This window comes from Micromys minutus, assembly GCF_963924665.1.
Source record: "Micromys minutus genome assembly, chromosome: 9".
NCBI lineage: Eukaryota > Metazoa > Chordata > Mammalia > Rodentia > Muridae > Micromys > Micromys minutus.
The window spans coordinates 52,062,160-52,133,625 of NC_137978.1; the positions used below are offsets into that span (position 1 = coordinate 52,062,160).

General features: G+C 49.8%; 3 protein-coding genes across 3 annotated transcripts; 1 reads left to right on the forward strand and 2 right to left on the reverse strand.

Moving 5' to 3' along the window:
* Positions 1–20,846: 20,846 nt before the first annotated feature.
* UBXN10 (UBX domain protein 10) lies at positions 20,847–21,692 on the reverse strand (the record flags this gene model as incomplete). Its single annotated transcript, XM_080920712.1, has 1 exon — positions 20,847–21,692. One exon carries the CDS (start codon positions 21,690–21,692, stop codon positions 20,847–20,849), a length of 846 nt encoding a protein of 281 aa, XP_080776838.1.
* A 9,575-nt stretch (positions 21,693–31,267) lies between these two features.
* On the forward strand, positions 31,268–43,504 carry PLA2G2C (phospholipase A2 group IIC; the record flags this gene model as incomplete). Its single annotated transcript, XM_080920789.1, has 4 exons — positions 31,268–31,307; positions 33,872–34,016; positions 35,590–35,693; positions 43,341–43,504. 4 exons carry the CDS (start codon positions 31,268–31,270, stop codon positions 43,502–43,504), a joined length of 453 nt encoding a protein of 150 aa, XP_080776915.1.
* Positions 43,505–53,461: 9,957 nt separating this feature from the next.
* Positions 53,462–58,586, reverse strand: PLA2G2F (phospholipase A2 group IIF; the record flags this gene model as incomplete). The annotated part of the gene is made up of 5 exons (XM_080921259.1): positions 53,462–53,676; positions 54,763–54,872; positions 55,622–55,766; positions 57,786–57,838; positions 58,474–58,586. 5 exons carry the CDS (start codon positions 58,584–58,586, stop codon positions 53,462–53,464), a joined length of 636 nt encoding a protein of 211 aa, XP_080777385.1.
* Positions 58,587–71,466: the final 12,880 nt, after the last annotated feature.

The following is a 71,466-nucleotide window of genomic DNA, read 5'->3' on the forward strand; positions in this document are numbered from 1 at the left end:
TGAGGTGAGGGGGTCATTCTCCTGCTTCCTGAAGAGCTCACTGGGCTGAGGAGTGGGCCAGCAGGAGTCAGCCCCTGTCCAAGGACAGGCACTGTCTTGGAATCTCACCAAGGGCACAGATCAGTGAAGGGTGTCATTGAGCTTGGAGAAGGATTGGAACAGCTAATGGTGTGCACAGACCTGTGTAATTATGGTGTGCAGCCATTTCTTCCTGCTGTGTAGGAGATGGGAGACAGCACCTCGACACTTGGGAAATATCTTCTTTGGAAAGTTGGGAACTGAGGGGGTTCTTTTTCTCTTAAAAAATGATTTATATTCTCTCTGTGTGTCTGTCTTTCTATGTGTGTGTCTCTTTCTCTTTCTGTCTCTCTGTCTCTCTCTCTCTTTCCTTCTCTCTCTATCCCCCCGCCACCCTAAATATGAAACCCAGGGCCCCACACATGCAAGTGTTCTTCCATTGAGTTATCCCAGCAGCCCCCAAAGCTCCAAAGTTCCCGCCCTCTGTCTCTGACACAAGAGGATTCACTCTAAGGAATCACTGAAGTGTGTTAAGTGTTAAGCTCTGTGGTGAACCAAGATAGGACATAAGAGACACCATCCCACCCCCACCACACAGACAGCAAACAAGAAGCTGTGAGAGACCAAGCACTTTGAAGGAGTTAAACAGAGGGACCTAGAGGACTGCAGAGAGAGCAAGTGAGAGAGAATCCATGAATCATGGGGGTGGGTGCCTCACGGTATGATTGGCCAGTCAGAACCTGCAGGTATTTATGGCTTCTGAGAGTGAAGCAGGCCAAATTAGGGAATGTAAGAACTCAGTTCGGGATTAGCGGTTAAGGAACTGCACTCCGGAGGGTCTCGGTTACAATTTTAGCAGGTCTTACAACAACAACCAAAACAAAAGTATTATGAAAGATAACAAGTGCTTTACCACTACAATTATGTAAAGGAATTTATGTAAGACCAGTACTGAGATGGAAATATACAAAGTAGTTCTTTTATAGTAGTAAGATTATATATTAATTTTCATGATTTTTCATGGCATTGCCTCTAACTTAAAGAGAAGAACAAAATCTGCAGTAGCTGTCAGGTCTATTTTTCTGTTGCTATGGTTAAATCCCTAACAAAAGCAACTTAAGCGGGAAAGGGGTTAATTTGGCTCACAGTTACAGGTTACAGCCCACTGTGGAGAAATGAGGCCAACAAGAACTTGAAGCAGCCAATCATATCACATCCACAGTCAAGAGCAGAGAACAATAGATTAATGCACACATACTAGTGTTCAGCCTGCTTTCTCCAATCAGATACAGTTCAAGATCTTCTGCCTAGGGAATGGTGGCACCCACAGTGGGCAGAGCTTCTCATCTTAATTAACACAATGTCAAGGTAATTTTTTATAAACTAATTTAGTCTAAAAATCCTTCATAGAGACCCTTTTTCCAAGTGACTGTATATTGTGTCAAGTTAACAATTAAATAGCCAAAAGTATTCCAGCTTTAAAAATCAATTGAGAAAGCATCAGTGGTGAGGTTCAGAAAGGACTCTTTAAAATAGTTCAACCATCCACACATTTCACTAAACTTGTGGCCTTTGGAAAAGGATTCTACAGGGAAAAAATGTTTTTATGGAAACACAGAAAGCTTCTCAGACAGCAACATATCTCAGTCACTAAGGATTTGATATTTTTCATCCATCAGAACAAAACAACTCTCAATTCAAGAAGAAAAGTTTCCTCTTTGATACACAAATGCCACAACCCAAACTCTCTTCTGCTTCACACACTTGAGTAGCTTCTCACACTTGAGTATTTTCCAATATATACCCCAAAACCTCATGTAGCTTTAGTTGTGTTTTATTGTATAATAACCATTCCCCTCAACACCACTATAAGAATTCTAAAACAATGATTTCAGTTACTCAAAGAAGGGTTTACTGACTATGTGTTAAATACAGTTAATCTGGAACATTTATGGGTACGCATTGGCCTTCTATTTTTAAAATTATATTGTATTGAGGGTCTTGGGAGATAGCTCAGTTGGTAAATAGGCTTGCCAAGCAAGTGTGAGGACTTGAGTGTTATCCTTAGAACACGAATTAAAATGCCAGCATGCATCTGCACGTGCGCGACACACACACACACTCACACACACACACACACATCTGTGCACACGCAGAAATGAGATTATAGCTAAGAGGAAGGAAATGCCACTCCTGTCATGATGTGAGCGTGAACAGAGATAAGGAAAAAAGATGCTCACAGGTAACTTGGGCTGCCAGTAACTGAGGACTCTAGGAGAGACTGTGAATGGGAGACATTTCAGAATCTTTGGTTCTTTGAGGCTGGTCTCTGAAAGAACCAGCCCAGTCTGGATCAGAATCCTCTGTGCCCTTGTTCTCCTGATACCGTATCCTAGTGCTGGTAAGGTTATGGGTTTTGCATCTGGGGCTTAACAAAGACACACCCTTTGAAAACCAAATTGATTTGTGAGACTTGACCATTTCCTGTTCTGTCCTGATCTGCCTGCAACCATTTTGACCTGGTCCAGGGAGTGCAGCATCTTGGTACCAGCTTCCTTCTCAACTGGCTGAAACCAGTGAACACAGCCTGGTCCTGCTCCTGGTCTGGTTTGCTGCAGTTAGAGACACAGTGCCATCTAGTGGACAGAAAAGCCTCTTCATGCTCTGATGTTTGTGGGGGGGTCTGTTGTCTTGTTTGTTTTTTTTAATTAGTAGGGAATGGTGGTAAACAGACCTAACGAACGATTTGTCGTCCTTTGATTCTCAGGAACACCTAAAGACAGAAACTGGTTTCTTGAACTCCACAGATTCAGCCAATGCCTGCAACTGACTTACAGAACCTCTTGCCCCAGCCTTGGTTCAGTGTTCTTGGGACCATGCCACAGAAAGCAGGTGAAAATATTTCTGGCTTTGGTTGAGTGGCAGTTCTGGCTCAGCTGGCGGATGTGTGCTGGGGTTGGTCACTGGAGAACCTCTGCTGCTTTATAGAATACCTTGGTTCGGCTCTGGACTCTGGGCACAGGGTCTGAGCAAGTTCAGTTGGCTATGTGCTTCTGCCAATCTCACTTGCCCTGAGACTCAGCCTTGTGACAAGGCAGAGCTGGGGTGGGGGGGGGGGTGGGACTAAGTGTCACAAAGGGATTTTTATGACCAAAGTCTACGAAGGATTCCAGCATCTCTCTCCTCCCTCACTCACTCCCTCCCTCCCTCCCTCCCTTCCTCCCTCTCTCTCTCTCTCTCTCTCTCTCTCTCTCTCCTCTCTCTCTCTCTCTCTCTCTCTCTCTCTCTCTCTCTCTCTCTCTCTCTTCTCTCTCTCTCTCCTCTCTCTTGACTACATGTTACCTCCAGCCTCTGGTTCCCCTCCTGTTCCTTCTTCCTATGTAAAATCTTCTGCAGCTGTGGGGTCCTGGTCTCCAAGGACACAGCCATTTAGGTCCCCAGCAAGGGATGAAAACAGCGTCCTTTCTTTCTTTTTGCTTTCTGGGATAGACTATGAGAAACTGCACAGCACCCAATCTGTGTCTACAAGACGCACACTGAGAGAGTGTTACCCCTCCCTTCCCCAGAGGAAGAGGCTACCTGATGTTGAGCTTTCAAAATTCCGAGGTGTTGGATGGAAACGTACAGTTGTGCTTTGGCACAGTATAACTCACTGTCTAGATTCTTTGCCTACTGAAGGCAGCAAACGGCTGTCTTGTCTTCTCCTTCAGTGGTTAGGCTTTCCCGTTGCTTTCGGACCATCATCCCAGCAAAGATGGGTGGATCCATCTTGTCTGAAGCTGACAGCTCACAGAGTCTGCAGGTCAGAATATGAATACAAAGAGACCTGTGAGCCAGTTCAACATCTTTAATTCTTTTCTTTCCTCCCACCCTCCCTTCTCCCTCCCTCCCTTTTCCCTCCCTCCCTCCTTCCTTCCTTCCTTGTTCCAAGCTAATTTGAGTTTGGAAAACTTCTCTAACTCTTTGATTTTTCTATCTCAAAGAATTGAACTCTAAGACCTTTGTTGTCTGGAATGTCCTGAAGTGGTCAAGACTAGACAAAACCTTTAATGCCAAGTGCCATGGCTGAGTCACCATGAAGCATCTCATGGCCTGTCTTGCCCTGAGTAGAACAATCTCTATGTTCTCCAGACAGCTGAACTCACTGTCAGGTGATCCCCAAATGAAAGCCTGTTCCAGCTAGGCTCTGTCCCACCTGCGCCCTTGCCACTAGCCAAAGTCCCTGGCCTGTGCTCCAAAAGACATTCTATCCCAACACACACACACACACACACACACACACACACACACAATCCAAACCAGGCTTGGCTATAGCACCCGGAAGTCCATAGCAATGTAAACACATAGTCTGTCCTGTCTTCTAACAAACATGCCCTGCAAAGCATTTATAAGAAGGAACATATTCACGTTGCAGATCATACTTCCCCGTGGGAGCACTGTTATAATTGGGATGTGTGTCCAAACAGTGACCAGACACCAAATGTGTCCAGCAGCGAGTCTTAAAAGCCTACATGCCCTCAGATACCTGTGACTGCTCATCACAAGAGCTCTGTGCTGCCCTCTGCTTCTGGTTCCAGCAAGGCCTTGGGTTCATTATTCAAAGTTCTGAACTGAGCTGCCCCTCATCTGCCACACCCACAAGAGTGCCTCCTGCCTTTTCCTGTTCCTTATCTTGGGGCTCCTTCCAAACCAAATTCTTTACCATCCTATTCCCATGTGTTGCCATGATCCACATTGTAATGAACGCACCCTCCCCCAGCATTATAACAACAGCCTTTCCAACACTGGAAACCCTGTCTGATTAGCATAGACAAGAACCCTAAGAACACTCACAGGCCAGAACCCTGAAACCATCCCACTGTACCCCACTTCCACTCAAGGGGAGCTGAGACAAGATGTCATCTCTCTGGAAGAATTCTGGAGGAAGTCATCAGGGATCCCTGCACAATGAGTAGAGCCGCCATTGCTAGGGGGCTCAGACATCTGAGGAGCCTGGTAAACACTTCAATTAATCATCCAATCACTGTTTCCACCCTGATCTAGCCTGCCCATCCAGAGAATGGGGGAAAAAAATCAGATATGGTCACAGGGAAGGACTGTCAGCTGCTAACCACTTACGCTTGCACTTCCAACTCTGGCTTCTTGACTGACAGCAAAGAGCCCTGCTCTCCTGTGAGAACCTCAAGGCAGCTTCTCTCTCTGCCCTCACATGCTCTTGATTGCAGGGTCTTGAGGAAGGAGGAGGAGACTCTCATCCGACTAACGAGTCCACCCTCCTCTCTAATTCCCTCTGTTTATCACCTGTCTCAGGTTTTCTATGTTTGCAACCATTCTATCAAAACAGCCAAATGGCTTTTTCTTCAGGATGGTTTTGTGAAGGGAATACTTCCTTGGGCTCTTTGTGAGGTCCTGGAGGGTCACCCACTTCCTTGAGCATGCTCAAGGGAGCAGCGGCAGATCACAGGGAGGGTTTCGGCAGAGTTGGTGCAACAGAACCACTGGAAACCAATTAGCGGGAAGAAAAACCAGAGAAAGGATGCTGGACTGAGAGCAGGCGCCCTGTGGTAGACAATTACAGTGTGGGCAGGGACCTCGATGTAGGTCAGCTCTCAGCCAGGAAATAGTTTTACAAGTGCAGAATGTGACTCCCTTCTGGAAGCAAAATCTGGGGAAAGGTTTTCTTTCTATATTTGGACTCTTGACCACCGCCAGGTCACTCTGTACCTCAGCTCTTGTTGTCTGAGGCAGCTGGTCTTGGCTTTCTCTGTTGTCCCAAAAGAAAATAGCCAGGGGTCCTTCTATCCATGACCTTCCAGTTGATGGCAATGAGAGAAGACCGGTTCCTGCTTCAGGGGCTGGGGCTGGATTCTGGAGAGTGTGTTGGTTTCACAGTCTCACATTTTGAGGACATTTTGATAACTTTTAGCACAAGTATGCTGTGTCCTTTAAAACATGTTTGACTGTTTTTTATATTTTAAAAAGGTTTTATTTTTACTTTTAATTGTGGTGTATGTCTGTGTGTGTCTGTATGTGTGTGCATGTGTGCTATGTGTGTATATGTATGTACATGAATTGTGTATGTGGATATATATGTGTATATGTGTGTGTCTGTGTGTGTGTGTATAGTGTATGTATGTAGGATAGATGAAGATTTTTTTGCCTATTTTAGACAGGCATCTGGGACCATGAATCTAAGATGCACTTCTAAGCCTTCAGGGTTATTCCAGCTGGGAGTTGTTCCAGAACTGGGAGTTGTCAGGAGGCCTTGGAGTTTAAATCTGGATAGTTACAAAATGGAACCCCACAAGCCTTTTAATGCTCACATTCGTGGACATGGGACAGTAAGAGCCATTGTGACCTTAAGGCTACCCTTGGCACAGGACAGACTCTTAGGTAATTCTTCATTCATCCTCTCCCTTTGCTTCGAGGGTCAGCGTGGGCAGGTGGACAGGGCAGGTGCTGTTCACTGCACTGAGCATAGGAAAGCTGAGGCCGAGAAGGGCTGAGAAGGAGTCTGTGCTTTCTGAGTTTGTACGCAGCAGCAAAGAACAGTTTGAGGGCTTTGGGCTCTGGGGCTGAAAGCACTTGCGTACGCCATGGTGGGTCTGCATTGCTTCTCACAGACGGGGCAGTCAGACAGGGCAGGCGTCCTCATGAAAGAGTGTTTCTGGTGTCAAGTTTGTTAACCTTATTCTGAGGGTTGATGGGAACTCCCAAGAGTCCTGGTGCTCTATCAGACAAAGCCATCTTCCCTTCTGGATACCACCTTCCTCAGAGCTGGAGCCACAGAACCACAGTGCACATTTTCCCCTGTGTTTTTTATTTAACTACCCACGACTCTCCCAGGAAGTCTTTTCAGGGCTTCTGCTCTCTGGACCCCACCTGGGTGCCCAGACCGAACATTGTTTTCATAGCTGACACATTTTGGTCTCTGGATTATACCAGCATGTTGGACGAACCTCCAGACTGTTTTCCCAAGCACGCCGCCCTAACAGCCACGGCACTCTCTGCTGGCCTTTTGGTAAAGAAATAAAGATTTGTCATCTTCAACTTATCGGCATAGCCCTCCATCCAAAAGAAACACCTGCTTCTGGCTAATCAAAGAGCAGTTTCTTCGAACTGGCCTATGAGAAGTTTTGCCGGTGTCTGAGGAGCTTCTGGTCTTGACTTCCCTTTGTAGCTGATGTGTCTTCCTTAGTGAGTCACAGAGAGCCCAGCTCTGACTCATTTCTTTATCATTTGGACAAGCTGTAGCACCCCTCCACACCCCCCCCCCAAATATTGTTCTATGTTCAGCAAGAGGCTTCCTGAGCCTCATTACAGAAGGGTAAATGCTAAGGGTGACGGGATCCATTGTGTGCCCGTGGGAGTCTTAAGGGCTTTTTAAATCCAGGAGCCGAAGTGTGACTGGTAATGAGCACACTGTAAAAGCCACAGACCACCTAATTAGATAGTGCGGCCATTTCCCAGGCTAGGTAGAAATGGGGACCAACAAAGAAAGGGCCCCCTCATCAATTGATGAGGAGTTAATAAAGTAAAACAAAGTAAAAGCAAACAAAGAAATAGAAAACCACGAACTATCTGGCTTGTGACTGTGCTTCAGTGAAACAGGAGGGGGATGGGGAAAGGGTTTTGTAGACAGTGCACTCTGATTGGAGAAAGCTGACTAGGGACATCACGGCCCGTAGTTTTGGCGAGTTTCCCATGCCCTGCAAGGACCTCTGCCCTGACATGCTTGCTTCTTAGTTTTGTTCTAGAACCCACTACAAGGACTCTAGAAATTCACCACTGGGTTTGAGGGAGCCATTGTCCTGTGTGCGACACCATAACTGCTGGGATCAGTGTCTCCATTTTGTAAGTAGGGACACCAAGACAGGGGATGGGGGAGGGGCTGGGAGGAGCTGATGCCCTTGGCCACTGTAAAAGGTCCCATTTACCCTGGATCTTACCATTCACGGGCTTCCTAACCTGAATGAGGGTGTCGGAGGAAACCCAAGCTGCATGTGGATGGGCCAGGGGTCAAAGACCAAGAGTGTGTTCCCTGAGAAATGCAGCTACGTCTTTCTATATGGACAGGAAATCTGGGTTGTGCTGAGACATCAGGGCTGAGAGCACAGAAGCTCAGGCTGGCCTAAGAATTTTAGGGGTGCCTTTGGCTTTGGCCAAGGCTGTGTTGGGAGCACAGGAGCTTTATTGAGAGCCTTTGTATGGCTCTTTCCTCCAGGCAGGATCGGACCATCCCTGTTATAAGTCATGGAAGCTGCGGTCACCTACACAAGACATTCTTGAGATTGGGTCCTTATGATGGTGCTCTCTCGTGGAAGCTGTGAGGGGCTGACATTCCATCTTGGAGAAGGTGAGGCTAAGGTACTCTGAGAAGTTTTTCTGTGAAGTCTTTCTTCCTTATGCCTTCCCACAGTCCCCCCCCCTCCCTGAAGTTATGTAAAAGACTAGGCGGGGAGCCTTAGGTAGTATGGCCCCTGTAAGTTGCCTGTGGCCTCTTCAGGGATGAAGCTGAGAGTCGGCTTCCCAAAGGGCTTCCCAGTGTTTTAGCTGTCCTGAGTCACTTACAATCCTGAAAATGATTCCCATAACCTTTGGTTCACCAAGCTGGATTTAGACAGACCCCTTCTTTGGTCGTTGGTGCCAGTTCTATCGGGGGTCAAATCCTGTTTCTTCATTTTCTCTCAGGAAAGGTTACGTGATGTCCCCCCAGATCTGACTCTGTCGAGCGTGTATCACCCTTCTTGGCCCTCCATGGAACTCTGGAGAGTGAGTCTCTCAGACAGGCTTCCATTTTGGGCTGTGATGTATCATCGGTCTTCAAAACCCATGCTGGATCCCCTCTCCTACAGGGTCAGGTCCACATCCCTTGATGTGGCATTCAGAGTCCTGTGCCTACCTGTGTGGGAAGCACATGCCCCTGATGCTCTAAGCTCACTGGTCCCTGGCAGGGTAGGACGGATCTCTTTTACCTCAAGCTCATCACACACGCTCCTCCCTGCCTTAAAGGTCTCTCCTCACGTTTGTCACCAGGATTCAACGTACGACAACATTTTCGTGTTGAAAACCTGTTATATCACCTTTACCCATTGTAAACAAGTTCTGCATTTCCTGGAGAGGTTCCCACAACCTAGCCTGGGGTAGAACACAGAACAAACACATAGTCCTAGCTGAATGCATCTCGGTATGTGATTCTCTCCATCCTGGGTTTGTTTGTCTCTTTCTTTTTGAGACAGGGTCTCACTCACTATGTAGCCCTGGCTGTTCTAGAACTCACTATGTAGATCAGGCTGGACTCGAACTCACAGAGACCCACCTGCCTTTTTTTCTCCAGTGCTGGGATTAAAGGCATGAACCCCTACCCCGGTTTTCTGAAGGTCACACTTGACAAACACAAATGAAAGCTGCAGTTGGGTTTTAAATTTGTGGTTTCTTTTTTGCCTGCCGTCTGAGAAATAAAATCCCTGTGTAGCCACATCCGCTCCCAGCTCTGAGGGGACCCAGAATCTGAGGAGACCCGGAATCCCTGGCCTTTAAGCTTTTTCTTTGCCTCCATCTTCACAGGCTGGTGAAAGTCGCACTGCCCCCTGTCAATCAAAGCCCAGCTCCTGCTCCCAGGGCCAACCTATAGCAGGTGCTGCTGAGACCCGTAGCTTGGGCAGCTTGGGCAGTTGGGTGACTTGTCCTGTGCTGACTGTGCCAGCCCAACGTCCCAGACTCATTGTGAAGGCTTAGTGCAGAAATCGTCCTTGGCGTGAAAATTGCATAATTGATGATTAGGAGGTGGCAAACACCATTAAATTGTCTCATTATTTCTGCAATAGCCAAATGGATGCACATTAGGACTTGGAGTTGAAGTGGCCACTGAGTCCTTTAGCAGGGCTCTCAGCTCGAGGTGGGAGCCACGGAGTTCTGAGCCACTTGCAGGATCTTCCTCACCCAGATGGGTGGCTGATAGTGCTGAACCTCTGGTCACAACTAAAATGGCCCCTTGCTCTCCACCACTGTAGGCATCCTGAGCCACTGACCAGGACTCGGCATCAGGCATTGGATGTGCATCCCAGACCCCTGCTACTGATCACATGGCTTCCGCCAAGCCACTGTAGATCTCCATTTCTCGTCTATGAAAGGAAGTGAGGTTTGCCTCCAGGAAATGCCCTGAAAATTAAATATGATTCTCTTTACAGGATTCCTATTAGATCCTCAAACTTGTCAGTCTTATTTATCCTGGTCCTGCCTCAGTCCAGCTAAGCATCTACCCCAGGTTCTACAGAAGGAGCCATTCCCACAGTTGGTCACTAGGTCCGTGAGCATCTCCTTACAATGCAGGATGGGAGCAACAGCCTCCCTCTCTCCTTGTCTCACTGCCTACTCCAGACTTGAGCCTCAGATGGCACATGGTGAGGTGTATAAAAGATGTACTCCCTGTCTGAGGACCAGAGGTGGAGCCCAGCTGCTCAACACACATCTCTACTATGTTTAATCTTGGAATGCAGTCAGGCTGGTGAGTGCTGGCATAGCATTGGGAAGAACACCAGGTGGCGCTTTAGGGTGACCCATCCCGGGAAGGAGGGACCAAGAAGGGTGCTCACTGCCCCCCCCCCACATACCCGTGAGTTTTGACTTACAGAGCTGGTTGTAGACAAGACCTGGGTGACTGACCAGGCCCAGGAGTCTTAGACCAAGATTACCTTTCACCATGTCTTAAGCACACCTCTATTTAAAAAGGGGGGGGGGGGACTGAAATCCTCTCTTGCAGGGTTGTTGACACGACAGGGGACCATGGTGCTAGGTGGGTATTTTCCACTCTCTGTAACTCTGAATATTCATCCACTTAGCTCCCCGAGCTCTGGGAGGTATCACCCCCCCTTTTAAAGTGCGGGAGACAAAAAGGTCTCAAGAGGTGGGGACATTAGATGGGGAGTCTGGGTTTGAGCCTTGGGGGCCTGGACCCAGAGGATATGCAGGTCTCCAACTTCAGGCCACATAACGAACAAGTGGCTCTCAGCTGCTCATCTGTGCTGTGCCTCTTAGGTTATCTTTTCCTACAATCAGAAACCAGCGTTGGACTGGAGAGGTTGCTCAGTGAGGGGAGCGTTTGCTGCACGAGTTTGAGTTTGGATCCCCAGAACTCACATAAAGCCGGATGCAGTAGTGTGTGTGTGTCCGTAATCCTGGCACTCCCGTATCCAGGTGGGAGATGAAGACAGGAGAGTCTCAGATCCCCGGTCAACTCTAGGGCAAAGACCGTGGCACAAGAGACCTTGTGCCAAACAAAGCAGAAATCAAGGACAGACACCCACGGTTGTCCTCCAGTCTCCACATGTGCACCCCGGCACGCACGCACAAAGGAAAACACACACACACACACACAAAATGCACTTAGGGTGTGCTTGAGTCCCTGGAGCCTACTTGTGTAAGTAAGATGACTTAGGACGATAACCAAAAAATAATCCAAGTCAAGGTTGGTGGGGTGGTGTGGAAGCACTGGTCAGAAGCAGTAAAGAGGGGGTGGGGGTGGGGGTATGGCACGCTGGTGCAGGAATCATATCGACTAAACATTCCCCAGGTCTGCCATCTCCCCCAGGCAGAGACAATGTCATCTGACTTACACAGGGACCTCGACGCCCACCCAGGGCACCCCTCCTCCCCCATCCTGACACGTCATCATTGAAAGTGTAGGCAAAGCATTAAATGAGGGAAGACATGTTCTCAGATGCCAGCGGTTCTCCCAAGGCTCTGTTAGGCTTAGCTGTGAGCTGTGCCAGCAGCCCAGCCCCCTGTGTAAAGCGTAGAGATATCTAGATCTAGGCATGGCTGAAAGCCGTGTTGCAGAGCTCCACGGAAAATGGTGGGGGGTCAGAGCTGGACGTTGTGGAGGGAAGCCCACTCATGCTTACAGATCCACAGCAGTGTTTGCCTTTAGCCAAAAAAAAAAAAAAAGTTAGCTACAGGAAATGAAGACTCTGCCCCTGATGGGCTACGCTATCTATGATACCAGGGAACCCAAAGGGTCCCACATGATTGACAGATGCTGCCTTCATCTCAGTCTCAAGGTTTCTGTTTCTCTTCTTGGATAGATTCATGGAGAGAGCCCCCAGAGGGACCTCCATCAAACATTCCCTAGTTGTCTGCTGGGTTACCACTCTGCCACAACCCTAGTCCCCGAACCCGGGTCTCAGTGTTTTGTTCAGGGATGAGGTCCTTAAAAGGGCCCCATCCAGGGGCCATGGATTAGTCTTGCATTACTGATCGTGGCTCACCTGTGTCCATGTTCTTGCTTTCATAAAATATAAAAGCACTCAGAAAAGCAGATCGCGCTGCCCGGCTTCTCGCTGCAAAGACCGTGTTGTCTTTATTAGGGTAATGAGAGGCCTGTTCCGAAGCACGCAGAAAAGGATCACGACAGATGGGCTGAGCTGTGTGTGTCTGCCAGCTCACCACAGGAAGCTCTGCAACCATGCCAAGCTCTTTGGGGATGGCAGCACCGTGGGGCGCATCACCGTGCCCTGCCTGAAGGGCTTGGCTGACCCAAATAACCCGTTAGCTTGATGCCTGTGATTCTGAGCTGGTTTTTCATACCAAGTTCTGGGCTCTTTCGATGGTTTCATTTCAGGGAGGCTGGCACTGACATGTGCAGAGACAGAGCAAGGCACCGGAAAGATGTAATGATGCCATTGTCACAGGCTGCCATTCAAAGACCTTGCAGCCTTGGGGATGAGGCCAGCTGGAGGCCATTGGTTCTCAGATGTCACTGTTTCCCTGGCTGGCTCACTCCATGACCTCTAAACACGTCAGCCTCCATGTTAGACTGCAGACCTCCCCATCTTGGAATCTGTGAATCTACGTACCCTTCAACGCACCCACTCTTCCCACAGACACCCCTGGGTGTCTGCTGTGTGCCTGATACTGTTTGCTTCTGGACAAGCATCAATAAGAAAAATGGATGGTTAAACTAATCCATGTCAGAGGTGGCAGCTTCCGGTCTTCCCAATCCTCCCTGAGTGGGCAGGCTGGTCCTAGAGGGCAGGAGCCTGTCTCCAATTTTGGGCCAGTTTCTGGCTCATTAAGTGCGTGGGGGAACAGGTGAACGAGAAATGACGGCAATATAAGGTGGTTTCTAAAATAAAAATTACCATTTGTACATTCTTCTTACAGGTGTCAAAACATCTTCCATATAAATGACTTCGTGTGATTCCTCACAAAGCCCCGGGTGAAGCAGCCGCCTCGCTCTGTGAGCAGGAATGATCCTGAGGCTTGGAGAAATGTTGACCCGCCCACCCAGATGTACGTCACGTGACTTTCCGGTCCCAACTCGACAGACTTTCTGTACCACACAGGAATGTTTCCTTTTTTCAGAAAAAAAGAAACTTTAAAAGACGATTTTAGGCACTTGGGTGTCTTGCCTGCGTGTATACAAGTGGACCGTGTGCATACAGTGTCCTCGGAAGGCGAAGAAGGTGTTAGGTGCCCTGGAATTGGAATTACGTATGCTTACTATCTGCCATGTGGGTTCTGGAAATCAGACCCAGGTCCTCTACGAACAAAAGCCAGCTTGAGCTCTTAACTGTTGGTCCTTCTCTCTAGCCCCATGAGTGTGTTTTCTTTTTAACTGGAAGAGATAACAAACTGGGGGAGCCCAGGGAAGAGAGAGCACCCTGGAGGCTAAAGTTGAGCCTACAGGATGGCTATCTCACTGTGATAAAACATGCTGATAAAACCAACCAACTAACCAAACAAAAAGCAACTCGAGGGAGGGAGGGAGGGAGGGTGTGTTTGAACTTACAATTCCAGGGCACTACCCTGCATCATGGCTGGGCAGACAACAGGCCAGGAAGGCGTGCAAGGTGGGAACGGGAGGCTGGGTCATCACGTGGGGACTGCACTCAGGAAGCAGGGAGTGAAAAGGAAGTGGGGTTGGGCTCTAAGGCTTCAACACTCATCCCCGGTGACCCAATTCTCCCAAAAGGTTCTTCCACAACTTTTCCAAACATCACTAGCAGCTGAGGACCTTGTGTTCAAACACATGAGCCCATGAAGGACATTTCACAGCCAGAGCATGGTGGTGACTTCCTGACAGAAGACCCGAGGGCAGGATGTCCTGGGGAGGTCTGGAAGCAGGTCACTGGTCTGATCTGATAAGTTAGGGTCATGAATCATGACATAGACTTGAAATGATTCAGCTTGTCCAGAGATTCTTGACCTTGCTCTCCTTTGGTTTTCCCTTGGCTTCCCTTAGAGACTTTTTAAGAAAGTCTTAGGACATCGCCTTGGTGGCCTTTGCCTCAACCTGCCTCTCACCTCTCTTCCCCACCCTTGAAAAATTCGGACTGAAAAGCATTGGAAGCCAGCAGTTTGGTAGCCTGACTCTCCACCTCAGCTTTATTCTGCCCTCTGTGAAGGTAGCATACAGACTCCCTCTGGAGTCTGTTTCAAATGCTCAGGGATATTTCCTGCCACCAAGTGCTTAGTTGGTTTCTGACTCTCACCAAATGAGACGGAGGATACTTGGCAAATGCTCCAGCGTCTCTTTCACATGGGCTTTCCCCAACTTGATTGGGAATTCCTGGAGAACAGATCCAGTCTGATTCACCGTCATGTTCTGTGCCTGTGCTGTGTCCCCTTGCTCATCTTGTTAGCGCAGTGAAAACATACAAGATTTGACTCATTAGAACCCAGGCTCAAAGCCCAGCATGGTGCCACATGCCTGAATTCCCAGTACTGGAGATGTTGAGTTGGGAACTGAGTCCAAGAGTTCAAGACCAGCCTAAGCAACATAACGAGGTCCTGTCCTGGCAATTATCCGTCCATTAAACAAGAACCAGTATTCATATAGTTCAGCACCATATATATTTTGCAAAGTATAATGCATTAGACAAATATAAAAAGACAGAAAACATAAAATCCTTTCTCAGCAGCTGCCCCTACTTTGCATCTTATTCATCAGATGGAATCGTTTTAGTTTTAATTTTTAAAGCAAACATTATTGTTGTTTGTTCTCTAGACAGGTTGTGTCACTATGCAGCCCTGGCTGTCCTGGAACTCACGATGTAGACCAGGCTGGCCTCAAACTCACAGATTACTTGTTTCTGCCTCCCACTTGCTGCCTCCCACACCCAGTGAAATTCAAATTTTATGTGTATGGTTTTTTTGCTTGCATGTATGTGTGTGTGTGTGTGTGTATGTATGTACACAGTCTGTGTGTAGTGCCCCTGGAGGTCAGAGAGGGCTTTGGATCCTCTGGAATGAGATATGGACATTTAAACGTTGCCATGTAGGTTTTAGGCATTGAACCCAGGTCCTCAAGATTAACAGTGAGGTAATCTTCTATATTATTAAATTTTATTTATGTGTATAGGTGCTTTGCCTGCAGATGTGTCTGTGCACCACATATGCCTGGTGCCATCAGAGGCCAGAACTGAGGAACTGGAGTTACAATTCTGAGCCATTGTGTGTATTCTGGGAATTGAACCCTGATCCTCTGGAATAGCAGTGTGTATTCCTGAGCCATCTCTCCAGGCCCAGGAGAAGCAGTGTTCTTAACTGCTGAACTCCCTCTACCCTCCATTTTAGTCCTAAAGAGTGCATTCTCTGCAGGCAGAGGTGTGTAACACACACGTGCCTATAACTCCAGCATTTGAGAAGTAGAGACAGAAGGATCAGAAGTTCAAAGATACTCTTCAGTATGTATCAAGTTCAAAGCTACTGGAACTAACAGGAGATCCTGCAAAAAGGGGGAGGGAGATAGTGGGGAAGGAATGACAGAAGACAGAGAGAGAGAGGGAGGGAGGAAGATAAATTGACTGGTATCCCAGAAGCTGGTCACTTCCCAGAGGTCCGTGGCTTGGGATCTACCATTTTTTCCTTTCTTTGTAACCTTCTCTTGTTCTGTTTTTTCTTCTGCTGTTCTGCTTCATGTATCATGGATTTCACTCACCTCCTTCTTCCCCTCTACCAGATGCAACTCCTTAAGTATAGAGATTAGAGCCTGTCCTGTTGCCAGACAGGTCTAATGTGCTTGGCATGTGGGTTTTAATATATATTTGTTGAATTGGTGTGTTATTGGTTTGAATACATGGGGGAGGGGTCTGTTGGGAACACTGTTAAGAGGAAAAAGTAAAAAGAAGTAAAGAGTAAGAAGAAGCCGAGACCTGGGTGCAGGAAAGACCTGGGTGCAGGAAAGGCCTGGGTGCAGGAAATCCCTCACAGTTCCAGAGCCCAGATCCAGGTCCGAGGGATACTTAAGTGTGGTCAAAGTGGACCTCAAAGCATCCCATGGTTGGATTTAGTGGCAGGACATGGGTAACAGTTTCCAGACCACGATTTCCTCCTGGGAGGTGGGAGCTGCAGCCATGGCCTCAAGTTTCTCCTCAGATGTTAAGTCCTTCCTAACGGGAGGCAAGAGCTCAAACAGACCCACGCTGTCTTCGGGAAGTGCTCATGAGACATCGTGGACAATGTCTTCTGTCAACGGACATCCATGAAAGTTACGAGAGACTTGTTAGGTCACTAGACCCTCTTGGGAACACTCAGATTCCAAATCCATTTCAGGAAGTGGAGGACATGGTGAGGGGGGAGGAAGGGGTAGGAAGCCAGGGAGCAGGTGTCTTCCAAAGCAACCTTGGTCAGGAATCACATGCCTGGGGAGAGGTGGTGATTAGCATTAACTCGAACCAGGGAGTCGGGGCCTTTAAAGGTGTATCTCTCCTCATCGAGTGTAGTTAATAGCCTTGTTTCTCTCCACACGCTGTGTCTTCCCTTCGTAGGAGTGCGGCAAATGCTCAGTCTATCCCCCTGCCTGCTGTGGGTTTGAGCACTCTCCTGGTTGCCTTTACAAGATCTGCACACTGGGAATGTTGGTCAGGCCAACACAAGGATCTCCAAGCTTATCAACCATACCTTTTCTTTTCTTTCCAAAGTGAAGAGATCCGGTACCCTAGATCTGACCAGCTTCCAGGCACCTAGGCTACCCACCCCCATCCCTTGCCTAGTTACTCCTTACTCCTGGGAGTTTGATCTTTCACCCCACTTTTCTAGTCCACTCAGCCACCAGCCACAGAGCCCCTCCAGTCAGAACAGGCGGAATAAGCAGGAGCTGAATCTCACCCACCAGTGTTTGTCACAAGGGGTGTTCAGCCCTTTAGGATAGAATGTAACTGTCCAGAAATACCTTGGTTTGTTCTTCTGTGTTGACTATTCAGGGAACATACAGGAAGATAAAAGGACGTGTGAGTGGGCTGGGAGGGACATCCCTAAGCAGGAAAGTGGCACGTCACTAGTGGGGACAGAAAAAAAAACATCTGATTTTATTTTTATAATGGGAACTACTGACTTGCATGTTCGTAACTGACTCAGCGAAAGTCCACCCTACTTCCACTGTCTGGGCCTCCACAGTGGGTCTAAGCCCCTGTGGTGTGACTTGGCTATTTTGGTGTGGTGATTAAGTCAGAACGTAGGCTTTACTGTCACTACACCACTGTGATGTGTGGCCGTGGATGAAGAAAACAGATAGCCATGTTTGATAAAACACTTCCAAGCTAATATCAAACCAGAAGCCCATCCAGGAGTCTGCTTGGGAGGCAGAGAAATGGATCCCATCACATGAAAGGCTCCTTCAAAAGATACATCAAACACCAAGAAGCTGAACGCTCTTTCATCCCTGCTTTACAGCGAAGAACAAACAAACCCACTTAAGATGCTAAGACATGAAAGCTTAGTTTCCCTGCATCTGCTTGTGTGAGGCTGGGAATCTGCCCTCCTCGGGTCACTGGCAATGGCCCCCAGTCTTGTTCCCAGGCTGTCTCTTTGACAGCACCACCCTGGCCTGGCTGTTGGCCACATCCCCGGGTGCAGTCAGGGTAAGGACTGTGTCAGGGCTGCCTGCCATCTGTTAATACATTTTATTTTCTTGGATTCGAGGTGATGAGTCACCTGCTTCTCCTGCTGTTCTTGCTGCTGCCGAGGGTGATGTAGTTATTGGCTTTGCTGGAAGATACACTGGGATCACTTGTCCTCTGCTAAGTCCGTGATGAGCAGTCTTCCCAGCATCGCCACTGGGAAGGTGGAGGTGATGTGTTTGGCAGTGGTGGGAACAGGACCGAGACACAAGGGGCACAGTGTGACCCCCTCCCCCTACTCTGGGCCTGTAACAGATACAGCTGAGCCACTGAAAGACCTCAGGAGTGCTCAGTTGTGGGTTTGTATTCTCTTGCTCACAGTCTCTTGGGGTTCTTGGTTAGGGTTCTATTGTTGTGAAGAGACACCGTGACCAAGTCAACTACTCTTATGATTGGGGCCGGCTTACAGAATCAGAGGTTCAGTCCATTATCATCATAGCAGGAAGCATGGCAGCATGCAGGCAGATGTGGTGCTGGAAGAGCTGAGGGTTCTACATCTGGATCTGACGGCAGCCAGAGGAGACTGTCTTCTGCAGGCAGCCAAGAGGAGGGTCTCTTCCACACTGGGTGGAGGCCTGAATATAGAAAGCCTCAAAGCCCACCTACACAGCGACACTCTTCCTCCAACAAGGCCACACCTCCTAATAGTGCCTCTCCCTTTGGCCACACATTCAAGATACCACATGGTGTTGCTCATGCTGACCACTGTGTTGTCCTAGGGAAGAACCCTCAGATGACTATTGGTTCAACAAACAATCTGTGACCACAAAGAGTGAAGATGGCCAACCAAAGGCCACCGAGATAAATGTGCAACCGGTCAGGTCCAATTAGACCAGAGCATCCCTGATGTCACAGGAGAGTTGGAGGGGGCTTTTCCTCAGCTACACACTAGGTCAGAAGCAAAGGTACTTCTGAGGAAGCTTCCATGGTGGGCTTCTGAGTGTGTGTGTGTGTGTGTGTGTGTGTGTGTGTGTGTGTGTGTAGCCTTGGCTGTGATGGCCTGCAGGCTTTCCCCGTGAGAGACACCCGAAGATGAGATTCATGTGTCACTCTGTGTACTCTTGTCTGGTGGCTCAAGTCTTAGGCTAACCCATGAGATGTACACCTCCGCACATCATTTCACACAAATCAGCTTTTATCGTTCGTATTATTCTTTCGTCCAAGAAGAAAAAAATGAGAGGTTATTGTGATGGTCAAATCTAACTTTAATCATGTCTCCTCAAAGATCCTAAAATATTCTTATGCTTTGTACTTCTCCCCTTTTTCCCCCACCACCCCCAAATTCTAAGCCAAAGAGCAGCAGCAAACCCCTAAATCCAGGAGTTTCTCACTCCACTAAGCATGCTCTATTTCTCACTGGAGCATTCTAAAGCTTCGAATCACCAAGCTGTGGGTGGGTGGGATTTTGTTCTTACCATAGAGTGGGTGTAATTTTTTATAGGCTCCTAGATCGGGGGCAGAATTGTACACTTGGGAGTAAGTGGGATGCCTGTATTGGGGGCCGAGCTCAAGCCGCCAGTTCCCTTCTACCATGGTCACTGAGTAGATGAGGCGGCCAGCTGCAAGGGCCTGCCCATAACAAAGTCAAATCCCAGCTGACCTTTCCTGTCAAAGGAGCCACTAACCTAGGCAGAATGGCAAATCTTGCAAATGTTCAGGAATATCCGAGTCCAGAGTGATCTGTGTGGTGTGGGAGGTGTCTGGGACAGGATGACTCTGTTCAGAGTAATCATTGCTGTCACCAAGGGAGAATGTGCTAGAAGGAACACCTGTAACTGCTGGTGTTGTCCCATGCACGAGATGCCCGTTGCTGAGGTAGTGACATGTTGAGATGCTCCAACACTCCTAAACCCTGCCTTGTCTGTGAACGAAGGGTGTGGGGGCATGTACCAGTCAGTACCCAGGACATGTGGTGCTTAGGCTCCCAGGGGCACAGAGTGCCCAGAAGGTCTCAGTGTTCCTCGCTCCAAATGGGGGTTTGGCCGTCAAGGGATGCAGATGACTTGTGGGTGTCTGGCTGAACCTGACACGCAAGAGAGCTTTGGCAAATGATCCGTATCCCCAGAAAAACAAGACTCTACAGTGCAGGCATGGGCTCAACGGGGGCAGAGGAAAGAAACCCCACTGAGCCACCTCCTACGAAGGACTTGACACCAGAGCCCACTTTGGGGCACTGACCTTCCATGTTTAACAAGGGTGAGTGAGACGCTGAGGCTGGGGGATGAAACTCGTACAGACTCGTAGCTGCATGCATCTCAGAAACAGGCTAGTGCATACTTTACTTCCGTTTTTGCACATAGACAGGAGCTACCAAGAAGCTCCAACCGTCAGTCCACTCAAAAGTAGCCCAGGCTTGTCCGTGGCTGTAGAGGAGATTTACACGGACTAGCTCTAGGACATTTCAGAGATGTGTGCTGGGGAATGCTCGACAGGAGATAGTGCTTCCTTTTGCTGCCACCTCAGACCAACAGGGATCCTCCTGGGTCTCTGCTGGTACAGCTTGGGAGAAAGGCTGTGCCCAAACGCCAGTCTCTCACAGTATTGCAAGAAATACCAACGTTGGTGCCGTGATTCCTTAATCCTGGTTATTTACTAGTCTAGCATCCTCTCTGGGAAGAGTTTAATCTGGTGTCAAATATGGAAAGGCAAAGCACTAGCTTTGAGAGATCCAGAGGTCGCTGCACTGACAGTAGCTTCTGGAAGGAGCCAGCAGGGGAAAGGAGAAACCCTGGCTGCAGCCACAGTCTAGGGACGGCCATAGAACTTCCCCGTGGCTGCAGGGAAGGATGTGGGGCCACAAGGGAGTTTTCCAGAGGGCTCTTCCCGTGTGTAGACTCGTCCGTGCCTCCACAAACATGGTATACAGACATGGCCCTTGGGTCTTCGCTGCACTGGGCTGGTGTGGGGCCCCAGCCTGGTGCAGAGGGCTCAGGGACACCCCTCCCCCTCCTCCTGGAAGATGCCCAGTACGGTTTTATGGAGAATGCCACACTCCTGCAGTGACTTGGTGAGGTCAGAGAAACGTTTCCTGGGCACCTCCATTGTTTCGACGATGCAGCGTTGGTAGGTGGCTTTGTTTTTCTGCTCTGCCACCTTGAGGACAGTCTGTAGGTCGTCACTGGGTCTGAAGTAGCGCACGAACCTTTGGCCTGAGGGTGACCTGACAGCCAGCAGCAGCCTCGGCTCTTCATCCGATGGCTCCTCCATGTTTGAGGCCCTGGAGGAACTCTGTCTTTTGCGGATGATGAATTTCTTCTCTAGGGCACAGACTTGCGTTCTGGAGTCTTCCTGGCTTGCCTTGACAGCGGCGCAGGCCTCCTCTTGGTAAAGCGCCTGGACACTGCTCAGCTGCAGAGAACTGGTCTTGCTGGCCACAGTGTCAACGGCCCCATCCTCCAAGCTCCTTCTGTTGATGGATGGGAGGACTGGGTACCTATTGAGAGTTGAAGCGGTCCCTATGGGTGCCTGCGGCAGCAGCTCCAGCATCTCATCAGTAGCTCCCTGAGATGGAGAGGCAGTTGCACAGACTCCTGGTTTCTGGTTGCTTGGCGACCCAGAGGAACGTGGTGGAGGTGAAGAGGATAGTGCACCAGGGGAGCCATCTCCCATGCCTTGTGGTCTGTGCAGATTCGGCCGCTTCCGGCCCTTGGCAGATTTGGGTCTGATGACGTGCATCCCGAGTGAGCTGAGCTGCCAGGTGAGGCGGTTGGCTGCGGCGCTGACCACGGTGCTGCGTTTAGGTGGTGCGAAGTTCACAGGGGTGTCTATGGCCATTGCTTCTCAGGACCCCTAAGAAAGCAAGCAGAAACAGAGAAGGCCATGGGTTAAGTTTCCTGAGACACTGGGGTTCACTCTTCTGTCGTTTACTGCTCCCTGGGAGGGTAAGCACTCCTGGACCAGAGTGTGGGACACATCTCTGGTTTTCTGACATGGGGGAGCAGCCGTAACTCATTCATTATGGGCACTTGGAACACACATCAGTGATCCAAAGTCCTTGGTGAAAGCCACACATCTGCAGACATTTTCAAGCAATAGTAAGTAATATTTAGAAGAGGAGTGTTGCAGAAAGGCCAATGCTTACTCCGGTGGAGAAGGGCCTTCGAGCACAAAGACCGGTCTGAGACGGAATGGGCCGTGTGACAAGCAAGAGTCAGGGTCAGACAGCCTTCTCCATGGATTCTGTGCTGGGACGTCACCAGAGTGGTCACACAGTCAAGAGAATACACTGTGCTCTGCTAAAATCTGATTGCATGCAACTCAGAAAAGTGTCCATTCTCTACAGACATGCCACCCTCTGGGATTTCTATACACCCTCTTCCCCCACCCCCTGCCATAGGCCTTCCTTAGCCCTCCTTCCCTGGCTGCCTACACTTTGCCCTTACACACAGGTCACATGGAACATGGCTCCCCAGGGGACTGTTCTGGTCACCTGCTGGAACTCACAGGGGTTGCTCAGGTTCCAGACAAGGGGTCCTCAAGCCTCCATATGAAGACCTAGAGAGCATCTATTTTGACTTCTCGGTCTGTACTGCCCACAGACACCAGGCAGCTCTGCCTCTGCAGGACAGTCCTGGGAGGGATCAAGTGGGTGGGTGTGACTTCGGGTTGGTTATAGGCCCGCCTTGTGTGCTTCTGTTATTCTAGGACAGTACGGTACACCTGCTGCTCTTCGACGGGAGTTAGCAGCTTTGGACACTGCAATATGGCACCATCCATAGGCATACAGGCCGCATTCATAACTATCCTTGCACACGTAAGGATAGTTTTTCTGTACTAGACCACCAGGAGCCAAACCACAGGGAACCAAAACATACTACTTCTGTGAATCCAGGGCAGCCTGCTATCAAAATCTCCGACCGGGTTCCCCTCCTTTTTCATGTTTTAGTTCTCTTTATCTGTGTGTCCCGTGTGTCTGTGTATTTTGCATGCTTGTGGGCACGTGTGTAGGCAAGGTACCTGTGCACAGGTGGAGAGCCAAGGTTGATGTCAGTGGAAATCATCCTCCTGGCTCTCATGCCTTATTCATTGAGGCAGGACCTCTCAATCAAACCCAGAGCTCATCCATATGGCTAGTCTTGCTAGATTACTATGGGGATCCTGTCTTTGCCTTCTGGGGCTGGAATTAGAGGTGACTCGACACACTCACCGGGCATTTACAGGGACTTGGGGATCCAAAGTCTGGTCCTTGGGCAAGTGCTATACTCACTGAGCAGTTCGTCACCTGAGCCCCATTCACAGGTGAAAAGGCTCCGTGGCTGCCCTTTTCTATACACAACCCAAACCTTCCTCCACTCTCTCCCTCTGTTCTCCAGGCCCAATCTGGCTGCAGACAGTTCAGAAACCATGTCCTGAGCAAGAAGTTTTGATGCCAGAATTGCCTGCCCATTTCCGTGTTCCTTTATTTTCTGGTCAATTATAAAGAATATTTTCTTTCTCCCCTATGAGTTTCTCATTCAGCGTGGCAGGAGAAAGCCACAGCTGTCCAGCTGAGGCGAAGAGAAGCATCTAGCTAAGCTTCCATCCTTCTCACTTGGGAATGGCTATTAATTTGCCACAGCTTCTACAGAATTATCACAGGCTTGGCTTCCAACACCCACACATGCCTGGGGAAGGTTTGGCTGTCAGGAAGTTTGGTAACTTAGAAACCTCTCCCTAACAACTTTGATGAGAAAAGTCATGTGTTCTCCCGAGCACTCTGCCGGGTTATTTTTAACAGTCCAACTTGAGTGTGTGCGTGTAGTTGCTACACCTTTTGGTACTCTGTATAATTAGCCGTGTTCAGGGGGTGTCATATTCAAGCCACCCTGGTCATAAGATAACATGACTGCAAGCTATCTCAAGAGAAAAAAAAAAAAACCTCAATTATGACTAATTCACATAAGCCCACTCATGGCTATTTAGAGACTAACACCTCCTTCAGGTAAAGCCGTTACACCCAACCTGCTTTTATAACCCGCCGCCTCCTCCCCAGCACGGAGACCATCTGTTACATGGAGGCAACACCAGTTCCCACCCCCACCCAGAACAAGGGCCGGATGCTGCAAGGAAAACAGGTGTTTGGAGAACTGCATCCGTGCCTTCATCGACACACCCTGGATCCTAAACTCTCTGCCTTTGCCCTCAGTCCAGGCTCCCGAGACAGCATAATCCCTGCCTGGCTCATTTCACCACCTCTAGGGCCTGGCAGACACTCAACCACAAAGTGATTTGACAACATCTAGGCACAGGCATCCATCCCTCCCGGCTGCCAGCAGAAGAGGCAAGTGGCCTGTTTACTTAAACACAATAGCTAGGAGGCAGACGCCTGCTAGGAAGCAGGAAACAAAACACTGGCCACCTTTTCCAAGATGTCGCCAGCAGGGCAGGTGTCCATTCTTTAGGATTATCACCACACGAACAGGAAAGGAAGGGACTTTGGAGAGAAATGAAATCAAGATTCAAGATTCCCGTTGTTTTCCGGTGCCCACAAGTCACCACGGGGTCAGACCTCGGTTCTTCACAGTCCAAATCTAAACCTACAGGGAAAGCAGTAAAACACAACCTCCTACGAACCATCTGCGGGCATATACTGGGACACGTACACGTGCATTGATCTTTTAAAATTGTTTATCAGATACTACCACCCACTGCCGCCACCCCATAGTCCCCAGGCTGGCTTACAAAATTAAACTCTGTAAAGGAACCAACCCGGGGGTTGGAAAGAGAGAAGTTTGAAACCATTCGCAGCGCTACCCCAAACCAGAGGTTAGAATGTGGGAAACCACAAGCCACCAAGAGAGCGAAGCTTTGCGAAGAGAACCGGGGTTGATTCCAGGATAGAAGGGCGGGTGAGGGGGTTGGGGAGAGGCCTCTATTATTTCCGCGGTCTGGCAGGCCTGGAAACAAAGCTTATGGCAAAAAAAGGCTGGAACGTGAATGCAGACCTGGGTAAAGGGCACAGAGGTGTGGGAGGCTCCCTGCAGCTCCTGCCTCTGCACAGGACCTGGGCTCCCCTTTCTCTCTTTGGATCTGAGTCCAGGGACTGGCTTGTAGACGCCTCTCCCAGGAGACCCCTTGGCTGCTGCAGACTCGGGCTCCAGCCAGGTTAGCTCTGTCCCTGGGGAAAACCGCTCAAAGGGCCTGGCTCTCAGTTTCTGGGGACCCACAGCGGGCCTCTCACCTCGCAGCTCAGCTCCATCCGCCTCCTGTGCCTGGCTGCGACCAGCTGGTAAACAGCCCCGTCTCCCTGGCAACCGCTAAGGGGTGGGGGGCCACGTGCTTCCGGTGGGACCGGAACCTGCCTGACCTGGACCGACCGCCAGCTGAATTGAACTAGCTTGGGCATCAAGGGCGGGTGGGCAGAGAGGGCTGCAGCTCAAGGTTCACGGATTTCAGGCTCAGGACCTTTGTGTGGCCCTGCCCCATGGAGGCCACAGGGCCCTGGGCCTGGGCCCTTGCCACCGGAACTCTTCTTCCTGACCTGGCCCGACTCTGTGTCTCCCCCGGAGTGTGCGTTCAGGGGAAAGGGAACCCTGTCCTGGATCAAATAGCTGTCTATCCTTGGCCTGACTTTGTCGGTGACCTCATTTTAAAACAGGGTTGTGTAGCTCATTCCTGAGACCCTTAGAATCTGAGTGGTGATTTTCTTTTAATGTTTTAGGGTATCTTGTCATGGGGGTTCCCACTCCGAGGCTGCCAGTCTTGTGATCACCACCTCTATCTCCTATTTCCTCCTTAAGGGTCTAACTATATACAGTCAGCAACTCCAGACACTTTACCGCGATTGTTAACAGTACTGAGATTCGGAGGCCCGCAGCCTAACTGCTTTCTCAGAAGCTATGGTCCACTACCTCAGCCATCCTGTTGGTAAGAGTCCTGCTGTCATCATCCCATCCTTGTGAAAGAGCCTTAGCTGGAATCTGTCCACCCACACCAAGTTATGACATGTCACACACATGGATGGTCTCGGGTGTGAGACCCTTAGCCCTCCCTGGCCAGCCTTGTGTTTCGGGCTCTCTCTCTCTCTCTCCCCAATGGCTATTTCCAATCCTATCTGTTCTCCAAAAACCCTCCCACGTGCTGTCTTCCTTCCTCACTGTGGGATGACAGTCTCCTGCCCTCTGAAGAGGAAAATTGAAGCCAGTAAATGTGAACCTTCTTGGTTGTCTGCTGTCAGACCAGCGAGCTCCCAGACACTGCACCCTTGCTCTCTTACCTCTGGTTTGTTGGAATGGAAAGAGGTTGTCTTCTGATCCTGTTCCTCTTAGCTGCCTTTGTGGTGCTTCCCAACCATGGCCACACACACACACACACACACACACACACACACACACACAGCCTCCCTAGACTCAGCACCATTAATTCCGTTCCCTCTCTTTGTTCCCATCTAATAAAGTCTTCCTTCCAAACTGGTATTAAGAGAACTTTAAAGCTGGCTGGTGGGAGAAAAAATTAGGCGGATCTCTGAATTCAAGGCCAGCCTGGTGTACAGAGCAAGTTCAAGGACAGTCATGACTACATAGGGAGACCCTGTCTCAGAAAACACAGAGTGCTTTAAAAGGAGCCTGTTGGACTCTGCTCTAGACAGATCCTTAGAGTAAATTAGTGATTGAACCTGTAGAAGTCACTAATAAACGATTAAGAACCACAGATCCCTTACCTAACATTCTGGCCACATATCTGTTACCTGCTTTGTCCCATGTGTGCAGGGATAGGATTTTGATATGGGCACAACTCTTAAGACCTTGTCAGCACATTTACAGTTGAGTCAGAAAGATGCATTGCTCATGGGTAGTTATAAACAGTACCGTTTTCAGTGTAATTCGAGGCAAGGGTAGGAGGGCTGGCCGGATGTGATCTCATGCGCTGTGATTGGTAGCAATAGCTCATTCCTTCGCAGCTGGTTTGGAGGAGTGCATTTCAGTCATGGGCTGTTAGCCGGTCTCAGAGAGGAAGCTGCTGACCCTGGGAGAGCACCTGGCCTTGGATGGGAGTCTGGGCTAGGCTGGCCTCCTTTCTGGGAATTCTGTCTCTGGAGGTCAAGGAGGTGTCTCTGGCTCCAAGAAGGTACAGCTGGTCCCTTCAGAAGCTGGTTGTTTTGCGTCTCGGAGTTGCCGGCTTACATCTTGTTAATGATTCTGTCAGAAGTCTCCAGGCGACAGTGCTCTTCAGCCCTTCTGCGCCCACTCAGGAAAGATTAAAGTAGATCCTTCCTCAGCTATTTTAACATCACCTAAGAATTAGGCGGTCCTTTGAGAGTCGAACCGGTTTCGATCCCTGCTCCCCGACTGCGTGCGAAGAGTGGTGTGTGTGCCCTCGCTGGAACATGGCCGAATGCTGCTTCTGACTGGGGTCCATTTCGTGTTCAGCAGCATTTGAGTCCTTGTTCTCTGGCGTGGTGGGATGCAGCCCCGTGGGGAAGAAGAGGCAGCCAGCTAGTCCCTGCCTTTCTCTCCTGACCTGCACCACAGAAAGTAGCTTCAAAGAATGTCCCCTCTGGTGCCTGAACATGCACACACACACACTCACCAGATTCTCGGGAGATGGCTGGCGGCTACTCTCCTGACTGCTTGTCAACTGCCCCACACCCCCGGCTCTCTCCTGGGCTCTAGCCAGCTTGTTCCTCAAATGGGCCTTTGGTGGTTTCATTCCATTGTCCTGCCTCTGTCTCTGTCTCCAAGGTGAAGCTAAACTGCTTGATCCTTCAGGTTCCTTCTTAAAAGTCATCTGTTCTGCAAAGGCTTTTCCTGAACAACCCTGTCCCACTAATCCCTCCCAGTGGTCTCTCTGGTCTGTGATAACATGCCCAAGATGGCACCATGTACCTTTCCCAGGTCACCTCCGACAGCCCACTGTGTACCACCCCCACTCTCCGATTCCCAAGTGGCAGTTCATCTGGTTCTGCCTGCTGTGCTATGCTGGCCATTGGACTTGTGGGTGTGGCCTCCAGAGTGGATGCAGCTGTCTGAATCCTTGCTCCAGCACTTTCCCATGGGACGGGTTGGCCATGCCCTTAACTTCTTTCCTAGACCCATTTGGGCATCTATGGAATGGGCATTTTAGACTGGTTGCTCTGAGAAGAAATGAGGTAATCCATTAATGACCTTGGCCTGGCACCTGGCACAGGGGAGTACTTTGTTCTTGTCTTACCCTGGTGCTCTCCTTCAGTGTGGCGATACACTGCCTAAGGGCAGGAACTTGCTTGTCCTCCCTCAGTCCCACGCTTAGCCCTCACAGAGCTTGCTTGTGGCAGATGCCTAGCAGATGAAAAATTGTTGGTGACATTGATTCTAACGAAAGACCCACAAGCCACTAGTTAGTACTCCAAGGCTAGCTAGTTTAGAATGTAAATAGCCTCCCTCAGGGCTGGCTAAAGGCAAGCCCTCCAGGTTTGGGGTTTTTGCTTTTGGGTTTTTTTTTTTTTTCAGCTTGTTCCCAGAGAGTCTGTAGGCCTATTTCCGAACTGGTAACTTGTAGATTTCAGTCTGTAGTCAGTGTTTTTCTCTGTGGACACTGATCCTGTTAGACCCCTAGATTGAGAGTACAAGTAGCATTTAAGATGAGCGTGCATAATCTAGTCACAAGGCCAATGGCTGCATGGCTATCCTCAGCTTCTAAGAAATCAGCTTCCTGAGAGACCCTCAACAGAGAAGTTTCTGGATAATAAAATAGAGCCACCAAAGAGATCCAATGTTTCATTGCTTCCTGCATCTCGCTGGAACATATCCAAGTGTGTCTCCACGCTTCCTGCCCAGTTAAAGGGAATAGATCAGACTGTCACACACCTTGGCCCCATGATGACCAATTGCTTTCACACCAGGATCATCTAGAAGCTTGCTGGTGCTACAGAGTACAAAGGTCATTGGCTTCACTCCACAGATGGGAAGCTCCGGGTCCTGAAGCTTCGGTCCACTGACAGGAAAAACTGGGTCTGTTCCAACTCTCTTTGACACAGACTCAAGAGTTCATCACTCCCCATCATTGCTGCCTTTGGACAAAGCCTAAGTCAGCAGTTGTGTATAATGTGGCTGACAGAAGTCAAGGCCCACATGGGGCTCTTGGTCCATGTCTGGGCTCCGTTTATCTGTAGTTAGCTCTGCAGCCTCCTTTGGACCTTCCTCGGGATCTTCTCATTAGCTGAGTACACAGAGCTACTTCAGTTGGATTTCATTACCAGGAACGCACTCCCAGCCCCTTTGTATCTAAAGTCTCATCACCTGCTGGTTCAAAAGATGTGAGTCCTTTCTTTGTAGCCCAAACCTGGGCCTGGTTTTGTCAGGTTCCCATGGAGACAGAACCTAATTAGAAGAGCTTGTACAGCTGTTGAAATGATGATTGGCCAGGACAGTGTGCACCAGCCTTGTACCAAAGAAGGCAAAGCAGCTGGGACACCAGGTGGGCTCCCCCAAAGATCTTGCCGTAGGTCTGCCATTTTGACATTTTCCTTGGAAAGTTGACCACAGAATGAAAACCTATCTGAGGGTTTGGACCTGCCAAGTTATCAGGGCTCCACTGAGCTGTTGTGCCCTCTTCAGGACCAGTGACTGTCAGTCAGATGTAGCTTGATGTCTCATGGGGCTGGTGACAAACACTTGGACTGGAAGTGAGCTGTGTGCTGATGGTAGGGCCAGTTCGTGGAGGTGCAGACACCCACATTCCCCCATTGCCCCATGGGAAATGTACCTTATAGTCTTCCCAACTCATTACAGTTCTAATGTGAAGGTCACGTCTATGTGTGAGTTTGGTTTTAGCCCCAAGGGTCTTTGTCATTTTCCAGCTGGTCCATTCCACAAGTCCATGGCCGTTGGCATCTATAGGAATTTGTTCATTCTTTCTGGGCCTCTGTTATCTCTCTCCAGCCATTTATCCATCTTTCTTTTGTTCTTTCTTTCTTTTTTGAGACAGGATCTTTCAGACTTGCTAGGTAGCCAGGGATGGTAATCCTCCTGTTTCCACCTCCCGAGTGCTGGGGTTATAGGCGTAGGCCACCATGACTAGACGGAGGCCAGAGTTTTGTGGTATGAGGTAAGCACTCTGACAGCTGGGCCACATCCCCGGACCGATCTCATCTCTTAGGTGGAAATAGAAACTCTAAAGCTGATGTGAGAGTCTCGAGATATAATGACTGTGACGCTGTTGATGGTTGGCATTGTTCACGGGGCTTGTTCCCGAGTGCCAGCAGCAGAAACCAAGCTTTAGCGGGTCTGAGTCTGTAACTCTGGTACCAGGAGATCAAAGGAGAAACCCTGAAAATGGCAGAGAACACTGACAACCCCAGCTTTCCTGAACCGTACTCCCATGACGGACACCATATAGGCCATTAAAACCTGGGATCACAGGGTCCGCTGAGTCCTCCAAAGAGAAGAATCACAGGCAGTGACTGTTCCCAGAGAAAGATTCCCACAGCCCTCACTATTTTCAAACAATCAAGCCCTTCTTACGTTGACATCCGGGTCAAGGTGACAGGAAAGGGTGTCATATTCAGACGTCACTAAACCCTTGTGCTGGGGGCATCTGAAGGCCTGTTTTGTAGGAGGGCTGGTCTGGTACTGTTATGTTTTCAAATGATAAATTCTGTACCCCCAAGATCTGACTGCCCCCGTTGAGGAGAGTCTCACGGACGTCGGCGTTTGTTGCGTAAACCTTGCCCCCCAAGCTATCCCTGGTTGATTAATAAAGATGCCTCCAGCCTGGGCTGGGCAGAAGAGGGGCACAGTGAAGGTTCTCAGGCGTGGGGTCTCAGGCAGGGACCATGATGAGAGACAGGAGGAAGGAAGACGCTGCCATGGGGTAGGTGGGCTGTGAGCATATGACCATTGGAGCGGCCTTATTGGAGTAGGAGTGACCCAGGAGGACCGTGGCAGGTGGTATGGCAGGGTTATTGACATGCGAGTAGGCACATTAGCTCAGAGGACTGATACCTACCCTGCTCTAGTGCTTCAAGACTTGTTATAAAGGTTTTTGTAACTTTTTATGAAAGATCTATTTATGTCTGTATGTGAGTACATTGTAGCCGTCTTCAGACACACCAGAAGAGGGCATCAGATCCCATTACAGATGGTTGTGAGCCACCATGTGGTTGCTGGGAATTGAACCCAGGACCTCTGGAAGAGCAGTCAGTGCTCTTAACCGCAAAGCCATCTCTCCAGCCTGGTTTTTGTAACTTTTATTTGGGAACTCTATGGTCTAAGTAGAGTGTAAACCCTTAACAGGTATTTAAAGTCAACAAGGGGGTGTAGCCATACCCCCCCCAATAATTACCATGATGGTGGTTTGTATCCACATGGCCTCTTACTTCCTCCCCAAACAGGAGCCAAACTGGCAGATGAAGGTGAGGCCCAGGCACCATGGACCTCCTGGTCTCCTCAGGAATGAAGGGCGTCGCTGTCTTCCTTATCTTCATCTTCTGCTGTAAGTGAAACCATCAGGGAGAACGCAGGAAGCCTTGCTTGTGTCACAGGGCAGGCCCCTCCCCTCCCAGGGAGCGCTGAGGGAAGGGAGGGTGCAAGGCAGGCATGCAGGAGAGAACCAGGCTCCTTCCAGAGTTCTCGGTCCTCTGGTAGTGTGTCCGTTGTGCTGGGCCCTCAGAGAACACCTTGGAATCCAGAGACCACGTACTGAAAATGATGTTTGACTGTGGTGTCAGCACGCCCTGCCTGGGAGGCTTCCTTCCTTCCCATTCTGGCTGCCTTTATTTAAAGTTGTGTGTGCAGCATTGCAAAAGCAGCAGGCGTGATTCTAGCCAGTTGGGGTAGCTCTGCTGGTAGCTCATCCTGGCTACCGGAAGTACCTAGTGGGGTACTCAGTCAAACTGGGTGGAGTCTCTGATGCCAGGAATTCAGATTGCACACCTCTCCAAGGTGATCAAGGGCTTCCTGGGAGCCATCCGAGGTCTGTGTAACAAAACAAAACCCAGCCAGTTTCCTACTGGTTTCAGCAAGGCTGCAGTATCTTCAGGGTTCTGCAAGTCAGACATGATCAAAATCAGGTCTTGCTCTTTCCTCGAGTTGCTAGTGTGAGCTTTGCAGCTTTCAAAATCACACTAAGCAAGGTGGCCTGTAATCTCAGCACTTGGGAAGTGGAGGCAGGAGGATGGAGGGTTCAGGTCAAGGCATCGACTCAGTACTCAGTACTGAGGGGGTGGGGAGAACTTAAGCAAACCCCCTCCATCACTTTCACAGTTCTCCTTTGAGTTTATGCGTTTGCTGTGTTTGTCTCATAAACTGGATATAAACCCATAATTGGGGGACCAACGCAGGGCTGGGGGCCTAGCCCCGCCGGTAGAGGGCTTGCCTACCAGGATGGGAACAGCAGCGTCTCTGTTGAGGTTCTCTCAGAAAGCTGATTTCTAAGGATCTGTACATAGCCGTGCAGTCTGTTGGCCTTGTGGCTAGATTATGCATGTTATTATTATTATTATTTATATATTCTAAAATATACAGTAACGAAGACACAGCCTTCTTAGACACCAGTACTTTTCTATACGTAGACACAGCACCTGCTTTGGAGACTGCAGACGCACACACTCCTGCACTCACTTGTGTGAGCATGTGCACACTTATGTCCACACGCACACTCATGTGCATATACACACTTAGGTCTGCACACGCACACACATACACACACACACATACAGTCAAAATGCTGTAACAAAATAAAACATCTGTCTTAGTCACGGTTCAATCGCTTCAAAGAGACACCATGACCAAGGAAACTCTTATAAAGGAAATAAAGGAAAACATTTAGCTGGGGCTCCCTTCCAGGTTCAGAGACTCAGTCCATTATCATCATGCTGGGTGCTGGAGAAGTAGCTGAGAGCCACATTCTAATCAGCAAGCAGAGAGATGCAGAGACTAGGCTTGGTATGGGCTTTTGAAACCTTAAAGATCACACTCTCAATGACACACTTCCTGACAAGACCACACCTACTAATCCTTCCCTAACAGTTCCACTCCCTGGTGACCATACATGTAAAATATATGAGCCTGTGGGGCCATTCTTATTCAAACCACCACAACATGCTTATAAAGAAAGGTACCTAGAAGTATGCAAAATGCACGCAGCCTGGTTCTTTCTCCATCTACTCCAGTCTCACTTCCTGAAGTTCAGCTATTAAAAGTGATAAATCCCCCCAAGTCATGTGCTTTGGTGACCACTCTCCTGTGGGTGGACATATGGCATTTCTGTTGTTCTGATCTTACACACCACACTGTCAGCAAACACCCTTGCATACGCCTCTCTGTGTGTCATGTGAGCATTCTGTAAAGGTGGCAAAGCCTACCGATACATGGCATGCCTGTAAAGTGCAGTACCTCGAAGACAGGGAGGAAAGGTTTGAGACTGGGCCTTCCAGACCAGGCAGGGTTATGTGGTAAGACAAGACCCTGTTGATTCAAACAAAACGAGAATTGGTGGGTCTGTGTGTATTTGCCGTTTTACAGACTAGATCAGTGGTGTTTTCCTATTTTTTACCCCTGTGTTGTGCTTCTCCTGTGAGACTCTAACCCCCTGATGCTCCTTAGAGGAGGGACTGACTGGAACATCAGACTCTCTGTTGAGGGTCTCTCAGGAAGCTGGTTCCTTAGGAGCTGTGCCTAACCATGCAGCCGTTGGCCTCGTGACTAGATTATGCACGCTCATCTTGAATACTACCTGTGCTCTCAAAATAGGGGGTCTAATAGAATCAGTGTCCACAGAGACAACACTGGCTACAGACTGGGACCCGTGGCTTTTAATTTCCCCAGTTAATGTTGGTATGACCTGGATGGTGACAGAGCAGCCCCTGACAGTTGGGGAGCCTGGACCCCATCCTTGTTAGCAAGACACTTTCTGAGTGATGGAGTAATAGGGATCCTATTTCTCTCCTGTGAAGGATGTCTTGTGGGAGGGCTCTGGACTGCCCGCCCCTCTGCAAACACTCCAGCAAGGCCTGTGGGGCCTCAGTCTCTTCTCATCTATTGTTTTCTCCTTGTCAGGGACAACCTCCACCCTCAGCAGCTTCTGGCAGTTCCAGAGGATGGTCAAACACATCACAGGGCGCAGTGCCTTCTTCTCCTATTACGGATACGGCTGCTACTGTGGACTTGGGGGCAGAGGGACCCCTGTGGATGCCACAGACAGGTGATGCGGACGATCTGGGCTGACCCCTATTGTGTCTGTGTCAAAGTACAGGCTTACAGCCGGGGAGAGGGGATTGGGAATCCTGCAGAAACAATTTCAAGGTAGCAGGAGACTGAAAAGGATGGCAGGGTCAGTCTTGAGAAAGCCAGAGCCGAGCCACTTTCCTCTGTGTGACCTGTGACACTGCCCAAGGTCCTTAGTGTGGCCTGTGTGTTGTTACCATCTTGAGACAAGGTCCTATCTTCCAACTCTTATTGACTCCTAACTTACTATATAGTCCAGGTTGGACTTGAACTCTGGACCCTCCTGCCTCGGCCTCCCATGTGTTCAGATTCCAGGCATATGCCACCGTGTACCGCTCAAACCCAGAACCTCATCCCTGCTGGACAGTCATAGCACAGAGATTACCGCAAACCCTATGCTGATAGCCTCCGGCCAGAGCCCCGGTGTTACGCAGCGCTCTGGACGCCTTTCCCACTCACCTAGCAAAGATGCTCTTTGCTCTCTGCTCTATTATTTTAAGATTATGGGCCCAGTGAGACTGCCCTGCTATCTTCCAGCCTAATTCCATATTTTAGGAGAGTGAAGCCAAGTGGCCCAGTTTGGAAAAAGTTGTCCATCTGGAGGCAATCATACAGTACAAAGTTGGCTTCCAGGACAGCTCAAGGGATCTGAGGGTGGGCGGTATGGAGTTTTAGAAAAAGCAAACGTTACTACAGCCTGGGAGCAGGCTCGGTGGTGAGACTGGATAGTGTGTGTCTTTTCCCATTTGAAAAATTAAGAGAGGAAATGTCCCTTGGCATGACCTCACAGCAGGGCCTAGCACAGTGATTCTCAACCTTCTTCACGCTGACCCTTGAATCAATTCTTCATGTTGTGGTGACCCCCCCTCAACCATAAAATTATTTCATTGCTGCTTCATAACTGTAAGTTTGCTACTATTAATATCTAATATATAGGATACCTGATATGTGACCCCCCTGAAGGGGTCACGGCCCACAGGTTGAGAAACACTGGCCTAGCATATAAAACGTAAGTCCCCAAGCTTGTCTGTGGAGCCACAGAAGGCCACTGGCACTTGTGATATGTTCACCGTGTACCCAGAACTGAACCACTGATCTGCATTCAGGCTTCAGCCCTCACGGTGAACACAGGAGACAGCAGCCTCAGTGTACCCCACCTTACAGCTGAGGACAGAGAGGTTCCCAGACTAAGAGTTGCTCAGCCCCCACCCCTAGGGAGAGCAGACCTGGCCTGGGACAGAGATCCACCCATTTCCAGGGCCACTCCTGTCATTTCCTACCTCCTGTAGCTTGTCTGTTGGAGGCCAAAGCTTCGTTCAGTACCGCGCACCATTAGCCCAAGGCCACAAAGGGCTGAGAGCCCACTTATACATGGGACAGCCATAAAAGGGCAGACGTATCAGTTACTCACCTCCCCAGCTCCAGTGCCTTCAGGCCTAGAGAAGTGAACAGGTAAAGTCCCTCCCAGGGCTCACTTAGTGTTCTTCTGCTCACAGCCAGGGACACCTACACACTGGCACAGCCCCTCACCTCTCTTTCCCCACCTCTAGGTGCTGCTGGGCTCATGACTGCTGCTACCACAAGCTTAAGAAATATGGCTGCCAGCCCATCTTGAATGCCTACCAGTTCACCATTGTCAACGGGACTGTGACCTGTGAGTAGCTCTCCCTGCAGGAAAACAGTGTGACCTGGGCTGGTCCTTAACAGTCGCGCCCTTGTTAGCCCACTGATCATCTTAGGGAATGAAAGTGTCCCAAGTGCTTTGAGATCTAAAAAGCAGATGCAGAGGGGGGTAGGGGTAAGCTATGTAGATCCGAAAGTTAGAGCTTCTTGGAGAGTCCTCGCTTGATTTTTCCTGGTCTTGTTTGCCCACTGCTGAATTTCAGCTCCTACCAGGAACCCAGAGCCCACCCTTCCTTATGGACCAACAAAGAGTTAACTGTGGATTCCGTTGACTTGCAATTTCTTTAGGCAACTGTGGCTGTTGAGAGCATCCCCCCTACCCCATTCCATTTTTCATGTGTGTGTGGTATGGTTTGGGTTTGGTTTGGTTTGTTTGTTTGGATGGTTGGTTGGTTGGTTGGTTGGTTTTTTTTTTTTTTTGTTTTTTTGTTTTTTTTTTTTTTTTTTTTTTTTTTTTTTTTTTTGAGACAGGTTTCTCTGTGAAGCCCTGGCTGTCCTGGAACTCTGTAGACCAGGCTGGCCTCGAACTCAGAGATCTTACTGCCTCCGCCTCCCAAGTGCTGAGATTACTGGCATATTTGGCGTGCATGTGTGCATGCATGCATGCCCTAGTGTGTGTGTGTGTGTGTACACTTGTGTGTGTGTGTGTGTGTGTGTGTGTGTACACTTGTGTGTGAGCACACATAATTGGAAATGTGATATTGAGATTAGGAATTGTCCTCTACCTTACTCATCAAGGCAGAGTCTCTCAGTCAAACCCTCAGCTGCCCAATGTGGCTAGCTTACTGTGGAGATCCTTTAAGGGTTGGGATTACAGACCACCTCACCCACCCAGCATTGGGTTTCTGGGTATCTGAACTCTGGTCCTCCTGGGTGCTTTAACCACTGAATTATCACCCCAGCCCCAACAACGTCCAACGTCCTTTTTATCTGTCACGTGCTTATGAGGCATTTTGGTTGCCTTCCAGTTGAACAAATATTTGCTAAGGGTGACTGAATGCTAGGCACCGTGACCAATGTGGGTAGGGACAGAAAAGTAACTAGGTGTGAGGCACTGCGCAGGAGGGGGCTGGGAACATAGGAGCATAAAATGCCCACTCAAGAGGACATGTCCTGGGTATGAGGGTGTGGGCATGTGAGGACAAGTCTAGCCTGAACCCTGTGGGCAGGAGCCTTTGTCTGGCCTCGTATTTCCAGCTCACTGGATGCTTCCTTTCTCCTCACAGGGCATAGTCTAGCTCCCGCCAGGACTTAGAGCACAGTGACCCACTTCCTCCCAGGTGTATGCTCAGCTGTGTTTCTGGGCATCAGCCAGAGGACCACCACTTACCCCTGACTCATCCCTGGAGATAGAGGACTCAGGACTCCATATTGGCTGCCCAGTACCCCTCCCCCTCCCAGAGCTGTAGCCTAGCACATGCAGCCCAACTAAGGACTGTGATTCCTCCTCAACATCAGCTATGGGATAGGAAATGTGACCGTCTCGGGGCTCAGACCCCCAAATAGGAGATTGCCTTCAGTTCAGTCTGCCTAATACACAGTCCTTCATGGCTAGCGGAGGGACTTGGTACATAAAGAGAGCCTTCACCACTGAGGCCTAGGCCAACCCTCTGCCCTTCCTCTGTTCCCTGCCAGCTCAGGAGGGTCAGGTAGGTCTGGAAACTGTACCTCCCACCCCAGAACTCCAGGAGATGGGAAGAAGGTGTCTAGCGACAGGTAACGGCCGTGGCAGATGGCACACCCGCTGGTTGGCACGTGCTAGCTAGTGACAGGAGACAGAGGCAGGACCTGGGAGCTTCCCGGCATGCAACCCATGAGTCTTGCCTCATGCTCACCAAATGAGAGGCCTGCCCAGAGCTCAGGAGAAGGAGGAAACCTGCTCAGGTACCCCAGGGCATCAGTGTTACCCTGCAGGGAACCTAGAACCATGTGGCCTGGGTTCCGATGTCCAGCCTGCTGCTACTTAGGACTGATATACAGAAACAGCCTTTGTTTGAGCACGTACTGCCACTGTGGCCCCAAAGCCAGACGCAGAGTAAGGCAGGCCCAACGCCCACTCTCCTGAGATCAGTAGCTTAAGAAACCCCAGGGCAGAAAATGCCCTCGGAGATCACCCCAGCCAACCTCTCGATGATACACTGAGAGGACTGAGACCCGTGGAGGGGAAGGGCTTGATCCAGATGAACGACCGGCAAGATCAAGACTTGTATGCTGGGGCTCCCAGCGCCCTGGACCTTCTTGCCTGGCTTGAGCCGCGTGGGCCTTGGTTTTCTCACCTGTGCAACGAGAGCAGAGGCTACCCCAATGTAAAGCTAAGTGCTTTGCATGGCTCACCTTGGTTCCCAGGATAGACCCCTAAGATAGGCACTCTTCTCCCTACTGTTGCATGGGATGTCAAGGCTCAGAGAGAGGTTAAGTGGGATGTTCAAGGTCACCCAGCCAGGGAGAGGATGGAGATTTGGGTCCAGGTGGTTCTGCATCCCTGCTACCCTGCCTAAGGGTTATCGATGTGAGGGTTATTACCCAAATGCAAGTCTCTGGGCCTCTAACAACTGGTGAGGTGCTCTGTCCTGGCTGCGGAAGCCCAGTGAACGGACCTAAGGTCTAACCTCATATGAGACCTTTACATTTGTTCGTGCCAAGGAGCCTCAGCTTCCCAATACAGCCTCACCTTCCCAGCCAAGCCTGAGTCTCCTCATCCGTGGACAGGGGTGAAATCACCCATCCTGCACCAGGTTGCTGAGTGACAGACAGGAGTGCCCCCTCTTGTGACCCCCTGGGGAGGCTGGTCCATGCAGCTATTTAGTTGGTGCTGCCATTGGACCTGGGGATGACTGGTTTGGCCAGGCTGTGATTTTCACATTGTGGGAGAGCATCAGGACTATTTTTAAAATTTAAAAATTTGTGTGTGTGTGTTTTTCCCGTGTGTGTGTCTGTGCACCACATGCATGCAGAGCCCACAGAAGCCGGAAGAGGGTGTCAGATCCCCAAAACTCCAGACTATCTTCCCCTCTCTGTCTTAATTACAGTTCCTTTGACATCTGCCAGGTGCTTACCCCTCTGGGGCTAAAGTCATTATGGTGAACCTTATGGAGTTTAGCATCTTCCCTGCCCAGGCCACACTGCAGTTCAGAGAGCGGCACTGGAAGAGTTAATGCCTCCAGCAGTTCTGAAATCCAGCACCCAAATCAGGTCCCAGGTTGCCTAGCAACCAGTGTGGAGAGGACTGTGGGGAGGGCTTGGTAGGTGAGGGGTAGGGAGAGAACTTGGGGTCCACAGCTTAAAAGACCACTCAGATCAGCACACAACAGAGTCTTTGAAGGAGCCCAGGGGGCAGTGTTCTTGAAGGGGACAGCTGCCACAGCGTGGCTGATCCTCCTCTGAGGTGGTTTATATAAGCACTTGGCATTCGCGAGGGACTTTGAGATCAGCACACTGACACCCCCTTCCACCCACACAAGCATGCATATGTTTAGGGTGGAGCCTGGCTGTGCGGGTTTGAGAGTGGGGGATAGAAAGTGGTTCTAGCCACCAGTACCATGGCCCTCTGTGTCCAAAGGATGCAGAAACCTCTTCTGGGAGTTGTGGGGGGGGGGGCTTGCAGAAGTGTTAACTTCTGGAAGTTTAGTTTACAAAGATCTTTCTCATTTCTGACCGCTTTCTTCACACCTCTACTGCCTGGGACACACCCCTTTCTCTCCCAGCATTCACCCCACCCTGGAATTTCTTTGTGACTTCTTCCTTTATTTGTACGGTGATTCCTACCATCCCAGCTAGAATGCAGCTCCCCGAGAGCCTTGGATGTGACCAGTGGCCATGACAAAATGCCTAATGTTTCAGACTTAACTTTGTTGTGTTTTATAAAAAAGAAAAGAAAAGAAAGAAAGAAAGAAAGAAAGAAAGAAAGAAAGAAAGAAAGAAAGAAAGAAAAAAGGAAAGGAAGCCAGGAATGTGTAGAGTGAAGTATGGTGCAGGGTAGGGGGTGCCTCTGCGGGCCCATGCTGGGGCACCCCTTCCCCCTGAAGTACCAGCCATACTACAGGTATGTATAGAATAGTTTATTTAGATAGAGCTTATTTAGGGCATAGGGAGGGGAGTTGAGGGAGTAGAAATAAAAAAAGGCAGAGAGAGAGAGAGAGAGAGAGAGAGAGTAGAGCAGCAATAGAGACCTGCTATGAACATGTAGAGAGGAGGAGGGGAATGGGGAGAGAAGGGACAGAGAGGGAAGAGGGTGAGAAGTGGGCAAGCAGACCCTTTTATACTGAGTCAAGCAGAGCCCAGAAGAAATGCTAACTTGACTCAGTTTCTGGAAGTTCAGCCATTACTTGGCCCTGTGCCTCTGAGCAGAAGACATGCAGGGGACAACCCACAGCCCCCCACCCTGCTCCCCCAAAAGACTTGCTAACAGTGACCTTCAGCTAGACCCCACCCTCCAGCTAAAGCCTTCTTTACTTTCCAAACAGGCACTGCCAGCCAAGGACCTGGGCCTTCAATGCACAGGCCTATGGGGCCATTTCATACCCAGTCTATAGCACTGTACCTCTGCCCACAGAGCCCCAGGCCATCTCATGTAGTTCATTTCCAATGGTCCCCAAGCTCGATTTCTGTGTTAATTGGGTCTTTCCATTGGTAGACCCAAGAGAACAACTTTAACGCTGGCAGGGATTGAGTTTTGGCTCACAGTTTCACACACCTGGGTCTATTGTCCTTGGCTCTGTTGTTTGTGGGCTGGTGGTGACGTGGATCAGTACAGTGCGGTGGGAACATGCGACAGAGAGTATTCAATGCACATACGAAGCCAGGGAGACAGGCCAGGACCAGATTCAGCCTTCAGAATCCCCCTCCAGTGGCCCACCTCCAGCAAGGGCCTACTTCCTAAAGTTTCTACCTTCCCTCACATAGTGCCACCTTCTGGGGACCAAGTGTTTAATGCATGCATCCATGGGGGAATATTCATATTTAAACATAATAGGGGTATGCCTTCTTGTTATGGGGGAAACTCAGTTCTCAGGGTCCATATGGTATGGTGCTCTTGGGCCTGTGCAGTCTGGAGGTGAGCTTGCTTGTGTCTGTGCCCCCAGTCTCTAGACAAAAGTGAGTCACGTGCTAGGAGTTTGATACCTGTTTGTTTAATGAGTGGCTGGATGAACTCATTCAGTAGGCGATGCTGACATATTTATCCCTTCTAAAAGCTAAGGAGGCGCACTTTGGGAGAAGCAGCAACCTAAGATCATAAAGTGTGTAAATCACAGACTGGGGTCTAGAACTTGGCTTCCAGGGTCCACGGGCCACATCAGTGCAGTTGCTGAATGCTCTAGCAAACGGTGATTGAGCTCTGACCAGCAATAGGGGCTGGAGATCAATAATGAGCGAGACACAGTCTCTGATGTATACAGGAGAGGATTTAGTCACACAGTAGAAAGGACCCAAAGAGAGCTGGGGGTGCAGCTCATTTGGTAGAATGCTTGCCTAGCACACACGAAGCCCTGCATGAAATAACCACGCTTAGCATCTCAGCACTTGGAAGATGGTGGAGGTAGGAGGTTCAGGAGTTCAGAGTCGTCTTGGAGTGACACAGGAGTGAGTTAAGGCCAGCCTGGGCTACATGAGACCATGTCTCAAGAATGAAAGAATTAAAATGGTTGGGAAGATGGTCCTGTGGTTAAGGACTCACATTGCTTTGGTCCAAGGTCTGGGCTCCATTCCCAGCACCCAAACAGCAGTTCACAACCATCAGGAACTGCAGTCTCAGGAGCTCTGACACCCTTTGCTGACTGCTGTGGGCACCAGGCACACACATGGCTCACAGACAAGCACCGCTCACGTGATCCAAGGAGGATGAGCAGAGGGAATTGAATAGTAAGGGAAAAGGAATAAGAGCTAAGCAGAAAAGAGGACACAGAGGAGAACACCTCGCTTCAGGGTCAGGCTTTCCTGGATGGCAGCACCAGGTCCCCAGAGGCCTGCATTCGAGCAGCCTCCCCACCCCCACCCCCACCTGTGACCTTGGCAGCACACAGGTGTGCTGTGGACAGGGAGGGAGAGGTTCGTGAATGGGGCTGAGATGGTGGTGAGCCCTAGGGAGCTGGAACTTGATGGGTCTGGGCAGACCTTCACAGATGGAGAAGGGGATGTGAGCACAGGCTCCCTGTCCTTGGCACCTTCCCGAGGGAGTGTGGTGAGGGGCAGCTGAGGTGTGAGGTGGTGGGTGGTGTGCACCCTAGAAATAAAGTCTCCAGACAAGAGTGGAGGACAGCCGCAGTGGGATTGTGGGCTGCAGTGAGGGGGTCAGCAGAGAGACAGACTGCACTGCTCCAGCAGTCAGAGGCTTGCTTCTTTGTTTATGTGAAGCCCGAGGTACCAGTGTCAGTGCAGCAGATCCAGGGCACACACTCCTGCTGTGAGCCGCAGCCATGGTGACCAGTATCCTAGGAGGGGGCCTTACTATGCTGTTCATTTTTTGAACCTGGTCAAAGGAGACTGTCAGATTAGCCAGCCGCAGAATACATGCTCCAGGTCTGGCATCCTCCTGCCTCAGAGCAGACCTAGGTAGAGTTCTATAGAGGGGAGTTGTGTCTTCAGAGACCCTAGTATGTGCTCATACATGCACATGTAAACACACACACAAAGCATGAGGACTGTGACGACTCAGTCTACTTGTCCTTAAGCTCAGCTCCGAGTCTAAAGTCCTCGGGGCTTCATTTGCTTTTTGGTGACAGTACCGTGAGGAGCTCCCATGGGCTGGCTCTGTTCTGCAGGACGAGCCACTGTGACGCACCAGGCTTCATAGAGTCTCACCTCTGCAGGGTAGAGGAGGACACAACAAATCAGGGTGCAGATGAAACCAGCAAGGGGACCACCTGTGGCCTGTGGACTGTGGACAGCCACAAAAGGAGGGTCACCACTTCCACTGAAGCCTGGAAACTACAGCCTGGCTTTAAACAGGAGAGTGGATGCGATTCAGCTGACATTTTGATGCTCCTTGTTCCTTTCCCCTCGTTAAGGAGGTAGAACTGACAGTGACACAGTGTATTGGGGGTGGGGAGGGCGACAAGTAGGTGGGTGTGACCCAGGATGTTGGACAAAAGAGAGCAGAGCGTGAAGTGGTTTAAACAGGGGGATATCTGCGGGACTTGCTAGCACATGGGAAACCGAGTCAAAGGAGGAGAGGGCTCCTAGAGAGCTGCTGGGGCCTGCTGGGGTCATTCCCAAGGCTGAAGAGGTACAGGCTCAGTGGCCATGGCTCAGGCATGCAGGGTAGGTTTGAACATCTGCAATTGGAGATGTTCCGGACACCACCTGGGATGTCAGGCCTCAGATAGATGGGCCTTGGGGGTTGGGAGGTTGAGTCCTGCCTGTTCCCTTGACTGGGATGCTGCCTGGGTGCAGTAACTCACCCCGCAACATGCAGCCCTTCCTCTGCATCCCTTTACCTCCTCCGACGTGCCTGTTCATTGTGGCATGGTAGGATGCCATTGGGGAAGGGCTGTGAACACAGAAAGAACACTCCTCATTCCTTCCTTTGTCCTCCCCTGGGCCCTCAGCCCTTCCCCACCTTAAACCCAGCTGCTGGATGGGCCGAAGGCTCCCCCAGTGACGCTGCCCCATGTCTCCACAGGTGGATGCACCGTGGGTGGCAGCTGCTTCTGCGGGCAGAAGGCCTGTGAGTGTGACAAACAGTCTGTGTACTGCTTCAAGGAGAACCTGGCCACCTACGAGAAAGCCTTCAAGCAGCTCTTCCCCACCAGGCCACAGTGTGGCAGGGACAAACTCCAGTGCTAGGCAGGCCACCATCCCCGTCTCCCTCCAAGAGTCCCCAGGCTCCTGCCGCTCAGCCTTGCTGTCTGGGGACTGTCTTCTCTGTCATTAGGGGACTGGAGGTAGAGAAATCCTGTCCTGGAAACAGACCCTGGGTTTCTGGCAATTAAGTGATACATTGCTGCAGTAGGAAGCAAGGACACAGGGGAGCAGGGGGGCGGGCATCCTGCAACCCCAGCATTTGAGAGGTGGAGGCAGGAGAGACAGGAGGTCAGGGGTAACCTCCACTATACGGTAAGTTCAAGGCTATCTTGAGCTACCTGAGACCCTGCCACAAAAAAAAAAAAAAAAAAAAAAAAAAAAAAAAAAAAAAAAAAATTATTTTTAAATGAAAAGAAAACAGAGGGACATGGGGATTGGGCTGAAAGGTACTCTCAAACCCTTTCCCTAGGAAGAGCAGAGAGCCCCAGGATTCAGCCTAAACTCCCCCATATTCTCAGTCCTGGTCAGGATGTGTGTCTGACTGGGGAACCAAGTCCTCCGCCCAGGTCTGGCTGGGAACTGAGCAGGAGTCCTAGAAAATACAGTCCCGAGAGCCTTGCCTGGAGTCTAGTCTTCATTTGCTCCAGGTCTGATCTCCGAAAAACCCCCAGCAGTCTGTCCTGTCGAGGGAGGTGGGGCACTGTTAGAACAGTGGTGAGCACCAGTGCCACAAAGATGTCATGGTGAGGATGGCATCAAGAAATGGAAAGCGGACATTCGGGACAGTGATCCAAAGCACCCAAAGCCCTCACCCCAGTTTAGGAGCCTTTGGTTCTGTAAGACTTAAACCTAGTAAACAAGGAAGGTCTAACCGAGCTGGAGTCTGGCGTTCATGGTGCCAGGCTGGAGTGGTGGGTGGTGGACATGGCTGTAACCATGCCTGCCTCTCTGTATGGTGACATTTGCCTTTCGCGCCCTAGCGCTCAGCACATCTGAAAAGGGCAGAGTCTCTGTTTCATCCCTTGAATCCGAGACTCTGCTCGCTAGTGTAGCGAAAGTGGAGATCTAAAGTGCAGGCTTCAGCCTCTGAGGTGGAGGGCAGGTCTGCTGTCCAGACCCCTGCATCCACCAGGAGGGAGCCTGGGCTCAGCCTCTTGGATGATGAGGGCTTGCTGGGTGAGCGTTAGCATGAGCAGATCAGCGGGCTCAGAGAATGTACAAGCATGGAAGAGGCCCGCCCAGCCCTGGCTGAGCTGTAACACACAGAACCGTGAGCCCCGTACAGGAAGCCCCATTTTTGTGATGCTTCAGGGTGGCTGATTACACAGCTGCTGGGTTCAGAGTGAAAGCCTAGAACACTCACTTCAGATGTGGAAGCTTTAAATGGAAGCTTTGTGTTGTGAGCGCTCAGCACCGGTTCAGGATCTGAACCGTGTCCCCGAAGGGAAAGTGTACATTTTTTATAGGATGGGAACACAAAGCGAGGGGCATTGGAGTAAGCTGTTGCACTGACAGATCAAATCTTCACATAAGGGGCTGAGCGAGGAAAGGAACTTTGGCGACTGGGCATTAGCAGGGTCGCCTGGTTTCGGGGTCTTTGAGTCAGCTTTTTGTGGCTAGGTCCCCTCCTGGACTTTGGCTTAGAATTTAGAATGAAGGAGCGGGCAAGCTGCAAGTAGTCAGTCAATACAGGCAGCACATTATGACTTGTGTGCCTTAGTTCAGATAATAGGATAAGAACATCTTTACGTCCCTTACTGGTTAACAGACCAGCATGAAACACCGGAAGAAGCAGGACCGGAGCTAGGTTCCCGCACCCAGGAACATGAACTCAGGTTCGATCCTGCCGGCAAGGTGGCAAGGTGGATCTCGTTCCTCAGATGGCTGAACTCAAGAAGCTACCTCACAAGTGGGTGGTGCTGGTCTTTATTCACAAGCTACTGTCAGGTTCTCAGAGCCAGGGCCAGACATGGAGACCATGGGAATGTGCCCACTTGCCCCGTTCCCTCTCCTCAGGAGGTAGTGGAGGAAATTGATTTGTATAGTGGTAAAGAACACATGGGGCTCCCTTCACTTAGTAGGTCAGCCAACATATGTGTTTTGAGCCCATACTGTGTGCCATGTACAGTGCTGAGCAGCAGGGATTTGGAGATTTAAAGAAACACACACAGACTTCAAGTCTGAGAAGTTTGAATTCCAGGGAGAACTCTGAGAGCCATGACAGCTTCTACCGATGCCAAAGGCTAAACCCTGGGCTGAGAAAGCCAAGCACACGGAGACAGCAAGGTCAGCAGAGGGGCTGGGAGTCCAGGCCCTGGGTTCTACCTCGCTCAAACCACATACTCATTTTTCTTCCCCAACCTAGCCTTGTACAGCAAGTAGTCATGGGGGTGAGGCAGGGAGGCAGGAATCTGAGACCTAGGAACATCAGGGAAGGGCTCAGGCATCCCGATGTGGTTAGGTTAAGCTAGAGCCTGTCACCTTCTCAGGGGTCAGAGACTGGTTCTGACCTGGAAAGATGTCTGGGTGGCAGCCGAGATGGAAGGAGAGAAGCCAGGATGATACTCAGCGTGGAGGGCTGGGTTGCTCTGTGAGACCCAGGTCTCTTCCGCCACTGGGGCCAGTCTCTACACTGGAAACAGATGGGACGCGTTTTGGAGGGCGGCGTGAGCCCCAGTCAGCATTGTACCGGGAATCAGAGCAGGGACTGTTAGGGCATGTTGGTGCTTGCAGGAAATCATCGATTTCTTGGAAGGGCAGCCATTCGACCACACCAGGGACTGCCAGGCCTGCAATGGGGGTAGAGAAGAAATTCTGTCTACTCGAGGGAGCAGTCAGACTGGGAGGAAGGACACAAGGACCAAATAGCTTGGGAGGTGTGGAGGTAAGTGTCTGCTTAGGAGCAGCGGCCACTATCTGGGAAGAAGGTTCCTTCAAGGAATGCAGGGACGAGGTGGGGCTGACATTTTGTCTGAGACCCTAAAGAAGAGGAGTTGAGAAGGCTGAGTGTGCTGTGTGGATCCCCACCCCAGGTAGATGCATGGAGGATAATACAGGACAGGGGGTGGGAGGATTAGGGGGGCATTGGATTCTTCTCAAATCCATCATCCCACCTTCAAGCTGCTGGCACGGCCTTGCCAGCACAGCCCGATTCTGTGTTGACAAAATACTCAAACGAAATGATTACACGTTAATAAAATACAAGAGGAAAAATTTAGACTCAGCCTCCTGGTTTGTGCTCCTCATCCGTGCCTCAACAGGATGCCAGAGCCACTCTTCCCCCACCTTGCCTTAGTTGATTCCCCTGCAGCTCAATTCTGTAATACGTGACCTATCTACAGGGCTAGCCCCGCCCCGGCTTCCCTCCCGTGGTTTCTCCCTCCCCCAATGCACCACGCCCATCCTTCTTTATATGCTTTGCCACCATCAGAACAGAAGTTCACAAGAGCGGTGATTCTGTTTCCCTTGCTGTCACTGTTGTGTATGTGAATTTGGGTGGAGGGACGAAGGCATCTGGAGAGGCTGGAGAGACAGCATGCTCTTAAAAACACTTGTTGCTCTTGCTGGGGACCTGTTTCTAGTTCTGGTGTTCATATGGTAACAACTCACAATCATCGGTAGCTTCAGTTCCAGGGGATCCGGCACCCTCTTCTTTTACCCTTGGGCATCAGGCATTCACATGACCCACATACACACAGACAAAAAACCAAAAAAAACACTGTGTGCGTGTATATATATATATATATGTGTTTTAAAGAGGATGTTGGGATGTGAAAGAGTCTGTAAGTAACTCTGAAGGATGATGGAAGGACATGGTGTTTTGAGGGTGTAATAGAGAACTTTGTCCGGTCAAATCCAGGAGAGCTTAACGGTCAGTGAGAAGCCTGACCTCGGTCCTTGGAGCTACATGTCTGAGGTGTTGGGAGCATAGTGTGGAAACAAGAGATGTGACCCCAGGCTGCTGCTGACACAGGTAGCCTCTGAGCATTGGTCTAGTACACAGCAGCAACTCCTGACCCATCCCAAGGCACACACAGTCCAGTGCCGGTCTCCATCACCCAGCCAGCATGCTGGCCAACAACTTGAACCTGACCATGTCCAAGAGTCCCCATCTCAGGCTGATCCCAGAAGACCCCAGAACTGGGAAAGGGAGAGCTTAGAGGCCACTCTTGGGCTCAATGCTGCCCTTCTGGAAGTCTCGTTTCTGGTTCTGGCTATACCCAAGAGACACAAAAGAAGTGGCTTGTGATTCAGAGGAGACAGAGGCTGGAATGAGGGCACATTAGTCAGGGTTTTCTAGAGTCACAGAACTTGTGGGTAGTGTATATAATAATGGAATTTGTTGATGACTTACAGTCTATAGTCCAACTCCCCAACAATGGTCAGTAGCATCTGGGAATGGAAGTCCAAAGATCTAGCGGTTGCTCAGTCTCACAAGGCAGGGAGGTGAAGAAGAGGCCCTTCTTCCAATGTCCTTATGTAGGTCTCCAGCAGACAGTGTGGCCAAGATTAAAGGTGTGTACCACCACACCTGGATCTGGGACTTGCTTTGACCCAGATGACCTTGAACTCAGAGATGTCCTTGTCCTAGTGTCCTGGGATTCATAGCCACCATGCCTCAAGATTTCCATGCCAAGATCCAGGTCAGAAACTTGTGTCTCCCAGCCTCAAGATCAGGATCACAGGTGAGTCTTCCAATTCTGGATCGTGGTTCATTCCAGATCTAGTCAAGCTGACAACCAGGAATAGCCACCACAGAGGGGGACCTCCTCCTCTAGCTGCCTCACTGTGGTGAGTAGCTGGTGCTTGTGTAATCCTGTGCATTCATTCATGCATGGTCTTACTGACCACTGGGAGATCCTCGGAACCAGTTATTCACTCTCCTGCCACTGGTGAAAATGAAGGCTCGAGTCTGCACAGCACCAGGAGGCAAGCCTCATCCTCAGATTTGAAATCTCGCTCACTTCCCATGATGTCTACTTCCTTACAAACCAGTCAGATTTGAACTCACCTAGGAGATACGCCTTACCTCTGAATGCTCCTTTGAGGGTGTTTCTGGGGTAGTTTGAGGAGTTAAGCCCAACTCTGAATATGGTAGGCACCATTTCATGGCTAGAGACCCAGATGGACTAAAAAGGGGTAATGGAGAAAGCTAGTTGGTCATTAGCATTTCTCCCTCTCCTTCCTCTCTCCTTCCCCTCCCTCCTCCCTCTGTCTCTCTCCCTCCTCTCTCCTTCACCCTCTCTTCTTATTCCTCTCTCCTCCCTCCTTCACCCTCCCTTCTCCCTCCTCCCTCCTTCACCCTTCCTCCTCTCCCTCCCCCCTCCTCTTTTCTCTCTCCTCCCTAACTGTAAATCAATATACCCAGCAGCCACAAGCTCTGGCTCCCATGCCTCCTCTAGCATAATGGAACTATGTATGCCCTCAAACAAATTCTTAAGAGCCCAAAACAACCCCTTCCTTTCTTAAGTAGCTTCTGCCAGAATCTCTGTCACAGAAAAAAATACCTAAGACACATCCCATCTCTCCCTATATAGGAGAGAAACATTGGACCAGAAGCTTTCTGAGGTTATGGCTTAATGGAGTCAGGGAGCAATTCTTGGATGGTGATGAATAACTTATGTAGTCTCTCTGGGTGTTAGACGCCTCATTTATAAAGAAGCAGTGAAGATTACCCAACTCAGGCGGCTGCCAGGCAGAAGAGACAAGGCAGCTTGGAGCACAGTGTATTTATATATAATAGCTGCTTAGTTAATCCTTGACTGACATCCCGGGACTGAGATCTTGCCTGCTCTTGCATGGTGACCGTTCTAGGGAGGTCTGGTTAGATTTTGCCAGGATCCTGTCTCTGATTCTAGGAAGCTTCAGTATTTTCTCTCCAGAACCTCGCTTGTCACAATCGGTGGCATCAGCTGCTTGTTAGGAAGCCACAATCGGGGAGCCTGACAGCTGGTGTCGCCGTGTCAGCCTCTGGGGAGGAAGACGATGTTCACAGTCAAGGCTGGGCTGAGTAAATAGCGCCAGCTCAGCACCTACTGTATACATGCACACTGAGCCCGGCTCTGTTCGGCCCAGCCCAGCCCAGCACAGGGTGAAGAGGCTTGGGAAGCAAGTGTCCTCCCTTCTCCCTCCTCTTTAAGTTCCCTCCAACCTCTTCCCACCCCCTAATCAGGGACCAGACCGCTCACTAACCCTCAGTGTGGCTTCTGCCAGGTTTCTGTTTGTGGGGAAGGTCACGGCCAATCCACATCTTCCTCTTCCTCCTCCTATTTGCCCATCTGACTTAAGGACCCTTTGGGTGATCAACACCCAAGCCAGGGGTTTCATCACCTGCTCTGACACTTTCTGTCCTTCATCCCGAATCCTGTACTAGGCAGGGCATGCATGTCACCCCCAATGCCCAGACCTCTGCTGTACACACACCAGCCACAGAGTGCAGTGACTTGCCCAGAGCCATGTGGCTGGACTGGGTACCACCTAGTTCACAGCCTTTGCCTGAAAGTCTGGTGGTTTTGAGAGGTAGTATTGGTGGCTATGACAAGATGGTTGAGGTAATATTCTTTTGCTCCAAGGGAACGCTGGCTACCTGGGGCGAGATCTGTCTATGAGTTAGGGACCCCACTGTGGTTCTTAAACATTAGCAGGGAAGCCAACATGGGGACTAGCATTAGATGTGAGCTATACTGACCACCAGGTGTCACCCAAGTCCTAGAAAACAGTCATAAATCTGACCTCAGTGGGAGAGGATGCACCTAACCTCACAGAGGCTAATGCTAAGGTCTGAGGATAGCCCTGGGGGAGGGGCACCTGCTCAGAGGAGAAGGGGAGGGGGAATGATTTGGGAGGGGATGACCAGGAGTGGGGCAGTGAGTGGGATAAAAAGTGAATAAGCAATAAAATAATAATACATTTTAAAAAACAGAAAAAAACCCTAAGGGTCCCAAAGTCCGTGACTAGGGGAATGAGGGGAGACAGGAGCTAGTTGGAGAAGGAGTGGACCCAAGGGAGCAAGGAGAGTATCGTCTTCCAGCTTCAGCTGACAACCTTAGGGCACAGGAAGACTGAGTCGGAGTAACAAAGGAGAGACAGACGGTGGGAGCAGGGAGACCCCTCAAGGCTCTGGTCTTTCACCCCAGCTCTACCTGAAGGGCCTCCGGGGCACACCAGGGACCCCCCACACTTGATACATCCTCATCTCTCCTGGCACACCACAGGGCACCATGTGTGAAGGTTATGGTCCCCTGTGCCTTTCTCACCTCCCAGGCTCTTGAGGAACAGAGGTCATTCCTGGGGTGCAGGGTGGGGGCAGATGACACAGAGACACTGTCTTCTTCTAGAATCTCATAATGAGCTTGGTCTACCAGCAGAAAGGCTGCTTTACCGAGGACCGAGGCAGGGGGACAGAAGCCATGTGTGTCAGCCTTGCCTACCTTGGGAACTTTGTCTCCCAAACCCTCTGGAACACTGGGCTGGCTTGGTTTTGCTCACTGTACACATACCACAGTTGGGAAAGAAGAGTTTCAACTGAGAAGCTGTTTGCATCAGACTGGCCTGGAGTCATATGAACGGGGCATTTTCTCGGTTAATGATTGACATGGAAGGGTCCAGCGTGTGGGCGGGGCCATTCCCAGGCAGGGGCGAGTCATATGAGAAAGAAAGCTGAGCAAGCCTTAGGGAGCAACCCAGTGAGCTGCTTTCTTCTGTCCCCTGCCTCTGGTCCTGCTGCCCCACCCTGCCTTCCCTCAACGATCAACTGTGACTGGGATGTATTAGGTGAATAAACCCTGTGCCCCCCGGGTTGTTATGCGTATCTCAGCAATCAAAATTAAACTAGGACTAAAATCCATGTCTCTGGACCCTGCGCACATGGAGAAACAGACATGAAGACATGAATGGGAGAGGAGGCAGGGGCTGGGACCTAGAAGGATTTCCTCTATTGCTTCCTGTGGCTGCCCGCTTTATCTGAGGCATCTGCCTCGGAACTAGTACCAGGAGGACACCGATTTCTTGCCTCTCTCTGACTCTCCCACCCTTACTTAGCTCACTAAGATAGCAGCCATTTTCCTGGCTCTCCTTTCAAGCTGTGAAGTTTAGGCCAGAGGTTCCACCACAGAAGGGACAACCAGAGGCACAGCCCTGAAAGAGGGTGGTGTCCGGACCTCAGCCACTCCTTGCTGCGCATCAGTGTGTAGGCACAAGGGAGGGGTAGTCGAACGCCGTTTCCATGATCTGGAGCACAGCCGAGGCTTTGGAGACTCTGGGACACAGTTGCTGAACTCTCTGGATCTCAGCTCGTTGTCACAGATGGGCAAGGTGGATGTCTGAGACGACCCACACAGGCTGTGATCATCGACTGTTGGGTCCCTACGCCATTGTTCACGACCTGGGCATCCTTTTCCTACGTTCTCAGCCCGTGTCTTTAACTCACAGGACCACATCTCCCCATAAGCAGGGGATTGAGGGAAAAGACAGCCCTGCCAACCATGACATGACAAGGAACCTGCCTTCCTCGGCACCAGAGACCTAGGAATGCATCCCTGTACCCACCCTGAACTCAAGAAGGACCCAACAGTTGCAGCCAAGATGGGAGGGCTTTTATTAGTCTGAGGAAGGGACGTTCTATTCTGTGAAGACACGGGGCAGGCGGGAGGAGGGCGGAGGTGCAGGTTTTCTGGATACCACAGAAGTCGGGTCTCATTGGCCCAGCCCACTCTATAGGTGTATACCCATGGAGGAGCCCCTAAGTCTGGGGTCAGAACTCATCAGGAAGCTCCCTGAACACCCATCCCAGCTCTACCCCTGGCTTGGTGGGACCAGTGAGGCAGGAGAAGAAGAGGGTATGAAGCAAGCTTCAGAGTGGTCCTTCTCACACACAGTGACCCCTTCCTCCCAATGCTGCCGTTACAGACACTGCCACTTGCACTAACATCCTTCCTAACTCTACCACCGCCGTGCTTGGCTCTCTGTCCCCAGTGACAATGTCCCACGTAGCCACACAAGCTGAGCTTCCTGGTGAATGTTCTCAGCAACCAGACGGGGCTGGCATCCATGGACCCTCAGCGTTAACATTGGACGAAGTCAGAAGACAGATATGAGGCAGGGCTAGACACTGCTGACCCTGAGATGGAACGAGAGGCAGGGGACAGGGGAGGTGCACCTGAAGAAACACGAGGCTGGGGACAGCGGAGAAGGTGACCTGCCAGCAGGAGCCTTCACCTCTGCCCAAGATTCCAGACCTCTGGGGCGGAGTGCCTTCAGTTACACTAGCCCGTCACCATTCTTTCTCTTGCTATTCTCACGGTCATGTCTGGCAGCTGGCTCTACACCTTGCCTCTACCTCTCCACTGATGGCAGCCCTGGCTTGCCACTCAGCATCTGAGTGGGACAATGACACGGGGATAGGAGTGCATACCACTTCTGTGCAGGAGTCAGAGGAACAGGAAAAACTGTACACGTACTACACACATTGGGGCTCTGTGCCCTCAGAGCCTGCTGGGAGGCACTCTAGGTAACAGAAGTCAGGCTTTGGACCTAGACGCATCCTGTTGGCTAAGGACCAGGCGGGGTCACCCACTCCGCGAATGAGACGCTAGAGAACCACAAGTCCTCAAAGCAGAGATGACTCTTTATGTCAGCTTGTGGGGCCCTAGGGGTGCGCAGAACCCAGGCCTCAACCTAGCACTCTTGCCTGCCTGGGAGTGTAGTTCCAGGCCTGTGAAGTGTCTCAAAGGTTCTTGGAGCCGGGGCCACAGCAGTTCCCTTCCATATCCAGGAGAGACGCGGCACGTCATGTGGTTTTCTGCCAAGATCTGTTCCAGATGCTTAGTGTGAAGCTGACGTACTGATGGCACTGACAAGCCTGACCTTCCAGAATCTTCTAGTGCTGAGCTCACTACAGGACTGGGACGGAGCCATAGAACAGTCCTGCACCCTCTCTGACCCCACACATCAGATGTAGACCCAGCCGGACACTCCACCCTCTTTTCTCTCGGACCTCGGTCAGGCTAGGTTGAAACAGGTTGTTGGGAAGCCGTACCCACAGGTGACTTCCTCTGGGTACGGGTCATAGATGCTGCAGTTGGGCGTGGGACCTTGGCAGTAGACGTTGAGGTAGCCTCGGTACTTGTCCCTGTATGGCTGATCCTTGAGACACAGGGTCAGGTTCTTGTCACACTCGCATGTCTGCTTGTCACACTCGGTCTCGTTGAGTTCAGCTGTCATGGAAAGGAGGTATGGGGTCTGGGTGATGCCAAGACAAGAGAGAAGGGAGGGAAGCTGGCTCAGAGAACCCAGTGGCCTTTGGGATATGACTTCAAGCCAGTAGGTCTTGTCCTACCCTGACCCTTAGGGTACCCTGCTCTGGCTGGGGCCCCACAGCCTCATGAATGCCTCTAGCACAGGGTGAAACCGAAGTCTAATGTGGCCATTGTATAGTCTGGACAACAGAGGTTGCAGAGGAGGAATGGGGAGCTGGAGAGATGACTCATCAGTGAAGATCACTGGCTGCTCTGGAAGAGAACCCGGGTTCCGTTTTCGGTCCCCACATCAAGTGGCTCATAATTGCCTGTAACTCTAATAACGGAATCTGGTGCCCTCTGCTGGCCTTTATGGGTATATGCGCACACAGACACACACACACACAGTACACATACAGACAATCAGGCACACACATACACATACACACACACACATACACATATACACACAGTACACATACAAACAAGCAGGCACACGCACACACACAGTACACATACAGACAAGCAGGCACGCACACACACACACAGACACATACACATACAGACAAGCAGGCACACACACACATACACATACAGACAAGCAGGCACACACACACATATACATACAGACAAGCAGGCACACACACACATAAGCAAACTTGACAAAATGACGAAGAAAGGAAAGGGGTAAACCCACCCCTATTTGTCATTGCCTACTCTCCCAGACCCCCTCCCTTCCGTGGAAAAGTCAGACAAGCCCTCACTTTCCCAGAGAGTGATTGGAAAGGGCCAAGAATCAAAGCATAGTTCTTACCCAAATTCATGCTGCGTATTCTAATTCCTCATTGTATGCTAACATGAATATAAAACCAACAGCTAACTTTGAGTGTCAGCGTATCTCACTGGGGACAGTCTTATCCCTCAGAAAAGCATTTCTCATGGTTTGCCTGAAATCTAATTTTAGTGGGGCATCCTGGGATTGTGTTAGGATTTCTCCCCCCTGCCCCTGCCTCTTTGGGGTGCCAAGGCCCCATTCCAAGCCGCAGTGTCAGGGGAGGGACTCACTGCAGACAATCACGGTGTCATTCTCGATCCTGTGGTCATAGTGGTCCACGTAGGGGCGGCAGCCCTGGTCGAAGAGCTTCTGATAACAACAATCATGGGCATGACAGCACCTAGAGGGGCCGAGGTGAGCAGACGGTTGTGGGTAGCTGACCTGTGTCCTCCCCACAACCCCAGCAGAGACCTCAGACCATCTGTTTTAGTTCCTAAGACTACATTCTGGAGGAGGGGGGGCAGAGTAACATGCCCAAGGTCACACAGTCAATCAGAGGTGTCACTGGTACCCTGGATTCTCATCATTGACCCTGTCACTTTGTTAGGGCTCTGGGACCAGACAGGAGCTGCAAGAGGAGTCAGGTGTTCCGGCAACCCAGTCAGGGAGGGAGAGTAAAAAAGATGCTGTGGCTTTCAGATCCACGGGAAGTACAGCCTCCTCCATGCAGAGGCCTGATTGCTCCAGATAGCCAGGGAGGGGACATGATGGGGGTGGGGCTAACACACTTATCTGCTGACAGCCGGCTCCCTTTGGGGCCAAACTTGGTGCTGGCTGCTCTTAGGGAAGTGTGAGCAGAAGCCATGGCTTCTGGGAGTTGGTGGGGGGTGGGTGTCTCTTAGTCTGAGGGAGGAAGCATGGTCTAATGGCGGCGGGTTCCATCATGTCCCTTAGCACTGTGGAGCATCAGTGAGGAAACTGGCACCTTGTCCTTAGGAGGGCATAGAATACCACTCGTTCCTTGAGCAAGAAGGTTGAGATATGGGCAACAAAAACAGCATCTAAGACATCAACGACGAAGCGCCCTTCCTCCTCAGCCCGTCTGTCAGCCGCTCCCATCTCTCACCACGGGAGGCCCCCAGAACTTACCAGTCCACTTCATCCATGGGATGGCCGCGTCCCCCCAGCCCACAGTAGCAGCCGTAGCCCACGAAGGACAGGATGGAGTTTCTGTGTGTGACGGTCTCCACCATGGACTTGAGGTTCAGCAGGCTGCTGTGGGTCATAGACACAACTGCAAGAGAGCTTGGAGCGTTACATCCCTCCTGGTAGTGCCTCAGCGCCAAGACAGGAAAGGGGAGGAGGGATGGGAGGGGTAGAAACACACAAAATCCTCACTCCAGCCCAGAGGACCAAATGTGGTTCATTTTAGCTGCAGGCCAGGCGGTGTCATAACCCCCTGCATTTGCTAACTCATTGCATTCTCCCAATAACCCCTGGCTTCGTTATCTGATTTTTACTGATAAGCAAATTGAGGCTGGAGCCCTGAGTGACTTGCCCAGGGTCACGCTGTCACAGGATATAAGAGAACCCGGACCCAGGGTTCCTCAGCCACGCCCTCTGCCTCACATGCATAGCGTCTGATGGAGCCACTTCCTGATAAACACAGAGTAACGTGAAAATACTAAAAGCCAGAATTACATTTCAGCTGGGTTTGACGGTACAAACTGTTTCCATCTACTCAGGAAATAGTCTGAGACAGGAGGATCGAACATGCAAAGACTGCCTGGGCTATAGACTGGGTTCAAGACCAGCCTGGGCAGCTTGATGAGATCCAGAAGTCATTCTGAATGCCTGGCTCACTAGCAAGGGTCACAGAAGCCACATACTATCATGAGTTACAGGAGCTCGATTCTTTTCACTCACTCTCTTCATGACCTTCGTCTGGTGTCTCTGTGGCTCAAGGGGAGCCAGGAGGAGGAGTGTCACCTCAAGGTGCACACACAGAGGAAGCAATGCAAAGTCACTTCTGCCACCAGCAGACATCGGCTTCAAGGCCCAGTTCCTTCCTCTGTCAACCCTCTCTGTGGTCCCCCTGTAGGGTGTGGCTCTCTCCGAGCAATGTGTCCTGAGTCAGTGAAGTGAGCCTGGGGCCTGCAGTTTCTACTTGGGTGAAGCCACTCACCCCTCACCCCACCACCACAGCAGGAGGGAGGTTTTATTCCCATTTGCAGGGTGAGAAAATAAGGCTCAGAAAAAAAAGTAGAAAGCCTTGTCCAGGTGTCACAGACTGGTAGTAGCAACATTCAGGGAGGAAGCTGGCCTGTGTCCTTAGCCGGATGCTTAGCCAGACGGTGTGGAACCCGGGTACATGCGACCTCCACTCTGGCCTGCTCCAGTTGCACCTGCCCCTTGCCCACCCCGCATCCTCCGACTTCATGGACAAGGAAACCTTCTGAGAGACAGGAAGTCTAGGATCAGAAAGCTGGAGGCTGGGTGGACCCCAGCGGGCCTCTGTGAGGCCCTGGCTGTCTCCTCTCCTGACTCCAAAGCTCCAAAGCTCCATCTCCTAGTGCAGCTGTTAGACATTTTACCCTGGGGGTAGGATACATGCAGCAGGCTCCTGGTCACCAACCGTCAGCTCTCTCGGGGTGAGAGCAAGAAACATATGATTATGCACAGGATAGGCACACCTCCTTACACTTCTCACTTCTTGCATGCTCGCGCGCGCGCACACACACACACACACACACACACACACACACACTCATACGCACACGCGTGCGCGCTCATGTTGAGCTATGCCCCCCACTGTCACTCACACACTGTGGACACAGACATCACAGTGAACACAGACGTAGGAATACAGACGTACACAGAGGTGCCAGCCGTGAGCCGAGTTTTACTGACACGTGGGGCCTACAGACATCGTGTTTGCTCCGACACGCCTACGCTCATGCACAGACGTGCATCTAGCTGCACGCACACTCATTAACTCCTGCCAGCACGGAAAGTCACCAGTGCACATTGTCGGGCCCACAATGATAGCAAACACTGCCGGTTTACGAGGCTTGCTCAGCTCTCCGCACCTGCCAGGCATAGCTCGTAAAAGGGGAGGCTCCTGGCTTGTTTACAGGTGTCTAGAACTAAACAGCCCCCAGAGGGTACGATGAAGCTGGACAGGGAAGTGGAGAGGCCCAGAGAGAGGAGGGACCTGCTTTCCAGTGACACCCACAACATAGGCACTAGGGAAAGGCTGGGGGTGGGGGTGGGGAGCAGATAATCAGAAAGGTCTCCCGGGAGCCATGCTCACCACTGCTGGCCAGGACTGCGATGGCGAAGAATTTCTTCATACCCAGGCTGGACCTGAGAGAGGAATAGCCATCCTGAACTCTCTAGCTACCCATAGTGTGTCTCACCCAAGGCCCCACCCCTGCCCGCTCCAGCTGCCTGTAGCCAGTCTCATCCAAAGCTTCACACATGCTTTCTCTTGCCCTAGTTACTGTCACCCAGCCCTGGGATCAGCACCTCCCCACCCGGCCTGTGTCTTCTGGGAGAACACACCCCAGAGTGGCAAAGCCACCAGAACCAATTTCAGCTCCGACTTTGAGGTCCAAGGTAGGAAGCCATTGTTCCCACCAAGGCCAGCTCTCTTGAATCTATACTCCAAGGAGTCCTGGGACCCTAGTCATGGGAACCCACATGGCAACTGGATCTTAAAAGCTAAAACCAAGAAACCCAAGGGATCTAGTTCCAGCTCTACAAATGCTGAGCAACCACAGGCAGAGCTCTCAGCCTCTCTGGGCTTCAAGAACATAATAAAGTTGACTAAATGGCCCCAAAGTTCATCTAGCACTAAAATGCAGCTGGCCACATCTGCTCAGCATGTAGAAACTCAGAGATCTCCTTCCGGGAGAACCAACCCCGGGAGTAGATCCCTTACCCCTCTGCTGCCTCTCTCCGTTGAATGGTCCATTCCAGGACAGCAAAAAAACACCTACCTGGAAGCTTTAGAAGGAGAGGCCCTGAGGCTTGGAGTCTTCTGTCCAGTGGAGTGTTTAACCAGCACCTTCTTTCTGAACCCTTTGGGGTTGGCCTGTGTCCCATCTGCCATGTCGTGGATTTTGGGAAGCCAGCGACATAGAGCTCGAGAGATCCTTGATATGTCCAGAAGTCTCAGGAGAGCAGGCCCCAGCTTCACGCTGTCACACACACTAGCAGGGTAATGCTGGGGCAATGCCCCTGGGCAGGAGGCAGGTGACAGATGTCCTAGAAACAGCTGGCTCCTCCTCCTCCCTCCCACTGCTACAGCCCTTCCCACACCTGGCTGGTGAAATTCCCACCCCATATCAGCCTACCCACCCCCTTGGGCTTGGGAGTGGGGTGCATCAACCAAGAATTAGCCACACCACCCCCTGCACCTGACGCAAAGGCTGAGCTCTCTTCATCCCTAGCTGGAAGATGCTAAGAAAAATGTTACCCAAGAACAATAGTCCAAGAAAGACAAGAGGTACTTTCTTCAAGGAACCTTTCTCCAGGGAACACTGCACTAGGGCCTCGAAATGAACACTTAAGAATAGACTCTCCTCCAGACACAAGGCTAAGAGGGTTAAGTTTCCAGAGTACACAAGGATCTGATCTGGATTCATCTACAGCAGAAACCCAGTTATAGTGGCACAAGCCTGTAATCCTGGCACTTGGGAGATGGAGTCCGGAGAAGCAGGAGTTTAAGTCCATCTTCATCCACATAGAACGTTTTTGGTTACCTGGTGGGGGCTGGGCTGGAGAAGAGCAGGAGTGTTGCCTCGGTGGTGAAGAGCACCGGCTGCTCTCGCAGAGGACCCGGGGTTCAGTTCCCAGCACCCACACGGTATCACCACTGTCTGTCACTCCCATTCCTGGGGCTGCAATGCTTCTTCTGACTTCGCATGAAGTACGCATACACGCACTTGGGCCCATACACACAAAATAAAATGTAATATTAAAAAAGAGAAGCTGGGTGCGGCAGTTCAGTCTTCAATTCCAGTGATCTGGGCGGCAGAAACAGGTGGATCTCTGAGTTTGAGGCCAGCTTGGTCTACAAAGTGAGTTCCAGGGCAGCCAGGGCTACACAGAGAAACCCTGTCTCCAAAAGCAAAAAACAAAAACAAAAACAAAAAAAAGCAAAGAACAAAAACATAACAACAACAAAACAAACAGAAAACTAAGTAAATCGATCAAATATATATATATATATATATACATATATATATATATATATATATATATATATATATATATATATTTAAGAAGAAGAAGTCAATAAAACCAGGCAGAGAGAAAGGTTCATGGGCACAAAACCACAGAGAGAGCATGGCAGGAGAACAGGTTCCAGCTTAGCTGCCTGGACAGCTTTTCCTGGAGAAATTGGGGTGACCAGGCATTACCCCAGGGGACTCCAGAGGCTGAGGAGTTTCTCAGATATGGGAGATGTCAAAGGTGAACCTTGCTAACATGTCCGTAGCTAGAAACGAGCGCTGCAAATACCCACAATGAAACCTAACTGTCAGAACCCAGCTCAGAAGAGTTCAGAGGAACCCAAGGCTGTCCAAGTGAAGGACACTTGTTGATGAGGGGAAGCTTTGTGTGGACAGAATCCCCTCATATCTGAAAGAGGCTCCAGTCATTCGTGAGCATGTTGGTGGCCTTCTCCCCCAGCCTGAGACCTGAGATGCTCAAGCACTTGCCTGTGGAAGAAAGCTCCCAGGTCACCTGTGTCACCCAGAGCAAGGCCTCTCGGGTTCTTTTTAGACCTGTCTCAGTGGGGAGAGACCACACTCAATGTGGTCATGGAGCACACCCCAGGGCTTCAAACAGCAGCCCCGGCCTCCAGCAGCAGCTCTCTCCTGCCCTGATCCTGAGTTCTCTCTCTCTCATACATACACACACACACACACACACACACACACACACACACACACACCACAAAATGTCTTTGAAAGTCATGGAGGTTCCCTGAGTGGTACCACAGTCTCTGGTGAAGGGCCTGGTGAGTCAGGATATTAGCATCAGTTGCTTGTTTGTTTGTAGGAGGTGGTGTGTGTGTGTGTGTGTGTGTGTGTGTGTGGCCTCTGTCATTACTGTCTATGGTATGGGGTCAGAAAAGAAGAGAGGGGTCTGAGATCCAGGAGTTTCCTGAGCAGACTGAGCAGGGGCCAATCCTCTAGCTCCAGGCTGAGACCTTGGCCAGTGGGCCTCCTCCCCTGTTCTGTGACCCCCTCAGCTGTGGGGTTAGGGTACCAAGGCCTCCTTCCAGAGATTGTAGTTGCCAAGGGTAACCACTCATGTTGTGGGGCATGCACGGGGCTCAGCTTTAAGGAATGGACTTTGTCAAGGGCTTAGAGTGGGAAAGTGGTCCTGTTGGAAATGGGGGCTCAACACGATCCCCTCACCCACTCATCTCCCCGCATCCAGTGTTTTCAATCCTCTTGACAAGGGTCCCCCAAAGTATCTCCTCCTCCTTGGGACTTCCTCTTCTGGCTGTCCCAAGCCAGTGGGCCTATCTCAGGCACCCTTCATTATCCCTCACCCATCCCCCAACCCATCCTCTTCCATGTTTCCTGTGTGTGGGAAGGTCCCTCCTCTCCCCAGGAAGTCCCTCGCAGCCTCCAATCGCACATCCACACATGGGAAGGCTCTAATTTGTATTTAAACATTTGTTCCTCTGCAGGTTCCTTTATGTTTTGGTTTGTGGACCTTGACACAGATTGGGGATCCCAGAAAGCAGGAATCCTCATTTTCTCAAAGAGGTTTCCCTGGTGACAATGGCTTGATCTTCCATCTCAGACTGACAGCGGCAAGGCTGGTGACGGCGTCTGCGTCTGCAGGGAGATGAGTTCTAATTTTACGCCCACGTTTGCATCCGCCTCTCACGAAGATCACTGAACTCTAAAGAAGACACAGCACCCAGGCTGCAGAAGCTGGGAGTGCCTGCATTCAAGATGAGGCCAAGACCTCGGAGCCCAGAAAGTCATGTTGTATCCCCGAAATTCTAGTGGAGGTGCAAGTCAGTAAGTCAAGCAGGTCTTCAGCCGGGCTCGGTTCCTCCCTCCTGGGGAGGGGCAGACTCATCCACTCCCACCTTCCCCTTCCAAACTGCTAGTGTTCAATAATGAATAATAAACTGGTCGACCCAGAAATTCCACTTGTGGGATAGCAACCTCAGATACAAAGCTAAGGTGTTGATTCTGGAAGAGGGATGCAGACAGACACTGTGGGGGTGACTTTATGGCTTTCATTTCTGCAGGACAATCATGTGGGTTAGGGTCCGCTCACATTTTAGCTGACACGCCTCTCTGAAGACAGTCTGCAAATATCAAAACACCCTGAGGCTCTAGGCCAAGCACTCGAGATAGGGGGTTCCTGGATGGCATTTAAGTCAGGAAATGTCGAATTTACAACCCCTCCCCCTCACGCAGCCATGTCTATTCTAAGTCCAAAGCTGGTAACACAAGCACCAGAAAGAAAGAGAACAGACCAATGACCCTCCTGACCACAGACACGGGACCTTTTAACAAAATCCTGACTGGCAGAACCTATGAGAAACAGGAATATACACGTAGAAAAAAAAAATGGAAACTCTAACCAAGTTGGCTTCTTTCCAAAAATGAAAGGTCAGTGTTCACACTAAGAATACAACCCACATGCATTATACCACGTTAACAGGAATAATTTTTATTTTTAAAAGGAAAAGTATACAGTATCTCAGATGCAGTCAAACCCACTAAGAAACACCATGTGCCAAAATCCAGATTCATTCCTGGCAAATCAGTCAATCAATCAATAAGTTAGAAAATCAAGATCTAAGATCAACTTTGAACTATGGTCCTCAGGCAATGTCTTGCTTGAGGCCTAAATGTGACTGGCCCTGTGGGGAAGGAGGCAAGATGTCCATTCATGGCAATGAGAGAGACGCTCACACACACACACACACACACACACACACACAAATAAAACACACTAAGACCACAAAGGATACTACTGTCCCAGAACCCAGTGACACATGTGCCCAATTTCAGTGCTCAGAAGGCAAAAGCAGGCAGACCTCCTATGAGTTTGAGGCCAGCCTGGGCTACATAGACACTGTCTGGAAAAAAAAAAGCTATCACCACCAACAACGACAAAATAATGCTTCTCTAAGCAGTGGTGTAATAGCCCTATGAGGATTCTTGACTGACCGTTGCTACTGCCGGTCACGTGCTCGAGGTCCTGTCCCATCTTGACCTCTGATGACAGGAGGAGTGTGTCTATAAACTGGCTAAGAAAGGCCCAGCTCTGTCCCCAACCAGTATAACCTCAAAGGACCCACAGGACACAGTACAGTATGCATTGTGGTAGTTAAAAGAAGCCTAGATCTAGCCAGACATAACAAGTTGTGTCTGCCTGAAGTCCAAGCCCTCAGGAAGCAGAGACAGGAGGATAATGGCTTCAAGGTCAGCCAGAGCTACATCATGAGAACAGGGCTAAAAAACAAAGCAAAAAACTTCCCCCAGTCCGAGGATCTCCTACCATTTGGATGAGGGCACTAAGTTCTGGATGGTTCTGATAGAGAGATGAACCATCCATTGACCCAGTATCACTTGAGGCCTCCCCCATCCTCAGGAGGATGAGTCACGGGCAGCTTTGTCCCAGTTGTGCACACACACCTCTGTGCTCCATCGATAAAATCACTGTTCAACATTTTAGAAGAAGTGGTATCTCACACTGTGATCTCAGCGCTTAGGAATGGAAAGCAGGAGGAAGGTTGAGGGTTCAGGACCAGGCTGGACTGGCACTGAGTTCCCAAACAGCTAGGAAATGTAAGACTGTGTCTCAAAAAAAAAAAAAAAAAAAAAAAAGCCAAAAACAACCCTGTAAGATCTACACATAATGAATTCATACACTGAGTTCAGACAGGTTGCAGAGTAGACTAAGGAAATTCAAAACAATATCAATTGTTATTTCTTGGTTTTAATTATATATATTGCACTATTGCTATCTTCAGACACACCAGAAGAGGGCATCGGATCCCATTAAAGATGGTTGTGAGCCACCATGGGTTGCTGGGAATTGAACTCAGAACCTCTGGAAGAACAGTCAGTGCTCTTAACCACTAAGCCATCTCTCCAGCACAACAGTTGTTATTTCTACATGCTGGAAGAGAGTGTTTAAAAATCAAAAAAAAAAAAAAAAAAAAAAAGAAAAAGAAAAGAAAAGAAAGAAAGAAAAAGAAAACCACCCAAAAGCACATTTATAAAAAATACCCCAAGTATCAAAAACGTATGGACAAAGCTGATAAAGAAATGGAAAACATGCACACTGAGAACTCAAGCACACAAGGCAATACAATAAAAAGAGAAGGCACTCCTTTTAACAAGTCCATGGGAGGAAGCTGGATGGCTACATTAAAAAAAAAAAAAAAAAAAACCGAAAAAACAAACAAACAAAAAAAAAACGGGGCTGAACCCCTTCTTCTTGCCACCCACAAAAGTTATCTCGAAATGAGGGCTGGAGATATGGCTCAGCAGTAAAGTGTGCGAGAGGGTCTTGGGAAGGAACCTAAGTCTGAATCTCAGCAGCTGAGTCTATAACCTCAGTTAATTATCGTGTGTGGCACAGAAGGCCAGTGAGCGAGTGACGGCTGTTGGGAGAGTTTCATTTGGGGGATATAAAATTAGATCCTGCTCATAGTTACAGAAATGTGAATTTTTACTAATTGAAGCTGGGCTGGGTGGTATGCACCTCCCATCCCAAACGCGTGGGAAGTAGAGGTAGGAGGGGGTGGGGATCAAGGATTTGAGGCTAGCTTAGGCTATGCCAACCCCTGCTCAGAAAAAAAAAAAAAAAAAAAAGAAAGTTAAGGACTAAAGACGTAGCTCAGTTGCTAGAGTGTTTATCCAGCATGCATGAAACGCCAAGTTCAGTTCACCGCACAAACTGAGGATGCTGGCTCCCATCTGCAATTTTGGGACTTGAGAGATGGAGACTGGAGGTTGAGAAATTCAGTTACAACTGCTTGTAGCCCCTACTCCAGCTTCTGGGCATCCATCAAATGCCCACTTCGGGCCTCTGAGGGTACTGCACTCATGTGTATATAGCTACACATGGATACTCACACATGCATGTAATTAAAGACAAAATAAATCCTTTTTTTTTTTAAAGCTTAGCTCAAAATGAATCAGAAACCTAAATGTAAAGTACAATAAGCCTTTAAAAACCAGTCAAGGATGGTGGCCTGGGGCTGTGACTCCAGCACTGGGGAAGTAAAGGCAGAAGACTCACTAATGAGCGGAGGCCAGCCTGGGCTACATAACAAGACCCTGCGTCAAACAAACAAACAAAACTAGAAAGAAAAGAACTCTTAGAAGAAAGTGTGGAAGTAAATCTCTGTGGTATTGGGTTAGGTAATGGTTTCCCAAATTGTGTAACAGTAACACAAGAGACATTAAAACCAAATTGAATTCTCGCCAGAATTTAAAACCCTGTGCTGCAAACTGTACTATCCAAAATGTAAAGAAGTAACTAGCCCACAGGGTGAGAGAAAACCATGTGTACCGTAGAACACACAAGGACTCTCACAAGTCAGCAGGAAAGTGGAAACAACCGGATTTCAAAACGACAAGGAACTTGAACAGTAGTTTCTCCACATAAGACAAAGCCACAGGCACATGGAAAGGTGTTTAATGGCGTTAGTCACTAGAGAGATAAAAGTCAAAGCCACCAAGATTAAACGCCTCTCATCGACTAAAAGAACTCTCATGAAAAGGGATGGTGAGAATTCCACACCCGGGAAACCATCTCGTGGCTTTGGAAAATAGTCTGGCCCTTCCTCAATGTGTTAGGTGTGGAGTTTTCCATATGAAACAGAAGTTCCAACCCGGGATCTGCACCCAAAGAAGCAAAACCAGGTATCCATGGGATGTGTACCCTGCTCACAGTCATGCTGTGTAATATGAGCAAGAATAAAGCAGACGTCTGTCCCTCTGGTGGGCCAGGGCATATGTGAAATGTGGACGAGCTCTATGAGAACATTTTATCTGATCACTGAGAGTTAGATCCTGCCACTCGGCACAGCGCTGCATGCCGGGAACTCCAGCCCCAAGCAGTAGAGACAGGAGGATCACTGGTCAGTGAGTCTAGCTAAGCTCGGGATACACTGTGAGACTTCCCTGAAATGAAAGTGAAGAGAGAATGAGGCAAACACACACACAAACACACACAAACCTGCATACATAAACACATGCAAACATGCAAATATACCTGCACACACATATGTGCAAATACATACAATATACCTGCATACACACACTAGCATAAATATGCATGTGTGTATACATACATACAAGAAAACATACATACACACCTGCATACACATACACAGGTAAAAACATGTACACATACTTACGTACACACAATTGCATAAATACACACATGTATACACACATACATATACACATGTATATGCATACATATATACATGCATGTGTATACATACATATATGTGTATACATATATGCATGTGTGTATATAGGCATGCAAAACACATACTTAAACACATGCATACATACATACATATATACATACAAGAACACAGACACAGACACACCAAACAAACAAAAAAGGAATCCAGTGTTAGTTAATGTGACAATGTGGGGGGAAATGTCAGGAAGGGGAAGCAGTCGATGAAGGCTGTTCTCCTTCACTGAACACCAGCCACTTTTGTGATTCATTCACGTACAGGTCTGAGACAGGTGACAGAGACAGAAAATAGGTTAGTTAGCTAGAGCCGAGAGGAGAGAGTGTGTGACAGAGAAGACCAGGGAGTGGCTATCATCGGTAGCGTTGCACTGAGGGCCTGGAAAGTTAGATCATGGTCACAGTGACAAAAATGTGATTGTAAAAGGGTAGAAGCCAGGCACGGTAGCCACACGGCTACAATCCCAAACACTTGGCAAAAAATAGAGGAGGACCAAGGGTTTGAGGCCAGCCTGGGCCACACAAGCCCCTGCTTAGAAAACAAACAGGAAAATTGAGTTAGGGTCTGGAAATGCAGCTCAGAGGGAGGGCACACCAGGAAGCCCCAAGTTCTGTGCCCATAAGGCAGGGGTGGAGGCACACGGGCATCATCTTAGCACTTAAGAGGTGGAGGCAGGAGGATCAGAAGTTCAGGGTCATCCTCTCCTACGTCTTGAGTTTGAGGCCAGTCTGGGCCGTCTGAGAGTTTATCTCAAGAAAATAAAAAAATGCTAAGTTATGTCCTTGAAAGAACATTGTATGTACTCATCTATATACGGCCTTTGAAGGTGGATCATTTTGCTTAGCCTCAAGGAAGGAAGTCCCAACACATCTCACAACATGAACAAACACAAGGCCATTAATCTCCTAACGAAATACCTGAGCTGTCAGTCACAGAGTCAGACACATCGAGTCCGGCTTCTGTGAGGTCCAAATTTACAGAAGCCGAAGAGGAGAGGAGTACTTTCCAGGAGTTCTCCAGGCTCTCGCTGGGAGCAGAGTTTCAGTTTTGCAAGACAGAAAGTTCTGTGGGCGGATGGTGGCGATGGTTGAGCAACACCGTGAACATGCTGACAGCCAGGATGCTGTGTGGTTAAAATTATTGTCACGGGAGTTACATGCATTTTATATATGTTAAGGGAAAAATTGTTTTAAGTGATGTGTGGGCCTACATGTAAGATTTGAGCTTTGGGAATTTCTAAAGGAAGACCGAGCTGAGCACAGCGACGCAAGCCTGGAAGTCAGTTCTTGGGGGCTGGTGGTAAAAGCTCGTGGCCAGCCTAGGATACGTGACACTCTGACTCAAAACTAAGCAAAACAAAACCAAGAACGGGCTGGAGAGGTGGCTCAGTGGTAGTTCTTGTGGAAGTCCCAGGTTTGAGTCCCAGCACCCACATGGAAGTTGCAACTCCAGTCCCAGGGCATCCAATGCCCCCTGCTGGCTACATGGGCACCATACACACATGATATAGATACATACAGTGCCATACACATAAAATAAATGAATAAAAAGAAAGAAATTGGGCCCCCAACACCCACATCAGGTACCTCATGATCACTTGTAATGTTCGTTCCAAAGGAGTTGGTCTCTCTCTCTCTCTCTCTCTCTCTCTCTCTCTCTCTCTCACACACACACACACACACACTCACACACTCACACACACACACACACACACACACACACACACACACACACACACACGAAGCTAATAAGACAAACCTTTAAGACAAACTCGCACACCAGAGAAAATGCTCATGGCCAGGTTTCAGTACAGTCTCTGACACAGCGTAGAAAGCACAGCAGTCCTGTCAGGGGAAATCTCCAGCACATCAGGCTCCAGGAGCCCTTAACTCCTCGGCCTCTCCAAGATCCTCCCAGGCAAACGAAAGAGCTCCGTGTGTGCCTGGATTGTAGAGCATTTTCCTTACACGCCAATGCCTGGACTCAATCCCCAGCGTGGAGAAACAGAGAGAGGGGAAGAGGAGGGGCCGAGGAGGTAAGGGGGGAGAGCATTAAACATAAAGTATTTGAATAGGCACTTCTCCAAAGAAGATGTACCAATAGTAAATTAGCTCATGGGGAAGGAGCGGAGGATTGCTTGATACTCCTTCCTCCTCTTTTCCCTCCTCCTCTCCTTCTTCTCCTTCTTCTTCTCCCTCCTCCTCTCCCTCTTTCTCTCCTGCCTCCTCTCCTTCCTCTTCTCTATTTTCCTGTTCTCCCTCTTCCTCTTTTCCCTCCTCCTCTCCCTCCTCTTCTTGCTCCTTCTCTTCTCCTACCTCCTCTCCTTCTTCTTCCTCCTCTCCCTCCTCTTGTTCTCCTTCCTCCTCTTCATCATCCTCTTCCCTCTCTGTTCTTCTAAAGGTCCCTGGGGCACACATGCAAAGGACTTCTAAGTAACATCTCCAGCCCAGAAATAAATCTTTTTCTAAAGATTTTTTATTTACTTATTTATTTATTTATTCATTCATTCATTCATTCATTCATTCATTATATGTAAGTACACTGAATCTGTCTTCAGACTCGCCAGAAGAGGGTATCAGATCCCATTACAGATGGTTGTGAGCCACCATGTGGTTGCTGGGAATTGAACTCAGGACCTCTGGAAGAGCACTCAGTGCTCTTAACCTCTGAGCCCAGTAACTTTCTTGAAATGACAATAGCCCAGCCATTTCATTCCTAAACACTTTCCCAAGAGAAATGAAAAACTTTGTCCAAACAGCCAAATGTCTGGAGACTGGTAAATAGATACAGATTTGCATACAGCTGCCCCATGGAATATTACTCAGCGGCGAAAAGTGGCATAAAGCCATAGCAAAGATGAGTCTTCAGATGATTATGCAGGATAAAACCGGACAAAACATAAAAATGCTGTGTGTGTGTGTGTGTTTCTTTTTCCGTGCGATTTCCCAGAAAATGCTAATCATCTGAGCTAAAATGTCAACAAGTGGTTGCCTAGAAGCCAAATGGGGAAGTGAGGCTACCTTGGGGTTAGGGAATTATGGTCAGTGTCTTCACAGGTGCATGCAGGTGTCTCTCAGCAAATTACACATTAAAAAGTCCTTTTAAATTATGTGTGCATGTGTATGGGGGCGGGGTGCATGTGAGTGTGGTACCCATAGAGGCCAGGAGGACGCCCTGGGACTGCAGAGGCAGGCTGTGTTGAGCCACCTGACCTGGATGCTAGGAAGCCAATTCAGGTCCTCTACAAACGCCACAAATCCTCTCAACCACTGAGCCATCCCTCCAGCCCTAAACTGGATGTTTTAAATAGAGTCTTGCTATCCCCCAAGGACAGCAAGACTCACTGCCAATACCAAAACCTGTAGGCACTCAAGTTCACTATACTTACATAGAATGGCTTAGTGCTTGCATACAATCTGCACACACTTGGCCATCTTTTAAAAATGGCTTTAAAAAAAAAATCTGCTCTAGAAGCTGGCCACGGTGGTGCAAGCCTATAAGCCTCACACTCGGGAGGCAGAGGGAGGAAGATCACAGCCAGTTCCAGCCAGCCTCAGCTACATACAGAGGTTCTACCTCAAAAATCTAAAAATAGATAAATTACTTAATGAATCACCTTCAGGTCATGTATAAACCTTCAGGAATGTATAAGTGGCTGTGTGTAGGTCATATATACATTTGTATATGTACATATGTATATTTGTGTACATATATGTATGTGTGCACATATATGTATACACACAAACATACATGCACACACATATGTATGTATACTTGTATGTACAGTGAGGCTCCAGGACCTGCCTCTGTCATCACACCCACAGCATTGGGGCCACAGGCATGTACTGCCATGGCTTTTATGTTCATTCTAGGGATCTGAACTTGGGTCCTGGAGGTTGTCCAGCCAGCACTTTATCCCCTAGGGTATCTCTCCTGCATCATAGTTATTTTAGGGACTAATAGTAGGAAAAATGTCTGTTAACTGGAGGCCTAGTTTGGTGGTAGAGGGCTTGCCTAGCATGCATGAGGCCTTGGCTTCAATCCCAAGTGCTGCCAAGAAGAAGAAAAAAATAGAATAAAAGGAATAAAAATGAGAGTATCTATATATGCGTTCAGTACACGCAAAATGTCCCCAAATATTTTGTTTTGTTTTTAATTCTAAGTATAGCTGTGTGTGTTTGTGTGGGTATTATTAATATCAATGTGTATTTGTGTGGGTATGTGCCTGTGAGCGCAGTTGCTCATCGGAGGCCAGAAGAGGGCATTGGGTCTCCTAGATCTGGATTTAACAGACAGTTGTGAGCTGCTTCCAAATATTTCTGATCTATGGTTGGTCACCGGAGTAAAACTCACAATATGGGAACTGCCATTAACTTTATCTCAGTTTTATTTCAATGATGTTATAATGAGGAAAGGAGGAGAGAGAAAGAGAGAGAGAGAGAGAGAGAGAGAGAGAGAGAGAGAGACGGAGGCAGAGTCTTCTGTTAGCGTATCTGCGGTTTAAGAATGATGCACACTGATGAGCAGGTCAGATGACTGGAACACAGCTTCCAGAGGGAACGGAAATCGAGCAGCCTTTGAAGACGCCGCGGCAGCCTCCTATAAAGGTGAACACATACTCACCACACAACATGGTCCGTCTACTCTCTGGTGCTTTCACAGAGAGCAGACCTCGTGCTCCACTCTGGAACTCTACTCATAAGTGTCTTTGTGACATCTAAACACCCGTCACCTGAGGAAAGCACAAAGGGACGGTGGCTTGTCCATATGACAAGATGCTCCTCAGAGGCACAATTCACAGCGCATACACACAACGTCGTGGATGAACCTCAGAATTATATAAAGGAACATTATATGATCCTAAGGGAGGTGGGCAGGGACAAAGTCCCCAAACTTGGTAATTCCTTGTCTGAAACTCAGCTCATCTTAGGAGGTTCACGTGACACTCGCCTATAGTCCCCAACACTTGAGAAACTAAGGCAAGATCACAGATTCAAAATCTGTGCAAGTGACAGAGCCAATTCAAACCAGCCTGAGTACCTTAGTGAAGCTGGAGGTTGACGGTGACAGTGAATGTGACTGATGTGTACACACCTTGTGCTGAACACACATACGTGCACGCACATACTTGCACACACTGATGCACACACTCCTGCATGAACACTCGCACACACACAAGGGGTTTATCAGAGCTCAGCCATTGGCAAAACTGGTCAGCAATCCATCTCTTGCCCCACACCTCCCAGATCTGTCTGTCTCTGCCTTCTTGTGCTGGGGTTGTAGACACACCGAGACAACTTTACAGGACAACCCCTCCCATAAAGACGGGATGGGTTGGTGATTGTTCTACACTGGAGGAGAGAGGGAAGTTGACTTCTCAGGGATTTGAAGGAGATTTTGGCAGGGGTGCATTGAGAGTCGGTGGGGGATGAGAGTGAGGACAGGAGCAGGGAAGAGCAGGTGCCAGCAACAGTTAATAAAAATGTTAATGATTATGGAA